The sequence below is a fragment of the Brienomyrus brachyistius genome, unplaced genomic scaffold (assembly GCF_023856365.1).
Source record: "Brienomyrus brachyistius isolate T26 unplaced genomic scaffold, BBRACH_0.4 scaffold49, whole genome shotgun sequence".
Classification (NCBI taxonomy): Eukaryota; Metazoa; Chordata; class Actinopteri; order Osteoglossiformes; family Mormyridae; genus Brienomyrus; species Brienomyrus brachyistius.
This window is the reverse complement of record NW_026042324.1, coordinates 1098925-1159872: the sequence shown is the minus strand read 5'-3', so window position 1 is coordinate 1159872 and position 60948 is coordinate 1098925. Positions and strand designations below refer to the sequence as shown.

Genomic DNA, 60948 nt, shown 5'->3' with positions numbered 1-60948 from the left:
TTTATGATATTGATGATATGCAAATGATATGTTTCAAGTATTTGAACAGTGTTTTATTTTATACTATGGTACTTTGTTCTGATAACAAAGTATTCTGTTATGTGCCATGGTATTTATTTCCAACCTCTGTTGGTACTATGATATTCTGTACTCATGGTATTGCCAAGAAACACATATATTTTATTTTCACCATATCAAATAAAGACACAACATGTGTTTTGGGGGGAAAAAATTTTCCTTCATTTATTGCCATTGAAACTCTTATATTGGTAAGTAGTTAACTGGTTTGATGTATGTGGCTACTAAACTGTTAAATCATTTTCTCCATTAAGCCAAAACTGACACATGTCATGCATGGTAAATTTAATGTAATTATGACATCTAGTTTCAGTGCTATCTTATAATACTGCGATAAACATTATGTAAAATTTAAAATTCAACTGTAAATAAACCTGTATTACCATAGTATAGTAAATTTAAAACATTTTTGAAAGACTATCAAATGAAAAAGTAAACAGAGATGGTGATCTTTGGGTCCTTTGGCCTTGCCTTTGCTCCCACTAGTAATCTTGGCCATCTGACAACCTACTGTAAACCTTTTATTATAAACCTTGGTGAAATTTTTGATAGAGCACCTGAATTTGAGAAACAAACTAGATTCGGTACTAATGGTTTAAATATTGGGGGCGGCATGGTGGTGCAGTGGTCAGCACTGTTGCCTCACACCTCTAGGACCCGAGTCTCCGCCTGGCTTACATGTGTGTGGAGTTTGCATGTTCTCCCCATGTCGTCGTGGGGTTTCCTCCGGGTACTCTGGTTTCCCCCCACAGTCCAAAAACATGCTGAGGCTAATTGGAGTTACTAAATTGCCCATAGGTGTGCATGTGTGAGTGAATGGTGTGTGAGTGTGCCCTGCGATGGGCTGGCCCCCCATCCTGGGTTGTTCCCTGCCTCGTGCCCATTGCTTCCAGGATAGGCTCCGGACCCCCCGCGACCCAGTAGGATAAGCGGTTTGGAAAATGGATGGATGGATGGGTTTAAATGTTAAAGACACTACCATGGTATAATACAAAAAGCTCAACAGATTACCATAGTATTTAAATGAAGATTTACATTGTAATACTCTGTACTATACTATGGTATATAGAAGTACAAATTACAATGGTTTTAGCATAGTATTACTAATACGCTATTACTACTGTGATAATACCATTTAGCACTTTTTTGTAAGGGTCAGACACGTCATAAAGTCATGTAGTAGTATTATGTTGACAGCAATTAATATAGTTGTGTCCCATATCAAACAAGTAAACTCCGATCCAAATGTATATTCAGTTTAGTTCGGGTTCACTAATCAAACAGTTCTGCCTGATCAAATTTGTGAGCTGCCTTTGTATTAGTGAGGAATCTGGTCGAACCGGTAACGTGAGTGTGGAGTTTAGTGTTTCCTTGCTGTTTCACACTGACGTACATTGCGTGCGTCGTCAGCACTGCTGTGTTTGTTCACCTTACTAAGATGGCTGGTTACGACTGATTTCCAATGGCTTTTCCAATGTAAGGAAGCTGTCGTAAGAATGTGAAAGTAGGGTCTGAATTAATATGAACATTTATTTTTGATTAGTGACAAATGAAAAGCAGCGTCCACATGAGCAGGTTTGGCAGGTAAGCGTTTGCTGCGGCCAGTCTTCGCTGTGACGTAGCCGTGCTGGTTTTTAACTCGAGCAGCCGACACTAATGATGCTAGCTGTTTGCCTGAAAGCTCATCGTTTATTCTTCATCAAATTGTGTACATGTAAACTGCGTTAAGCAGGGACGTCACGTCAGTCAAAAGATAAAACTCGGATGCTCTTTCACTAAAGTAACTTGGACATACAGTGTACCGCACCTAAGATAGCTAATGTTAGCTTAGCCGAATCTGTCGGATTTGTGTTGGATTTACGTTCAGTTTTACGATTTTTGTAGTCCAGTTTACACATATCACTGGTTTACCAACTTAGTAAAAAAAGTATACTTTTGTGTTTGACACTAATGTTTATGTATAAACCATTACTAATATGTAAACTATTACTAATAACAAATTGCAGCGTATGTAACTACGCGAAACCCTAACAGCCAAATCACGATTTCAGCATGAGTCAATTTAAGGTTCAGTTTAGCTTTTTGTGTTTTAGTTGGTAATGTCATTGATCGCTATAATCGAAATGGGGTGAGCGTATTTTAAGCAAAGTTGTATGATAATCCACAAGGCCGAGCCCGGCGTGTCAATTGTTCCACTCAGTCTGCCCCTACTGACGGAATCAGTCAGCTGTTTGTGTCTTAGACTTGCTGTTATGTATACTGTATGAAATCTTTATAGAGCGCCTGTATACGAGCTTAAAATGCATGCAGTCAGAACTGAATAACCCAGCCGCGTTGCACACGTCACCAGGTATATTTAAAACGTCGCTTTTTCCGTTGTGAACTGGAATTAGCCCTAATCAAACATTGACTCATTTCATACATCATAGTTTGTTATTCTGGGGCAGGATCACTTGGCTGAGAATAAACAAGTAAGAATTGTTCATGCTATCTCAGTCCATGCTGAAGGTTTGAATGCTACATTCACACCTAAAGATGACCATAAAACAAATCTTGTTAGTTCTCATTAAATCTGAGAAATAAAATAACTACGGCGACATATGGGATGAAATATGATTGTGTGCAGGTGGTGTTTTTATAACAGTGTATAATATTTTAGTATTTCTAAAGAAGTTATTTCGATTTAAAGGCTTTGAAACATCCAAGTGCTAAATTGAATTTGTGTTTGTACTTTATGTTAAAAAAATTAAATTAATGCATGTAAGTTCTCTTAACTAGAGCAGAATTTTAGAACTTTTCATATTGTATATTTAAAGATTCAAGATCTTTATAGGTCATGTGCGTCAGGTCCAAAGGAATACTTGCTCAATTCCACTCCAGTTACAAAGACAGAACAATAGAGTGCAAAGCCATACAGCACAAAACTAGACTATCTAGTTGTTAATGACATGTGGTAACAGTGCTATAAAGTGCATGTTCCATGGGAATCAGTATGTTTGAAACACTAATGGCATGGAGAATGAATCTGTAGTCAGTGTTCTGATACTGTGAATTCTCCTGCCAGACTGCAGGAGGGTGAAATTTAGTTTGTAGTTGGGGTGGCTAGGGTGCTAAATTGTACACTAATCGTCAATGCAGGAAATGAACCCCCCCAGCCACCCCCCTTCACGAGTTATACCTTAATCATTAAATTATATATTTATTGTGGTCAGCATTTCCCTTGTCTTACAGTTTAGTTTAGTTTTCCATAGTTTATACATTTAAAGAATTTGTTCATCGTTTCCTAATATCCTTGTTTTCCAGAAAGTCATAATGTTGAAGTGGTTCTCAAATGATGAATCTGGCCCAAATCAGGCAGTAAGTATGAATTTTAAACGATAAAAGATGAGCCATTTCCATTTCTATACTTTATAATTCTGTAACTTGATCAGATTTTTGTGTGAATTTTCAAATTTTGTTGTACTTATTTCCCGTTCCTGAATGGAAGCCACTTACTTATAAGCTGCGTTTGAAGAATATCCAACTTAGTTTTTGCTGCTTCCATCACATCGCTTTATCTTGATTTGAATTTCTGTAACCAAGTAGATGGGAATGGGTTTAAGGAGACTGCTGAAGAGGCAAGTCTGCAATGACACATCAGAGGCACTCCCTGAGTAGCCATTGTTACTAATCTCATATCACTCCTACTCCAAGGCCCTGGAATCCCAGGAAGGCTCCAGTAGCCAGTCAATGGCTGAGGTTTCTGATCAGTTGGTGCAGACACAACAGCTTGTGGCACAGCTCAAAGAACTCATCCGGGAAAAAGATAGCAACTTACAAGCCAAAGATGAGCAGCTCAAGGTATGACATCAGGACAGGTGCACTTTAGATGGATATTGTGTGATATAATTATTATGTGTTGTTGCTGTTATATGTGCACTTAAAATGACTTTGTTGTCCAGTTATTACATTCCATTCATGCAACTATGATCAAATTCCAGGTTCGTTATGAACAGGAAACTAAATTACTTATCAAATTTTTATCCAATTAATAGACAGAAAAGGGCTCATTTGAGGCCAGACTGTCCAAACTGAAGCTCCAGAACAAAGCAAAGGTTACATCTCTAAATGCTCAGCTGGAGGATCTTAAAAAGCAACTTGCTGTCTCTGGGGGGAAGGTGGAAATCAAGAAGGTATGACTGAGGCAATATGACTTGGATTATTAGGCCTAGACACCCACTGCATACAGTGTTCACAAAGGGCTTATTTGTCATGTAATGCACCATGCAAGGTATTACCAAACAAAGCATCCTGCTGTTCTCTCACTACTTAACCTAGCCTAGGTTTCAGGCTTGAGCTGTACTCTGGATAGGATGTAGTCCATCACAGGCTACACGTACACTTTAAGTGTTTTAAATTTAGAGATGCCAGTTAGCCTACCAACATCTCTTTGAGAAATATGAAATATAAAATATGAAAAAGAAACTGAATTAATGAGTAATTAAAAAACAACAACAGTGAGGCACACAGGTTTGGCTTTATTGGGGTCTCTTATGGAATTTTGATGTGGCCATATGTGTCCCAGAGTGGAGGAGATGGGGATCAGGAACATGCCTCTGCAAGTCGAGGGAAGATCCTCCTCCTGAAGAAGAAGGCAGAGGAACTGGAGCAGCAGCTTTTGCAGAAGGAGGCAGAGCTGACTGTGAAGGTGACACTTCACTATACATGCCATCCATGTCTTTCTGTGCATCATAAGTCAGGGGCACATTGTGTCATGGATGTTGCATTGATTCAGCACTCTTATGCTTCTGTCCATGATTTAAATTTTATTTTATTTTTTTTTGCTTTATCCTTATCTATGCACTGCACTTTGGCCGCAGTGCTCTGCTTGGGAATAAATTAGGTTCCTTTGGCATAACTTAGATTCCAAAGAAACTGCACAGGAGAAAATAAAAGCAAAGCAGTATCTACTTTGCTGTTCTTTTCTCCTGTGCAGTTTATCTTTTTATTTTGATTTTGTTTTGTTGTCTTGTCCTTTTGGGTAACCGAACAACCATTTTTAAACATTTAGCTTGTTATAAAAAAAAATATTTCATTAGTGAATCACAGTTCAATTTGAATTGTCCCATGTTATATATTTATATTTTTTTTTACAGAAGATTGATGGCAGGATTAGTTGCTAACACTAGCAATTTGTCACATGATAGTAATGGAAGTACTGACCATGGAAACTAGATACAAATTGTGGAGCCAGTCTAATTTAGTAATAAGTAGTAAATACTTATTTTAAATTTGTAAGTAGATCCATGCTGTCGACTCTGTCAATGGATATACTGTCGGGTTGTTTATGTCTTGTGCAAATGTTACTGAATTTCCTGAACTGTCTGTATTAGACTAAGGAGCTGGAGGCTCAGCGGCAGCGGGGCATGGAAATGGATGCCATGCTTTCAGAAAAGAACAGGAAGTTAGCAGAAAAGGAGGCATATATCATTGATCTTCAGATGACAGTGGGAGGAGATATCACTACACAAACTCACCAACCGCAAGTAGTGGAACGAAAGGTATATGTAATATAATATGTACACGAGATTCTGTGCATGCTTAAAGGTTCAAGACTCAATTGAATATGACATGCATTTTTATAATGTCATGTTATTTTACTTGTATATTTTTTTGTTTTTAAACACAATCATGTATGTACCATAGGTTATAAAACTATTGCTTGCCCTACAGTACATAAAAGATGTTAAACTGACCGTAGAAAGCCACTATAGTTAAACTGAAATATAAATCTTTTATTAAATCAGTTGTATATATTAAATTGAATCAAGTTAACAATCCAATGCAACAGTCATGAATACACAGCTAATTTCAAATTATCAGAAGTCGAAGGTCCATGGAAACTGGAGGTATATTTTCTCTTGAAGTGGAAGCATTTGTTGCTGAATATTTCCCCAGCTCAGATGATAATGATGATGACAATGATGATAATAGGGACTTTGAAGGCTTTTCTTCTGAGAATGAACAGGATGCATTCCGGCCGCGATAATTTTCATTTGCAAACTTGTTTGTTTTCCTTGTGTCTTTCTCTACTAAATGGGAATATCGGCTCTTTTTTTAGCAAACCAGCTCATGTGTCTCAGCTCACCAAGAAGAGCTGGCTCTTTCGGCTCCTAAATGGCTGTTTTTAAAAAACCCACTCCTCTCTTCATTTAACCTGATGCTGATTAGCGTGACCTGATTTAGGAGATGTCTTGTGGGCGGGCTTTTTCGGAAGACAACGTGTTTCCGGCCACTGTCGTCCTTAATGTTTAGGCAGCTCAAAAACCCGGACAATTCTATAAACATTAATAAAACGGCTCTTGAACAGGAGCCGGCTCCCATCGTTCATTAAAAAGAGCCGTCTCGTTCGCGAACGACACATCACTAGTAATGAGGCGTGAACTCTCGTGTCAGTGGGCTCTTGGCACGTCAGCTTCCGCGTTCATGGAAATGCGGCTCGTTCATTTCCGGTCTGTGAAAAATGGCATTGGTTTATACATGCCCTTTACAGGACTTGCCCAAACTTATGATCAACGACGTACATCGCTTTTGTAAATCCTTCTCCAAAGTACCAACGCGTAAATTAGAGAAGGGCTTTAAGATGTTTGCCTTGTCTTACATCCACGGATACGAAGGGGAGTCTTATTCGTTCAACTTTGTGGCTGGCGTTAGACTAAAACATGAAGAAGAAAAAAATCGGTTATGATGATCATCCGATTATAATGATCAATTTCACCCAGGCAGACACGTTCACTATAAGAGGTAAAGTAAAATGTGGCAATAAATTATATGAAATGTGAGTATAAATATGTTGGATTTGCCGAATTTCCCAGTGGTGTGCGTGGAAACGTAAAACTCGATTGTATTTTGAGGATGTGATGCACTTAATAATAATTTCCTATTGTTTTTTTAGCTTCTGAAACGCAAGTTTATCCTTTCTTGTGCTCATAGTTCTCAAACCGGATGCAAGTGAGCCGTATTTCGCACTGGCAGATATGACGTCACTGTTTTATGTGCAATGAGCCCCTTAGGCTACTTGCCAGCCGCATGCTCTCCTTGTTAGTTCGCACTTTTTGTTTACAAAGGTCCTAACTGGCATTTTTGCCTGTTTTCCCTGTCTGAGCCTAATGTTTAATATTTTAAGGGCAGTTTTGTTTACAGAGACTTCATAATACATTTTATTTATTGTTTTTGGTTGTTTTTTGTTTATTTATTTTGGATATTAAAAATGTCTTCCAGTTCCAGTGTTAAATGTTCTTGAGAAATTAAAGTTTATTAATTGTTGAAAGGGTGTACTTGCATTAGTATGCCATTATCATTACAGCAGTTGAAAATGGTCTCACAATGACAATATTATTGTTTATCGCAATAATTCCTAGGACAATATATTATTCAGCAAAATGTATCATGACAGGGCTAAACGTACAATATGTGGAAATGTAAATATGAGTATAACCCATACCCCCCCAACCAGAATTTTAAAATGTGTATACCTTATAGGTTATATACATGAGAAGTCAAGTTATTTTTTTTTCCTTAAGTTTTGATACTTCTGCTATGATAAACATCCTTTTGAAATGTAACTGAACTTTGTACTGTAAACATTTTAATTTCAGTCTGCAGGGGAGCCTGCTTCTATGCAGGAACTCCAGCTGTTAGTGCAGCACCTCACCAAGAAGATTGGGGAGAGTGAGGAGCGGTACAGCCTTCTGCAGGAACAGACAGAGAGCCTTAAAGAGTTACTGGTGAATGAGAAGGCTCAATTTGAAAAGAGGGAGAACATGTACAAAGAGAACGTAAGTGGCTTCTGTCATGCATGCATGCATAAGTGTGTGTGTGTGTGTGTGTGTGTGGTGTATATGTACAACAGTGGCCTTATCCTTCTTATTGTTTCATGCTTCAGATCCAAACATTTAAAGATATAATACTTCAGAAAGACTACAAATTAACAGAAGTAAACCAGATGCATGAACAGGAGCTCTTCAGATTAGCTGCAAAGTCTGATGCTAGTGCTGATCTGGAACAGGTAAGCTGCCGGTGTCCTCATAAACCAGTCAGCATATCCAGTTGCTTGTTCTTATGAGGGGGAGTCATACAAGTTGCAGTGAACGTGGTTGATTTTGTTTCAGCTCCTGAAGGCCCTGAAACAGAAGCTCCATGAAAAGGAGGAGGTGTTGCTGGGAAAAACTCAGGTGATAAATGTTCTGCAGGGGGAGGTTGATGCTAAAGACCAGCAGATAAAGGTGAGCAGTTTTACTTGTTACAGGTTCAAATAGTGCTGGCCGATAAAACTGTAATTTATTGTGACCGCTTGTAATTGTATACATGATAATGGTTTCAGAGTTATTATAAGAATCTCAACGCAGCACTAAATTTACATTACACTTTTATTTAGCAGATCATTTTGTCCAAATTGATACACAAGTAAGGAAAATGGCACATTACAAACGTGCTGTCAAGTGCACTACTTAGCACAAACTTGCAAGGGCCTTTCATGTAATGCCTGCATGTTCAGAGGTGCAAGAGTGCTACAAGAAAAACAGGCCGATGTGAAACAAAGCAGTTTCAGCCTCTCACTTTTTCATCAATTATGACTCAGAAAATCTGTTTAGTGACTAGGTCTTGAACTAAAAACTTAATTGATCTGTATAAACCAGTTACCTAACTTTACGAAAAAACTAACTCTATATACCATTAGGCTGCTAAATATGTTATACTTATGTCACATGGTTAAACAACACACTGCCCATAGATGGGCCTGCTACACCAGTGTTTCCCAGTCCGGTCCTTGGGGACCCACAGTCGGTCCATGTTTTTGCTCCCCTCAGAGTTCCCTACTTGACAGTCCACTTTTTTGCTCCCTTCCAGTTCCCTGGGAGGAGCAAAAATGTAGACTGTCTGTGGGTTCCCGAAGATTAGAATGGGAAACACTGGGTTATGCTGTCAGATAAAGTGTGTGACATAGCTAAGAAAATTAGTTCTGAAAAAGGTTCCAGTTTTGATGTGTTGAAATGGTTTCTATTTTGCAAAATACTGTTTCTGCAACAGGTGACAGCACAACCCATCTTTTAAGCACTTGAAACATCAGCGCTACAAACATGCAGAATGTCTGGCTATGTGTGTATTTACGAGCACATCACCATCAGGCACAGCTTCTTCCACACTTCTGAAGTAACCACACAGAAGCAAATATTTATTGCTGATGCAATATTAAAAATCTTACATGAATTATTTATTTTATTTATCCATTGTTTGTTTATCTGTTGTAAACAGAGGTCAGAGCAAGGCCTTTAACCCCCCCCCCCCCCCCCCCCCCAGCTCCCAGGGCGCTGCAACAGGTGGCTGCCCTTCACGGCCAGCTTGCTCTCACTTACTGGGAAAGTTACTGAGGGGAGGCATAAAAAGGATTTCCCCATGGAGATCAATAAAGTATCTATTATTATTTTTAACATTATCACTTTTCTCAGGACCTGGGAGAGAAGATGCAGTGGCTGCATGTAGAGAAGGACAACATGCAGTCAAAGCTGGATGCCGAAAGACATGTAATGCGAGCCCAGCTGCGGGATCTCATGCAGAAACATGAGGAGGAGCTGCAGCGGGTAGCAGAGAAACATGAACACGAGGTCCTGGAGAAGGAGCAGTCTCTCCACCGGCAGATGGGAGAACTCCGGAGTACCCCAGCTGTGCAGCCAGGAGAGCAGCGTTCCAAAGACATCAACACAGACTCCTTGGTGGACATGGAAGCGGCAAAGAAGCTGTCAGAGCTGGAAGGTGATTTAACTTACTGTTGCTGCTTCTGGATTCTCCGTTTATCACAATAACGGAACAGTTTTGTTAATCTTCAGAAACGCCAATGTTACCCGATGTATTATTAATGTAGGGAGTATGGTTTACGATAAAGGGTTGGGTTTCCAGTCTGTTGTCAGCTTGGTGTTTTTTTTTTCTTCTTAATGACGTGGTGTTTCAACTGAGCTTTTAACTCTCTGCCCAGCTCAACTGAAGGTGAAAGCTGAGGAAGCAAGCAAATCTGAAGCCAAATTTCTGAAGATGAAAGCGTGGTCCAAATCGCGCATCAGGCAGCTTGAGGACGACATAAGGAAAGCACAGGTAACCGAAAATAAAATGGGTATTTTTTTATTTATAGAACACTGGGTTTATTCCACGTTTTTATTACTCAGTTTTAATTTTAGTAGCAAAAGCAGTTTACATTGTTCCTCCGTGAATGTACTGCTGCAGTGCATGACAGCTGAGGTTACTGTCAGTCATTTACTTGGTCTCTGAAATCTTTGTTTTGTTTTATGTTTCTGTTTCCGCTAAGTCTGGATGCCCTGGTCCTGATATGAATACATTACAGAACCGCATCACTGATCTTGAAGAAGAACGGCAAGAACTTCTCTGCAAACTAGACCAGTATGATGAACTAAAGACTAAAAACGGTAATCCTGCACCTGAAAACCATGAATGGAGATTTTTTATTTAATTATTTCTATCACGCTGGTGGGTGATTGTGGATAATGATCCCTGATCATTACTTGTATATCCCTTTGGATAAAATGGTCTGCTAAACAAATGCATTGAAATAAAAACTAGAAATCTCACATTTTCAACATGATTTATTCATTTTTAGATCAACTAATAGCCAAGCTCGTGGCGTATGAAGAGCAGCAGAGGAAGATGCAAGCTGACTTGGAGCAAGTGACTAAGCGAGCTGCCTCGCAGGTTGGAATACACTTCACATTTCACCATATTACTATGTAGGACTTGGGCAATATCTAAAAAATTTGATATTTTTATTTAAAGGTAATGGGATGAATGATAATACTACCGAGTCGTCCAACTACCACACACACGCATGCAGCACTAAGCAGGGCACTTGAAAGTGAACTGTGAAAGTATGGAAAAAGTTATGGATAATCCACCAAATTTCTGATGCTCTCAGTTTTTGCTGTGATAAAGGAAAGCACAAAATTACAAATGGGAGCTTTTCAGATTTGGATCTATACATAGTCAATGGGAGGGGAGTTTCTGATTAGCCTCATTAGATTAGATTAAATAATTTTTTAGCCTCTGTGGAAAAACAATTTTTGGCAGGCCATAGACTGTCTGAATCCATCTAAAGTTGTGGGTCAGAAACTTACGGTGAGCCCTAGCCGCGTGCCACCAGTATAATCAATTTGCATATATTGATAACTCCTCATATGGTATGTGAAGGTAAATGAAAGCTATGTGTGTTTCTTTTTTTCTTCATTGCAAATGTAGGCTTCAAAGCTGAACTGAAAGCAATTCCTAAATCTTTATCTTGTGTCTGAAGGCGATAATCATTGGTTTAGTCACTGTCAGATCTCGACACCAGGTTACTTGTCTGTTATCGTTGAATACCGATAATATCATTGTATCGCCCCATTCCTACTCTAACGTGCAGACTTTCTTGCTTTGTGGTTATGCCTTTGCTCACTCTTCCTTCTGTCACTTGCATGTATTTTATGGAGTGCTTTGCCTCCTTGGCCTCCTCTCGTCATATTTGTCTCTCACAGACGAGCGAATCGGGCAGTGTGGATGAGCTGCAGAGCCAGGTGTTGGAGTGGCAGGATATGGTGTTGGAGGCAGAGGCAGGCCGTGAGCAAGCCCGCGGAGAGAAGGCTGCCCTGGCGATACGAATGAGCCACATCGAGGAGGAGCGTGAAGGTAAAAGGCAGCTCGTGCAGCCTCCAGTAGCGGTGGCCGGCCGCCCCCCCTGCAAGCCCAGCATTCCTCAGGGTCGTTTGATGCATCTGCTGTACACCGTCCTGCATGCCCAGTCTTGTCCAGTTTGGATGGATTTTTATCATAATGATATTGTGCAAGGCATTTAATTGTATTATTTTAAAGCTGTTTTTTAAGCTATATTTACCATGTTTTGACCTGCTTTAGTGTATAGTTTACTTTTTTTTAACTAGAGTGTTTTTTCTCAGCCTCGGATAAAAATGTTGAAAAATGTTTCACGTGCATTTAAATTTTTTTTTAGAATTGCGTGAGGTTTTTTGCTCATCGTTGCTCTCTGTTTTGGGCATGTTGTTTTCCTGTTTATTTTCTCCTCTCCTCCACATACCTCCTGATGAGCCCTTGCTTGGTGCCCTAGCCCACTCCACTCCTCACTGTGATTGGGCAGCCACAGAGAACAGTTTCCCATCAGTTTTGTGCATGCAGGCCCTAGTGCCAGTCTGTACTGTACTGGTTGCTGTTTCCCAGCATCCCTTGCTCTCATTGGGTAAATTGTGGGCAGTACAGTATTGGGTGGTACCATTTAATGTCAACTATATATGTTTCTGTTTTCTGCTTTTCTGTACTTACCAAATAACTTTTCCTTTAACTGCCTTTGCCTGTTTATCGTTTGATTTTAAATAATTTGTCTCAGGTGAGTGACTAAATTGAATGCTGTTGTCAGCCCAAGGCAAAGACACATTTAAGGATTTTTTTTAAATGCTTCTCATGTAACTAAAGGGTCCTTTTTTCTTTTCATCATTTATGAGCTTATGTATACTAACCTGCTTTTAGTTTGTTGGCTGATGAGATGCCAATGAACCTAACAAACAGTGGTCATACGCTCAAACCTGTAAGCTGAAGGAATGAGAACTGCCTTTATGGCCGACATCTAAAGGCTTTAATTATAGGTTGAATCTTTGGGGCTCCGCTTCTTGGTGGCAGGGTGCTGCTAAAAGGCCTTATCTCATCGATTTTGTCACCTCTTTGTAACCATCCTTATAATTCTTCCCTATCATCCCTTTAATTGTAAGTGTAACCATACGTTCACACCTTGGGCGGCGAGAGCATTAGGGTTAAAAGTCCGAATATTATAACAGGCCAACCAATATAATGCCCACCAGATGGAAACTTTTGCCATTGAATGTAGCCTAGATATCTCAGTACCGAAAGACCTTTTTAATGCGTACATTGGCATAAAGATGCATGTCTAAATGGGTTTTTTATGCCGCCTAAGCATGGATATTTTTACAATGTCTAGAGGATAAAAATGCCATTTGGAGACGCATTCTGTCTCATGGTTTATACTCCTACAGTGCTTGGGAACTTCGTTTGCAAGAAAAGTTTACACGTTTGTGTTAGAGTGTAAGAGTTGTGTGTAAGAGTGTGGAACACTTTAGTGGAGCAGCTCTACATTCTGATTGGTTACCGCCTAACCATGTCATAGCTCATCATAAAGTTGACCAGTCTTCAACTTAATTTTGACGCTTTTACCGGCCAAATCGCGATGTGCCCTCACATAGAGAATGAACGACTTTGGGTCACTTTGATGCTCTCGCCACTCAGTATGAACGCATGATACCACCTCCTCATGTAATAATCATTCTTATCCTATTTTCAAACAATCTGAACATTTGGTTTAAAATCTATGCCTAATCTTTAAAAATGTGTATGCCCCTGAAAGTGTGGTATTTGATTTCTAATTCATATTCTCTCATCACGCTATTGCAATACATAAATTTAGGCCTACAAATGTCTGATTTCACAAAACAGATGGGAATTTTTTTTTTACTTTTAAAATTACACCAACTAAACATGTGATTTCTTGGCTTGTTTAATGACCAATAAGCAGATATTCCAGGAATCTTGTAAGGTGTGAAAAAACTACTTTTCAAATTTGTTAAGAGTTCTATTACTTTAAAATGTAGCTGTGACACACAAGTGCCAAACTGCTTTTTTTAATGCGATTTAAAGTATGGCAAATGGTGGTTAATTTATGCCAGCAGTAGGGTATTATATATTATGTCTCTACAGCTGTACATTTACAATTCATTTTGATCCTTTGAGCTGTCTTGTGGTGCCAAATCTATTTCCTGGCCGACAAATCCTGCCATACATGCATCTCGTATAAATCAACATTATAAACAGGGAAGTAGGTGGAGATGTGGTGCAGTGTGGGGTGGTGAAGAGCTACTTATATGAGACTCTAAATCTTTGTGGGTTTATAAATGCTTGATTGATCTTTGAGTGTTTTCTTGGATGTAAAACAATAGTCATACTTTTGTTTTAGTAAATTTAGTATTGTCTGTTTTGGCTGGTAACTTAAGCTGACAACTCGCCTGTCATTCTAACACTAAGATACTGGATCCTTGTTAATGAGAAAGAAGCATTTTCTGTTTCTCAGAGCCACTGAGTTATATTCCAAATGCTTTGAAGGCTGCATAGTTTGCATGCTTGCCACATCTGACTCCTTGTCCTGCACCGTAGCTCATCTGCTGCTCTATCCATGCTTGTGAGTCTCTGAGTGTCTCTCTTTGTATTCATGTACACTAGCACGTACCCTTTCCATGTCTGAGCTTAACGAATACCTCCCTTGTGGCACAAAACTGATTGAGGATGACTGGTTCTTTCCTGGCTGCTCCGATCCAGTGCTGGTCAGTCGGCAGCAGGAGTTGGAGGAGGAGCTGGCGCAGGCTCGAGGGCTTCGGCAGCAGAAGGGCAAGAAGCTGGCTGTGGCTTCCAGCCGCAGCCTACAGGTACTGTGGGAGGGGGCCTGGCGGGATTTCAGTGCAAGACGCCCCCCATCCATCCCGTGCCGAGGTGTGTGCTGGTCATCCTCAAAAGTGAAGGGTCACTAATGGGGAAACCTGAGGATGATCTGCAGCGAGCAGGTTTGAGTATGACCCCAGGGTGCAGAATTGCACAAAGTGCAGTTTTGATTTCATGGTATTCTGTGATATTTTACAACAGAATTGTATACATGGTTGGTAAATGTCTCTACCATTTTTCATTTTTCGTTCATCACTACCAAGTCAAATTAGATCATTGTTAATATGTTATAAGTGCCTGTAAGTAAATTTAGTTGTAATGGGCTATGCATGTCACATTTATACTTTATACTAAGATAATTTATACTTACTTCCATGAACATTAGGCCAATATGTAGCAAAATTTTCTGTGTTTTCTACATTTCTGTATGATTCTGTATTTTTATATTAATTATGTATTGTTACCACTAGAACAGCAAGCATTTTTTCAACCTCCTCTAATGACAAGCAGGGATGTACTTTGGCGTATCGCACCTTTTATTTTCACTAATGGGCCAATGCATTAGCATACCATTCACCCATAAAAAAATAGGAGAGTCAGGTATCCTCACAGTGCAGCGCTGCGGTCACCCCAAAAAAAATACCATAAAACCCATAGTACAGCAGTATTTTTTGTGCTCATTAATTTATTGGTTTCAGTAGTAGTTGAAATGAATCTTAATGCCACACCAGTAATTAAATAAAAGCCTCTCTCTAACCTAAATACCAAAAGAATTGATTCCTTTAATCACTAACACAGTTGGGTATGGGCAGTTTTATTTAAAGAAATAAAAAAATAATGATAGTAAGTGATACAGGTAATGTTTTGTTATATGAATTTTAAATCTGTCGGGGCAAATGGAAGCAAAATGGCAAGCTACTTCAGCTGAAAACAATCCATTTTACAGTTATTTTAAAATAAAGTGTATATTTTTTATTACCATATTGGCCTGAATATAAGATGACCCCCCTCCCCCCCAACTTTTTGGCAACTATTTTTTAGAAAAGACGTTTTTGGAATACCAAATTTTAACTTTATAGAGAACTAATTTTATCATCCCGTGTAATAAGTTAACCATCAATCTGGAAAGTTTTACAAACACGAAATCATCAATAAGTTACGTCTATTTATCCAGCATTTTATAAAATAATGTGTTTGAAAACTTTAACGACAGAGCAGCAGGAACATTACGGCTTTTCGGTTAAGGGTGTCACATTCGCTGCTATTAACAACACTAATGACCCATTAACACGAACAAAAGGGCTGCATACACCGGAGTACGTCTGGCTTGGTGGATAAAGGAGGTTTATTTTCATTGGCATGGGAAACGGTGGTTCTGTTGTTAAATCTAGCAAAACTCCTATCTTTCTTTAGGAGGACTTTGAGTTTGAGAAGCAGACTTATCCAGACCCAAAAAATGCTTTGGAGAGTACTGCTTCCACAGAGGGAGAGAATATGGGAGGTTGGTGGCCAGAGTACAGAACTTCTGACGCAGGTGTGAAACCAACTAGTCAGTTTATTGTGGCATGCACAGTGTTCACCCCACCTGCGTTTCGATTGCCATTTGTGGTTAAAGTCCTTTAACACCCTTTGTTACATGGACTTTTTTTTTTCGAACTTTTGTCAGCACGGTCTGTTGTTGACATTTCATTTACCCCATTTGTGTTTGCTTTATATTGTGCTAAATATTCTTTTTAAGCATGTGCGTGCTGAATGAACTGCCTAGTTTTGGTTTTGTGGCTCATACTCCATGTTGAATGCATTGAAGTCCATCCATCTAATTTTATTCTTTTTTTTTTAAGGGGGTTTTTATGCTTCTGGAAACAAAAGAATGGGGCCCTTGACTGACTTTCTGCCTGTTGCAACAATGACATCCATCAGATATGCAATGCTTCTTGTTGATGGTTTTAATTTGTTCTGATGTTCACAGTCATCAGGAATAGGTTTCTGGGTAGCGAAATATAAAAAGAAATGTACTGATCTAAAGCAAAACTAACAACTCTGTCCCGTTTGAATTAAATAATGCATCATGCACAGAAATTATCGAGATGCACCGATTACCCTTTTTTTTGCTGATTCCGATTTCCGAGTTTTTTGCAAGTGTGACTGGCCAATACCTATTTTTGCCGATTCCTGTTTTCTTTCTAAGAACTATAACTGACAGCATTTACAAACAAAAACCAGCTTTTCTTCAATGCAAAATCTTATTGTCATAAAGAAATTGTTAAACTATACAATTTCCCCCAAATTGCACTAAATTACAGTATCTTCTCTCTCTTAAACAAATCTCGAAGTGCTCTGTGACTGGAAAAAAATAGAAATGAGTTGCCGTATACCCAACTTTATGTGACATATTTTATTTCACCAAATAAGAGCATGTGCAACAGATTTAAGTAACAAAACATATATCTGTTACTTATATCATTTTCAGTATGTTTAAGTTCAACAGATAACACGGCATTGGCCCTTTTCTCTTTTTTCACTTGTCTTAAAAAAAACGTCCATAGGGTATAAACCTCCAAATAAAACCAAAGTGTACTATACTTAGCTAGCTTTGGAATTTCAATGATTATTCCTTTTCAAGATTATCTAGTATATGTTTAATAATCAGTTTAAAGTTTACCTCCGACGTTTCACCACATTTTTCGTTTACATTGGCTTTACATGTATTACAAATTTCAGTTTTTGTCATCTTTTGTCACAGTGAAGAACTTCCACGCTATCGACATGATAGCGTGTGGCTGTAAGCGTGCATGCAGCTGTGAGGCTGTTGCCTGCGCCACTGTGCGTATGATGTATGGTGCATGTGTAGAACAGACCAGTTGGTATTGGGAATACTTGAGACTGAACGGCTGGTCCCCAGTCCGAGCCAAGCCCGCTGAAAATCGGCCAGTTCCGGTCCCTGGCCAATTGATCGGTGCATCTACTTCATAAATAAATCCAAGCAGTTATTCCCTGATCACTTACTCTTGACAGGCCACACAACTGGAAGGAAGCCTGTGCTTTACAAGGATAGGGTAATATAAAAACATGTACTCACATACACTATGGGCAGTTAAGAGATGTTATTTAGCTTGAATCTATATCTTTTAAATGCTGGAGGAAACTGGAGTTCCAGGAAACGAACCTGTACAACACAGGAAAGACGTGCAAAAGCAATGATGGGACTCCAACCCCTAACCCTGTAGGTGTGAGGTAGCAATGCAGACCACTGAGCCACAGTGCCACCCCAGTTATAATCCATTTAACACAGTCGGCATATTCATAGATATACGGTAACCGGTTAATGACAACATGGAGTATGTGTTCACACATTTTTTGCTTTCTTGCTTCCACATGATCACAATTTAACAAATGCATTTAAATCATATTGTCATAATATTAGACACACACATGTAAAATGGCTTATTTTTGAAATGCATAATGTAAAGATTTTCATCTGTTCCCTGCGTCAGGCCTGCGATCGGTGGTGGAGGAGCTGGAACTGGAGAGGAATCAGCTGCAGGAGCAGATTGTTGGCTTGGAGGAGCGTTGTCAGGACTTGGAGGACCGGCTACAGATGCAGGCTCGCATTGAGTCCTTACAGGTATTTCACTTTGCATGCTTGCTCTCAGCCGTTCAATTTTCTGACCTTTCGCTGCCAGCAAGTGATGATAAATGCTTAGCATTAATTCTCTGCACAATTTTTTGAGCATGTAATTTATTTTATCAGTTTTAACTAATGCATATCTTGCCTGAGGAATAAGAAATTGGAATCTATGATTTTGTAAAAAACCCTCTAACACAGGTGACGTTTGATGTAGATGAAGAAGGGCAGCCATTTTGGGTTTCTCAGGTGTGTTTGTGTCTGTGTGTACTAGAGAGCACCATTCAGAGGTGATTGCTCACTCTGCAATGTTTGCCTCAAAAGTATTTTGTTTTTACGTGCATATGGGTGCATTTCCTTGCCACTTTTTTTATAATAAAGGGGTGAATTTTTATCCGTGCTTCCACTTCATCACTGTGTGTCACAGAAGCACTTATTCCTTTGCCAGCATAAAAGGAGCCAGTAATAGTACCACTTTTAAAAAGGTTACCATGCAGAAGTTTCATTATGTAGAATTCATGGGACTTAAAAGAGCTATAGTAAGTTCCTTTTATGCTGCATGGTGTGTATTCAAGAGCACTTGGTTCATATGCGCGTGGCTGTGGTGAAATCAGGATTGGTGGCCATCCAGCTGTCATGCCAGTTGAGAGTAACCCGCTGGTTCTCTATCCAGACAGAGACTGAGCGGCTGCAAGCACAGCTGGCTGGCCTTCGGAGCCAGCAGAGCCGGGAAACCGAGAACCACCAGTTGCTGGTCGCAAGCCTTAATGAACAGCTCAAAGGGTGAGTTCACACCGCAACTGTTCAGTTATTACAATTTCAATCAATTATGCTTCCCAAAAATGCTCCTGTGTGTATTTGTCACCACAGTTATGGTTATACCCCCAGCATACCCTTTTATATATTAGTTACAATCTGAAACAAAAGATGTCATGTATCCACACATATGCTGCCACAGCTTGCTTCGGTGTTTCACCTTGTAGCAAAAAAGAATTGGCAAAAAAAATGACATTAGAAGGAATAATCTAGCTTCCTAAACTTTAAGCCTATTTTTATTCTAGATGATTTCATATGCTGTTTAATGCAAATTTTATATTTTCTTTTATGTTTAAAAAAGTTTAAGTGAAACACAAGAGTGCCTTGAAACATCGCTCATGGAGAAAGAGCACACATTAGCCAAAGCATCAGAGAAACTGGAGTTCATCGATAATCTGACAGATGCTTTAAAGGAGAAGGAGAACCAGTACAAAGAAGTAACAGAGAAACTCCTGCAAGCAGAGCACAATGTAAGAAATAAAGATTTGAGGTTTTTGTCTGTGGAATTATGAAATGCTGCAGTTCACATTAGATTTATTCTCTTTCAGCTTTCTGAAGTCACAAAGAAATGCAGTAGCTATGAAAAGCAATGTTCCGACTTGAAAAAGTCAGTTGCAGATCTTACTCAGAAGACAAGTATGCTGAAAGATAAGGTAATTTCTTTGGAAAAAGTTTTAAATATGTAATGCATTTGACAGCATCACAAAATGTATTTTGTGCACCTTTTGATTGGGGGGGACAGTTGACTGGATCTTTCACTTACCGTCCACTTTCACCCTCCCTCTGTCCCAAAATCTTAGGCACAGAAACAGGAGACCACTATTGTTTCACTACAGAATGATCTGGAGCAAACAAATGATGAACTTGACAAATTGAACTCCACCCATTTAGAAGAAAGGGCTCAATTAATTCATGACCTTCAAAGCTGTGAACGAGAGATAGACAGTCTTAAGGATATTTTGGCTGACAAAGACAAGGAGATCTGTGTCCTCTCTAATAGCATGACTGAGTATTCTGAGCAGATTTTTGAGCTCAAACGAGATATCAAACTCAAAGAAGAGGATCTTGTACGCATGGAAACGACCTTGACAAAAACTGAGCGGGAAGCTCAGGTTATGAGAGACTCCCAGTCTTCTGACCAGCAGGCCTTGAATACCAAGATCACACAGCTCACAGAACAGCTTAAAGTCGCAGAGTCTGAGCTGGATAAAGTTAAAGAGGAAACAAACCTTAAGACCAAGGAAGCTGAGGAACTTCTGAAGCAAGTTCAGAAGGATGACCAGAATATCAAAAATCTTTGTGGGGAAATTCAGAAGTTGACTGTGAACCACCAAAGCCATCTTTTGGAGTGTGAATCTCAGATTTCTTCACTGAAGGACCAGGTGACAATAACTTCTCTAAAATTGCAGGATTCAGAAAGTCATCTCTCTCAAACAAATGTTTCCATTGAAAAGTTAGAGGTCAGGCTACAAGATAAAGAGAAGACATATGAAAAAGAATTGAAATGCCTGAAAGAAGAATGCAACCAACTTATTGCTGAGGCTGTGAAGGCTGAGGAAAAGATTAAAAATCTAAGTGAGAAACTGGAAAATATATCTATATCGCAGGAAGAGGCAGAAAATGAACAAGTTAATCTCAATCAGAAGTTGAAGGCAAGAGATTCAGACAATGAAAGGCTTCAACAGGCACTCCAAGCGAAATCTGAATCCATCTCAAGACTAGAAATGGATGTGAAATTCCTTGAAAGTGCTAATCAGCAGCTTAAGGCTGCTTTTGAGAAAAAGGAGGAAGAACTAAGTAAACAGAAGAAGCTTATAGAAGATCTAAATGAGAGAATTTCTATAACTTATGATGAGCATGCAAGCCTGAAATCACAATTTGCCAATCTTGTAGAAGAAAACAAAAAGCTGCAACAAGAAATTGCTTACAAGGATGAAAATAAGATAGCATTAGCTGAGCAGCTAAATAGTAAAATGTCTGTTTATGAACTACAGCATTCAGAAAGCCAAAAAACTATTGAAGGGTTGCAGAAAGATAAAGAAAATTTACTTCTAAGAAATGAGGAACTTGGAAAAGTCCTTGAACAAAATAAAATTTCAATGTCTGGCATGTTGCTGGAGAAAACAAATGAGTGTAGCCGTCTTGCTAAATTAGTCAGTGAAAGTAAGGAGAACGTAACCCAATTACATGATCAGGTTTCTCACTTGAATGCTCAATTAGAAGAAGCCAGAGGTAGTTTGACTGAGAAGGAGAAAATGATTCTAGACAAAAATGCCCATTGTGAAATGCAGCAAAGTCAGCTTGAACAGACTGTAACTACTTTAAAAGCAGGGCTTATGGAAAAAGAGTCTTTGTTGCATCAGGGGTCAGTTGAAGTAAATTCCTTACAAAATGAAATTATGTTGCACAAACAGCTTACTACTCAGCTTCAGGCTGAGAATGAGTCACTACAGATGGAAAACTTGCGACTGAGTCAAAGTTTGGAAGAAAAAGAAGCAAATCTTAGAAGTTATTCTCAGGAATATGAAAAGTTTCTGAATGAATATAATAAGATGACTGAAACCACAGTGTCAATGAGCAGTCAAATAGAGGAAAATAACAAAACAATATTAATGCTGGAATCTGCCAATGTTGACATTAAAAAAACACTTGAAACTCAAGTTGCTGATAACATTAAGGTGCAAGAGCAGCTTTCTCAGAATCAAACTGAAGTTAAAGGTCTTCAAAATCACTTACAAGCTTTAAATGAAGAAAACCAGCAACTTCATGTGGCTCTTCAGAAGGAGAAGGAAGAACTTGTTGAACAAAAGAAGCTGGTAACTGATTTGAATGAAAGAAATGGTATGACTTCTGAGCAGATATCTGAAAACAGAAAGATTATTGAAATTCTATTGAAAGAAAAAGAAGACTTGACTATAAAGATTGAAGAACTTAAACACACCGAACAACACAAAACTTTCCTGTCAGAGAGTTTGTTTGAGAAAACAAATGAATGCAGTCTCCTAACACAATTACTCAGTGAGAGTAAGGAAAGCGTAGCAGGTTTACACAATCATGTTGCTCTTTTGAATGCTGAAATAGAAGAACTTAAAGTTAAGGTATCTGAAAAAGATCAAATGATTAGTGATAAAAATTCAAACCAAGAACAACTTCAAGAGACTTTGTCCCTGCTACAGGAGCAAGGAATTGCTTTAAAGGCAGGGCTTATGGAGAAAGATGCTTTGGTGCAGCAGAGAGATGTAGAAGTGAGGTCTTTAAGGACTGAAATCTTAAAGCAGAAAGAGTGTTGTAGTCAGATTGAGGAGGACAGGAAGAGTGCACTAGATAAACATATTTCTGATAACTGTATGCTAAGAGAGACCTTGTCACAGAATCAGACTAAATTAATAGAACTTCATAATAGCCTACAGGCTTTAAATGAGGAAAATGACAAAATCAAAACAGAATATCACAATTTAGAAGCAGAGGCCTCCAAAACAGCGCAAGAAATTGTTGTTCTCCAGTCAGAATTGTCTAAGCAAAAAAATGAAGTAGTTTCATTGACAAAGAAGTTAAGGGCTCTTGAGGAAGAAAATGAACAGATGCATTTGTCATTACAGCAGAAAACCGAGTCTGTGAATCAGCAAGAGATGTTTATAAAGCAGCTGAAAGACCAGTTGGAGCAGGGGAAAAGTCAGATGGATACAATCTCTGAGCTGCAGTCTCAGATTCAGTTCATGCAAAAAACCATGCAGGATAAGGAGAGGTCCTCACAAGAGAAAGAGACCCAACTTAAACAGTTCAAAGAAAAGGCAGTAACTGCGTCTGATGCATTAACAACCCAAATTAGTGCCAACATAGAGACTATCAGCAATCTACAGGCTGAGATTAAGAGCTTGTTAGAAAAGAATAAGGAGCTAAATATAAGTATTGCAGAAAAAGAGAGCCACCTCAAGAATAAGGTAGATGACTACTTGAGTTTAAGGGCAAAATATTCAGAATTGGAAGATATGGATTTACAGCTTAGAGAGAAAGTGGATTCATTATCATTAGAGTCCGTTCAGCTCAAGAAAATGTTAAAAGAAAAGGAAGAGACTCTTATAGAAATTCAGAGCACCTCCCTTGCAAATAGTGATATTTTGAATATAAATTACAAAACCAAAGATGCTGAATGTGAAACCTTAAAACAACAGGTCTTCATGCTACAAGAAGATGTATCTAAACTGAAGGATAACCTGTGTGCCCAGTCTTCCGAAATAGCAAAACTTCAAGAAACACTTGCAGAAAAGGAGGCTACTGCTTTGGAGCAAATTAAAGCTCTTCAGAATCTTCAGAGTAAAGCAGATGAGGCAGCACTTTTCAAAACTCAGTTCGCGGAGAGTACAGAATTGGTTTCAGAATTGCAGAGACAGGTTCAGGAAAACTCCTTAGAATATGGAAGACTCAACGAGCATGCACAAGAGAAGAAAAGTGCCTTATCAGATCTGCAACAGAAATACGCTATACATCTAGAGGAGCTCTCTCAGAAAAATGAAGAAATCAACAATCTCAACAAGCTTCTCACGGATTCTAAGGACTCAAATAAAACTGCCGAAAACACTGTAGATGTACTAAGTAGTGAAATGGCCCTACTTAGGGAGGAGCTTCAGCATATACAAGCATCTCATGCTGAACTTTCAAAACAGAAGGAAGAAGCTCTCACCACCCACCAGGTACATGCCTCTAATTTAATGGTTGAAATTGAGGGGTTAAGGTCACAACACTTACAAGTTGCTGCACAGGTAAATGCCTTGACACAGAATCTAGAACAGAGAGAACTGGCCTTGTATGAAATCAACAATCAGTACGCTGTCCAAGTCAAACGTGGAGAACATCTTTTGTCAGAAAATCAGAAAATAAGGGAGGAGAATAAAAAATTAAGGGAAGAGAGCAGTGTAAATAAAGACCTTCAGCGGCAACTAGATGCAGCCATCAGTGAAAAAGATTTTCAGAAAGCAATCACAGAGAAAGAAGATCTTTGCAAAAGTTACAGCAACCAATTGCAAATGCTGAAAGAGGAGTTTGAACTCCAACATCAGCAGCATCTTGGTAGCATGAGTGAAGCCATGGAGAAAATGATGACCGAGAAGGAGCATCTGCAGCTGCAGGTTAGTGCCAAGATTGAAGAAATCACTGGATTACAGTTAGACATTCAGAAAATGACACAGACTCTACAGGAGTCTGAAAAAGAGTGGTTGTCTATCCTTGATAAAGAAATTCAGGAAAAGAATCTTTTCACTGAACAGCTAAAATATGTAGAAAATGAGATGAAGTCAAAAGATGTTAAAGTTCAGGCCTTGAAACAGGACCTAGATACTTTGCAGCAAAAAAGTATAGAGGTAATGGCAGCACTTAACATTAGTTCAGATCAGTTGAAAAGCAAGGACTTGCAAATTATTGAACTTGGTCAACAAGTGTCAGAAAACCGAAACCATTTAGAGGATATTTTATCAGCTATTCACAAAAAAGAAAATGAAATTTTTGAACTGACTCAGACTTTAAAACATAAGGAAAATGAATTACAGTCTTGTGAGAAAGATTTAAAAGAATTCTCAGAAACCATGACTAAAAGGTTAATTGCTTTTGAGGAAGAAAAAACCTCTTTGCAAACTACAATTAACCAGTTGAAATCAGATCAGCAGTCCGAAGTATATTTTTTGAAAAAGCAATTGGATGAGACAGTGCAGTTATTGCAGGAAAAGCAATGTGAGCTATTAGAGAAAGATAAAGTGTATCATGATAACGATGAACAACTATGTTTACTGCATGACCAAGTAAGACACCTCAAAGAAGTAGTGCAGATAAAAAGCAGAGATCTTGAAGAGGTGGGTATTTGCCAATCTAGTATTCTTTGTGAGGTCCAAAAAAAAGATGATACAATAAGTAGCATAAATTTCCAGTTAAACCAGCAAAAAGAACTGATTTCATCACTTACCCAACAGTTAAAAGAAAAAGATGTATCAGTCACACAAGTAATGGTATCAGCATCAAATGAAATGGTAAGGCATACAGAGGAAAAGGATATACTGCTGTCCCAACTGGAAGGCCTGGAAAATACATATAATCACTCAGTCAGGGAACTTGAAAGTATCTCCACACAGTTGGAGGAGAGCAAAACTCAGTTATTTCTTTATACGGAACAACTGCAAACTAAGGACTTGGAGAATAAGGATTTAATCAAGGAGAATGATCAACTGAAAATCCAGTATGACAGGTTGTGTAAAGAAAAAGAAGCAATGAAGAAGAAGCTGCAAGCTGCTCTGGTCATTAGAAAGGACCTACTAAAGAAGATTGATGGGTATGAAAACCAGATAAAGGAAAATGAGAACATTGCTCCAGAGTTTTCGGTTTTGCAAGACAAGCTAAAAGAACTGACGTTGCAAGTTCAGACAATAAGTAAAGATCATGAGTCTCAGACTGATGAATTAAGACAGCAGATAATGCAGAAAGACGAAGTCATCAATGAACTTAAACAGGATGTTTCAAGAAAGGATCTCCTCCTTGAACAGATGAGTCACAACATTCATTGTTTACAAACAAAATTTGATGAGCAAAAGGAGAACTTGAGCAACACCCTCCACTTGCTTCATGAAAAATCTGAAATTATTAATAGTTTCCAATTCAGTATTGCTGCAAAAGAAGAAACTCATGATCATGAACGTTGTAAGATGATGATGGACATAAATATTCTCAAAGAGGAGATGGAAAAGAAACAGAACTTGTATTCTGAAACTGAAAAGGAACTTTCTTTAGTAAAGCAAGAAAAAGAAGTTCAAGAAAAGAAGGCAAATGCTGCATTAATAGCAAGAAAGGAAATAATGAAAAAATATAAAGAGATTGAAAAAAGACATGCCCAGGAGGTCTCTGGATTAAAAGATGACTTTAACAAGCTTTTGGAAGAGAACTCCAAACAAAGAGATGATTTTAATACTGTTCAGATTAAATATGCTGAAAAGGTGAAGGAGTTGGAAAATGTCCAGCATTCCATTTCTTTACTTGAATATGAACTGGTCTCTGCTAAAAATCTTATTGTTGAAAAAGAGAAAATACTGAACAGTCTCGATATATCCATGGCTGAAAGACAGTGGCAGGTAGAAGCTATTGCCGCAAATCAAGGAGAGATCGTAAGTCTTCATCACAAACTAGAAAAGATGACCTTTGAGATGGGAAGTAAAGATGCTTTGATTGCATCTCTAGAAGAGCATTCCAAAGACGTTAGCCTTCAACTCTCAGAGACACAGTCAGAGCTAGAAAAGGCACACATTGAGATGAGGGAGAAAGTGGAAAAGATTCTAGGACTGGAACAAGAAATTAATACAGCTCACGAGCAGCACAAATATGATAAACAGGAAATTGATAATTATGCTGATTTGCATAGGCACCTTCAAAAATCACAAGCTGAGGTTGAAGACCTTAAGCATGCTATAGAAAGAATTAAAACTGAAAAAGAAAAACAGTTTGAAGAATTAAAAAAATTAAATAAAGAACTTAATGATGCAAACATTCAGATCAAGGAAGAGCTTGGAAAAACACATTCCGTAATAGCTGAGAAGTCATTTCAGCTTCAGACCATACAAAACAATTGTTGTCAAGAGAGGGAATTTTTGAAAAAAGAGCTAGAAAGAATAAGGGCTGACTCAAAATATAAACAGACTGAAATTGAAAGTAATAAACTGTACATTGAAACATTAGAAAAAGAGAAGCATAATGCATTTACTGATATTCAAAATGTCAGAAGCACTGTTAGCATTCTAGAAACAAAGCTTAACGAATCAGAAAAATTAAGGGAAGAGCTGCTAAAGAAACTAAGTGTAACTGAGGAGAAAGCAGCTTTAGAATTGGATTCTGAAGAAGAATTTCAGTCTTTAAAAGCCTATGCTAAGCAACTGGAAGTAAACCTTAAAGAAAAGGAAGATGGTTTTCAGAACATTCAAGCACTGATTAAGGAAAAAGAGCAACTCATTGCCAGTTTGGAACAGCAACTGCAAAGGGAAGTTCATCTTCATGAGGTTTCAATGGAACAAACGAAAACTGTTATTAATGAACTGCAGCAGAATACCAAAGAAGTTCCAGATGCCCGTGGACCAAGGGAGCAGGCAGATGAGAGTAAACAGATGGCGAAGAAACTACAGGCAGCTTTGATCTCTCGAAAAGAAGCCTTGAAAGAGAACCAGTCCCTCAAACAACAAATACAAGCATTGAGGTCTGAAAATGAAAAAATTAATAAGTCAACTGCAAGTCTTGAGAAATCTCTCACAGAATTGAAACAGCAAAAGGAACACTTGGAAAGTTCTGTACTCTTTCTTGGAAAAGAGAAGGATAAACTCATTTCAGAAGTTGATCAGATTTTAAGCGACAACCATAACCTCTCAGCTGCCTGCGAAAGCCTTAAACTCACAATAGAGAATATCACTCACCAGAAGCAAGCTTTTTCCTGCCAGTTGGAGTCCTTAAAGGATTCCCAAACTGTTGAGTTGTCAGAGTGGAGATCAAAACACACAGAACTGAAACATGAGTATGAATCTCTTTTGCAAGCATATGAAAATGTCGGCAATGAAATGGACAAGATGCGACAGCTCTTAGAGGTAGCCCGTAAAGAGAAGCAAGAAATTGTTTTAAGAGTACTTCAGACTGAATCAGAAAAGGCACAGCTGGAGAAGCAAATTATTGAATCCAAAAATGAAATTGAAAAAATGAAGGAAAAGATTCAAGAGTTGACCGGATCAAAAAGACACAAGATTCAGGACCTGGAAGCTGAAAATGAGAAGATACGAAAGCAAATGCAAGAGTTTGAGGAACAGAAGTACACAATTGAAAATCTGACAGTCAAGAACAGTGAACTTGAAGAGGAAATGAATAGCCTGAAAATAACTTCAATTGAAATCAGAGACAAAATGAACAAATTTCAAAGTGATAATATTAATTTAGTTGAAGAACTTAAGGTATCGAATAACTTATTAGAAAAGTGGCAAAGTGAATCAAAAGGAAGTCAGCTTAATATGCAGTTAAAAATAGAAGAAATGCTTAATTTGAACAATACCTTAACTTCTACGATTGAAGCTCAAAAAGCAGACATTTTGCACAAGACTGAAATGGTTGAATTCCTGCAAAAGGAGAAGATAAATCTAGCTGAAAAAAATGCAAATTTGCAGAAAGATTATGATGTTCAGTTGGAAGAGAAGGACAATAATGTCAAGAAATTGAGAAAAGAAATAAATGGGAACTTTCAGGAAATTGGTAGCCTGAATGAGAAAATAAAAATTTTAGAAGATGACAAGTCCCTCTTGCAAGAAGAGCTTGAGAATGTACAAGAGCTTTCTGAAAAGGTGAAAAATGAAAAAGAATATTTGGAGACTATGCTACTCAAAAATTCTGAAAAAATTGATGAGTTGACAGAAGCAGTCCGCATACTAGAAATGCAAAATAAGAATCTATCAACTCAGCTAACCGCAAGCATCGAAGAGAAATCCAGAGATGACAAACAACAACAACTGAAACTTAAGGAGCTTGAGGAAAAGCTGAAGGTACTTCAGAAAGGAAGTGAAGGTTCAAAAAGCATTAAGATGGAACTGCAAGAACTCTTGAAGGAGAAACATCAAGAAATCAATCAACTTCATAATGACTGTATTACATATCAGGAACTGATTCTAGAATTGGAAAGCTCTTTAAAGTCGACTCAGTCAAAAGGTCATCTCATGGAAAAGGAGATGAATGATAAAACCTCTGATTTTCAGGAAAGGATAAGGAGTCTTGAAACTGAAATTATGTCATATAAAGTTTTGCTAAGTGAAGCAAGAGATGAAATGGCAAACATCAGTTTTGAAAGAGAACAACTTGAGAAACTAACAAGAAAGGATGCTTTTGAACTTGGTCAAAATTTGGAGCTTTTAGATGCATGTGAGCAAAATGCACAAATTGAGAAGTTGGAGCATGATAAAAATGTATTGAATGCACAACTTACTGACAAAGACAGTTCAGTATGTGAAATGCAGTCAAATCTTGTGAAACTTAAAAAGATGTTATCAGAATCGGAGTCCAAGATTCTCTTGGTACAAGCTGACAATGACAAGCTACGCATTGATCTTGAGAAACAAAAAGCCATTGCAGGGCAGCTAAAATCACTTGTTCATAACAAAGACTCTGAAATCTCCTTGCTGCTGTCCTCCAGTGATGGACAGATGTTGGATTATTTAGAGCAGCTGCAGAAACATCACAAGGCTCAAACTGAGGATTATGGAGCTCAGCTGAATGTCTTTTACAATGAAAGAGTGGAAGCAGACAAGACATCCATAAAGTTAGAGGGTGAAGTCAGAAGACAGCAAGGTAAAATGCAGTCCCTTTCAGAAGAGAACATGCAATTAATTGAAAAGCAAGAATCTTTTAGGAGCTCTCCAGTGTCCTCTCTCATGCAAACAGAGAAGGAACATTTATTTTCTGATCACAAAACATTGGAGGTAAAACATAAAAGTAATCTATTGGAAACTGAGTTTTCAGGGAAGGAGGACCTCAATGAAAATAACTTGGAACAAAAGATCAAAACTCTTATTTATCAGATTGATGATCTGAACTCTGAAAATGCTATGCTCAAAGCACAGCTGATCAGGTACAGAGAAGATCTTAATCAAGTCTTATCACTTAAAGACAACCAGTTAAAAGAACTCCTTACGAAAGAACGGGATTCAGTCAAAAACATATTAAGTCAGAAATCATATGTTGAATATCAACTTCGGGAGGCCTTGATGGATCTTCAGGAAAAAGAAGACGCTAATGATATCATAAAAATTCAGAATTCAAAACTTGCCATTCAAGTTCAGGAACTTAATGCTGAGGTATTGGCCCTGAAGAAACAGAAAGCTGAGATGAAAGAAACCAAAGTAATTTCTGACCTACAAGAGGAAGTAGCTGCTAAAGCTGCAGAATGTAATGATCTGCAACAAAAATTATTAGCACAGAAAATGACCAACGATGACCTGAAAAGAGAGATGCAGGAACTGGAAGTCAAAACAAGGAATCATCTAGCAGAAGCCAGTAATAAATATAATAATGCACTTAATGCTTTTGAACGAGAAGTGGACCTTATGAGAAATGAGCGAGAAACTGCGGAAAGCAGGGTTGCAGAGCTTGCTAAAGAATTAATGCAAACCGAACAACTGTTGTCCGAGGCCAAGAATCTGTGCAAGACCACCGAGGCTCAAAATCAGTCATTGGCAAAAGCTATGGCTGCGTTACAGGATGACAGAGACCATCTCATTGAAGATTTTAAAGTTTTACATAACAAATACGACACTGAACTCAGGGAGACCACAGCAGCTATGAACAAGATTGAGGGGCTACTCAATGACACAGATTCTGAACTTCGCAGTGTAACTAAAGATAGATATATTCTAATCAAGAAGCTCTCTGCTTTTGAAAGTGACAACACTCATTCTCAGTTGACAAAACAAATAGATGAGCTATGTTGTATAATCTCAGAAAAGGAAACGGAGCTCAACAGGCTATCACAAGAGAATGATATGTACAGCAAGCAAATGGCAGCCTTCTCTGGGTCAATGGCCAGTCTTCAAGATGACAGAGACCGACTGATTCAGGAACTGGCAAAAGCTAAAAGGGGTTTTGAGCCCAGGCAGGGAACAAGTGCCAGTACAGCTACACCTGTGGGCAGTGAGGAGATTAATCTTAATAGTTTTGATGTCCTCCAAACTGAGAGAAATAGGCTGGTAAGTTTTTATATCAGGCTTGCTTACAAATCATTTTTTTCGTGTGTCTTGAATGGTCAGCAGCATGAACCACTTTTTTTTTTCTTCATTTTTTTTCCATTAATGAGGGATGTAACGATACGAAAATCTCATTATACAGTAATGCTGTAATAGTAGTCTTTAGTTTTTTCCTTTTAATTAGTGTTTTAGCTTTCCCTCTTTAAATAACAGAAGTGGCCAGCCATGATCTAAGCATGTGTCAAAAATAGCGTTAATTGTCTTTGGCAATGAATTACTGAACTATGTATGCACAATCGCAAAACAAAAACAAAGCAATAGTCGGTAGTAGCAGTAAATGAAAATAAGTAGTAAAATGCGTTATTGTAGCAGCTGAATCTTGTCAATAATCACACTCACAGTGGGATATCAGTATTTTTAGTTTGATTGCACCCTCTGCTGTTCAAACAAAAACAATGCAGTTTTTGACGCTAACAGAATGCAGCTGTGCTAGCGAAATAACCACGGAATATCCTAGTTGATATTGGCACAGTCCCATGACGCGATATCATGAAATTCGGCACATCGTTACATCCCTAGCTTAAATCACATAGTATAAATGTGTTTTGCCCATCAAGTCATATCATCATTCTAACTTTAGTTTTGTTTTCTGGAACAGCTGAAAGAAGTTGGAAGTTTGAAGTCTGAAAATGCTGACCTAGAGAAGGCTTTGCAGGAGGCCCAGGCTTACAGGTGGCAGACAGAGAGAGACATCAACACGTACCAGGTGGAGCTTGCAGAACTGAAGTAAGATCAATGTTCGAATTATTGTATCTGCCTAGTTGGCAGTCTGACCATGACATGATGTTTCAGCGGGGGGCACAATAAAAGTTGCTAATTGGATTAGGGGGTGGGGTTCGGAGGTCAAGCACACAGGATCACTAACTTACCTCCTCCCTACCCCCTGCCTGGTGCATATTTTCTCTTTTATGGGGGTCTTTAAATTCTTACCCTGGTTCCACTCAGTATGAACACAGTAAGATCCTTTGACATTTCTTTGGATGCTTTGGATATCTCAAATTTTTGAGTTTTCTGTTATGCCTGAAAAACATTTGGGTTAATGGTAAAAGCTGCATTTAGTAGAAACAGGTATTTGTTATTGTCATGTTCCACAGTAAAGTTTCCTAAGTTTACCTCATTGTTCACATAATTAGAGCAGAGCTATACTAAGTGAATAACATTATGTAAATCGGTGATATCTGCAGGTATGACTGCAGAGTTTTTATGACACCAAGAACACTTCATTCTGACTGACCCATAGTTGTTAAAGATTCTACCCACTTGCTTTAAACTTGAATTGTGTTATGATGTCTGTCTCTTTTAGGCATGGCTTCTTACTGTCAAAGGCATATTTTGCATTTGCTGAGATGAAGCCATAAGTATAAGTATACTGTAGGAATTATTAGCTCAGGTAATTTTAATATCTCCACCAATATGTTTTGAAATTAATTAACTTTTAATTAATTATTATTTAATGCTGATTATTAACCAATTGTTATGCCGAATGGTCGGCTCCTCCAAACTCAATTGTGAATCCCCGATATCTGTTAATGTGAGACTTAAATGGGATTCATTAATAACCAGTATCGCTTAATAACCTGGGTTAGTGGGCTCGTCCAGCGAGCTGCGTCACCAGGTAATGTAAACGATCGGTAGCGAAGCTCCCCTCACGGCCGATGAGAGAGAGTCTCGCGATATTTCAGGCGAGTTTAGAGGTTTCAGAGCGTAGTAGCCAGATCGCACAGAGGCAGGGACTATTGTGAGCACTCAATGACGGAGGCTGAAGTTGTGTAAAAAGACATGCATTTATTCCTACACTTAACATAAGACAGACATTACACCTAACAAACAATAAACATGAAATAACGGAATAGACACAAACGATGTAATCATGAAAATGCAATGACCAGATTTAAAATGATTAACCTGAAAAGGGAAAAACTGTTCTGCAAAGTAAGCAGTTTGTAAGGATTATAAACCTAAAGGAATATAGCAGGTGAATAGGACAGTTTAGGTTGTTAGAAAGGAAAGGAAGTTGGTTTACTTGGATGCAGGAAAGAGGGAGGTCTTTGCAGTTGGTTGCAGTGGCTGATGAGCTGATGGGTGATGGCTCTCAGGGAGGCGCGGTGTTTGCAGCAGTTGTTGGAGTGGAGTCCCTCCGGTTCTTTCTTCTGGTGAAGCTTGGGCTGAGTTGCAGTTCTTTGGGTCTTCACCGACGGGCTTTAAGAACGCTGCTTGTTTCTCCGTGTTCTTCTCTTTTTCTCCGCCTTTCTCTCCTGCTTTGTTCTGAGATGCCAGGTTTTATAGCATAAGGTTCGTGATTAGGAGTGACCAGGAATTTGAGTCCTGGACCAATGGCTGACCATCCATTTGGCGGGCGTCGTTTGGGGGTCTTTCTGGGATTTATGACCAGACTGACTTCTCTGGTAATGGTGATTTTCATTAGGCTGGTGTAACTTTTGATACGTCCACTTTTGTGGTAACCACTGACCAGATTTGGAAACTGGAGTGATTTTCCTTCGGTTTGATACCAAACATGCCGTACCAGCCTAGCGGTTCACACCAAATACCATCTGTGATGATTAATTAATGATTACTTATATTATGCTATTATGTTATGTTCTATTACTCGCACCAGTATATGGTACAGGTGGTTTAGGTTGTACCTCAACAGATATTACCCTTTATACAGACATTATATGACATATTCTCATGTCATAAGCACATCTTACCCTTAGATAGGCATGGTAGAATACAAAGATCAGATAAGGGTTGTGGGAATGTGGCAAAGAAAAGGGGGGGAGAAGGTTTGTCAAACAAAGAAAAAGAATCTCCAAAAGTTAAGACACATTCGAACATAACCTGTACATATCTGTATATTAAGACTAGTAGTCAAGAGTAAATACATATACAGATATACAAAAGCCAAACTTAAAAGAAACTTTCTTTGGGGTGTTGGTCTGTTCGGTGAGTGGTATGTAAGGCAGGACGTCGGGGGATGGGGTTGTGTGCCAAGTCGAGGGGCCCCTGTCCCTGGGGATCCACTCTGCTATCTGTAGGTTGTTAAAGCTTTGGGCAATAAAAGTTGGAGTGCTGGCCTCCCTGGTTATCTATGTGTGTGGGGTCACAAACCCCCCTTTGGGGCCTAGGTCGATGTGTGCCTTCTCGTACCAGGGTAGGCCTTGTCTCAGGCCACCTGGAATTTAAGCTTTGTGATATGTGCATGTGTGATCCTACATATCCCCCCTTTCGGCTGATGATGGCATTGCCATCATTCAGGCGACGGAAGTTGAAACAGGATCATCCACATGCAACGAGGCACATGAAAGGTCCCGTTTTTTGGCACTCTGGGTGGTACAGTGACTGGATGGACAGGGAGGAGGCGCATGGGCTGGCCCCTGGCTTCTGGGACAGCAAGGAGTGGTGAACCCTCTGTCGAACAGGGTGCCGCAGCTCCCAGCAAGGCGTCCAGGAACCTCTCAGGCAGTCGATTGGACTCAGCTTGGTTCACGGTCGTTGGGTAACTGCTCCAGCATGTGGGTAGTGTCCACGGCAGCATGATGCATGGCATCCTGGGTCCATCGGACACCTGTCCCACTCGTTTGGCGTCTCTCATGGAGGAAATGGGCTCGGTCGACATCGTCAGACGAATACTCGCTGTATGTGGGTACAACAGTTAGTAATCAAGAGACCGGGCTGTTCCCGGAAGACAATGCCTGACGGAGGCCCAGGGGATGCCCTCTTGGACTGGGGCCTCACCCCTCCTGGCTGAGTAACGCTAGTAGCAGGGCAGCATCATCCTAGTGGTAAGGGGATAGAAAATAAGGACCGGATTAGGAGTGAGGGGGTGAGTCAAGACCGATTCGGAGTGTGGTGCACCCTTGTGCAAAGGGGACAGGAAAAAGATATAGTGGCAACAATTCTCGGCCAGAGGACAATTGTAAAGAAACAAACGTGACAAGAAAATGCAAAACCGGATCCTCTTCAGTAATTTCCCGGGCACGCGTGAGCCACCCCAGGTCCTTACCAAAAACAACAACCAAAGAAAATGAGAAGTTATCAAAACAAACAAACAGATAAACGAAAACATCAAGATCACCCAGATATCAGTAGTCAAGCCCACCACATTGGTCTGCCCTATCTGTGACCTTCTCTCCTTCCCTTCCTCTTTGTTCTTCTCTCTTGGGGGTTTTGGGGAGATTTGAACTGGAAAAGTTGTCCTTCTTTTGGTTGGAATTGGCAGCAGACCAGACATCCTTTCACATATTCCGTCACATCCTGTTGCATGTTAGGCCAGTAGGCTACTTGACTAAGTGCCTCATAGGGTGTTTTGGCATTGCGGTGGCCTGCACAGGGTGCGTCGTGGGCGTACAGTAGCATGACCCCCCTTTGTGCCTGAGGGACCACGAGCCGTGGTGAAGTGTGGGCATCAGGGACATGAAGAGGTACGCCCTCGGCAAGATGAAGAGAGGATAAAGCCGTCATCAGGTGATGGAGGTCAGGAAGGGATTCTTGGTCAGTTGTGGAGATCGAGTTCGCAGCGGGGTTGCGGAGGTGATCGCAGACCGTGCTGAGCACAGAATCAGTGGGCTGGAGGGAGACGATGTCAGAGTTGGAAACCTGAGGGGAAAGTTCCAACAGTGAAATCGTTGGCGGTGGGGCAGATGCTCGGCTGTGACTACGGGTGACGATCTGGACAGCGTGGGTGGGTGGGAGGGGACAAAACTCCCATGAATCACCGTGCAGTGCTCCTGCTTTGGCAAGTGCATCCGTGTGGTCATGGTGTTTGACTGGCTTGTTCCCTGATGTCTTGAAGCCATTCTGTGTCCAGTGAGGGAGATAGCACATGAAGCTGAGACGTGTATAGCTGGAGTCTTTGCAGATCAGCAGGTTCTCTACTCCATGTTCGGAGGCCACCTCCCGGGCGATTAAGATTGTTGCCAGCTTCGCATACTGCGATGTGTGAGGACAGAGCTTGAGCTGTTGTGGTGGGACGAGGTCGTCGTTGAGCCCCAGAATGCTTGCTCTAGCTTTCAGGGTCCCCTTTTGTTTGAATGCGCATCCATCTACATAAATGGTGATCATGTCTTGAGAGACATTCTCATCAACGTAGTGGTGTTGCGATGGTTCTATTGGCGTCGGCGTGTCCAAAATGCCGGGTGCTGCTGGTCCCTCCCGAGAATAGTAGTGGCAGCTGGGTGACTGTACTGTGTCAGGCTGGGCAGTTATAGCATGGATTGTCAGGTGTTGGTTGTCAACAAGCTCCATGTCACATACAGTCCCTTTTGTCACCGGGAATTTTTCTATCCCCATGGTCATTACCACATCTGTGACTTCCATGCCTTGGAGCCATATGCCTTTCCTGATCTTGGGGCTGAAGGATCCTGAGGTAGGGTCCAGCCTACACAGGAAGGAGTCATGGTGCTGGCATGGGTCTCTCGTGTCACGATTCTGATCTCCAGCTGGGTACTCTCCATGGTGTGGAGTGAGGTTTGAGGATACAGCCAGGGTTTGACATTCCTGTGTGGCTGCGTCAGGTTTCCACAGTGGCAGTGGTTCTATAACTTGAGCCCAAATTTTCAGACGTTGGAAGTCTAACATCGGCTCGAACCGGTTCAGCAAATCTTTCCCAATGAGGAGAGGAATGGACTCAAGTTGGGAAATGTATACTGGGTGCATTACATTCATGGGACCAATGGACCAATTGAGGGGTATCATGTGATCCATCCTGGTGCCCACTGGTGAATACGCCAGTACGTCCAAAGAGCATTTCCTCGGCTGGAGGGTTTTGTTCTTCTGGGCGGATAGGTGCTGCACCTGGCAGAAAAGACTGGCTGACATGAGGGTGATGTCTGCTGCAGTGTCGATGAGGGCCTCCAGGGTGAGAACATCTTCCAGGGTGATGGAGAGGTAGAATTTCTTGGCTACCCCCCTTTCCACCAGATCTCCCAGGAGCTGTGGCATAAGGGCCTGGCCAGGAATTGGTGCGGCATCACCACAGTAGGGGTGGTGCTCTTCTGAGTCACGACATACAACTAGGACAGCATTGTCAGGTGCTGGTGGGGGCTCATCCTCTTGATTGAGCTCTGTGTTGGTGACGGCAACATCAGGTGCTCTTACCAGGCCTGAGTCGGCAGCTTTTTCTAGTTGAGGTGGGACGTCTTCAGTTGTTCCAATATCTCTGGTAGGGAAGGCCGATAGCTGTTGAGTGTCGCTTGGGGCTGGCGTCCAAGGGAGTCCGTGGGCATTGTCTGGTTTGGGTTCTGGTGAGGATTGTGGGGTCCTGCGTGTTTTGTGCTTCAGTCCTAGTCATTTTGGATCTTTCTTCCGAAAGTCCTCTTGACCCTTGAGGGGATGCTGAGCAAAGAAATCACGCAGCAACTGGAGTAGAACCCACTCATCTTTCTCCGTGGTTTGTCCAGGCTTCGAGTCTGGTTCATAACTTTTCCTCCTGTCTTTCCAGTTCCGCGGTTGATTCCGTCGGGAACTTAGTGGAGAGCTTGGATTAGAGAACTGGCTTCCTAGCCGATCTCCCCGCTTCTTCCAAGGCTCTGTGGGTCTTGGTTTTCCTTGGTTAAGAGAGCGCTGTGCCTCCCACCGGTCTGGCCGGGTCTTCAACTGCTGTGGAGGCGGACCAGGGTAACGCTCACTGTGGATTGCTGCTCTCCAACCTCGGTCATGGATTGGTGGTTGCGGATGAGGGTGGCCACCTTCCAATGCCAGGTTGGAGTCTGTAACGGCAAGATTTAGCACTGCCGTCGCTTTAGTTGCTTTCTCGGCTGCTGCTCTTTGTTTGTGGTATGCCTTGATTGCAAGGTCTCGCAGTTGTTGACTTGTCATGGTGTGGGGACAAGCCATGAGCCCAAGGTAGTGATTTAAGGTTGGGTGGAGATTCCGAAGGAAGAGAGCCTTGAAGGTTGCATCTTCTTCCATGTCTGCCTCATTCTTGGACCCAAAATATGTCCGACGAAGGCGATTGTAGTAGGCTTGGGGAGTCTCTTGTCTGCTCTGTTTGACATCCAAGGCGACACTGATACCTTGTTCCGACTCAGGATCAGCAAACTCTTGAATCAGTGCTTCGTGTAGCAGCTTGGAGTTGGCCTTGATTCGACTGGGCTGTCGATCCAGGAAGCTGCGGACCTCCAGGCTGGATGTAATCCTGATGAGGTAGACTCTGTCCTCATTGGTCACACTGTCCAGTCTTTGGAGGTGAAAGTCAATGTCTTGGAGGTAAGTATGAATGTCGTGGCCCCCCATGGGGTTAGGCGTAAACATGTCGATATTCCGGGCTACTTTATCAAGCTCCTTTGTGGTAACCCGGTGTTGGTATCGCTTCAGTAGACCTGTTTCATCTGGGGTGCCTTCTTTGAGAGAGACCTTCCAGGCGCTTCGTTCCTCAAGGTCCGGTGATGGGCAAGGAGGTAACTTGTCCCAATGAGAGGTCCCTTGAACACGGTCTGAGTGCCTTGGGGGAAACAGCACTGTCGGAGAGGAAGTTGGTGCCATCACTGAATTGTAGGAGGCTCCAAATTCTGACTTTACCTCATATGCCTGTATTAGTTCTTGTCTCATCCGGTCAATCTCTTCTGTGTCAGCTCGATGTTTCGTTCTGGCATCGGTGAGCTGTTCTTGGGAGCTGGTTAGCTGGTGATTCAGCTTGTGCAGGCATCTCTGTGCCTCAGCCAGATGGTTTTCCAGGGCCTGGATCCGAGCATCCTTGTTCTTGAGCTCTGTGTGGGCTCTGTCCAACAGTGTTTCGGCCTGGTCCAGTCTGGCTTCGAGGTTCTCTTTGGTGGCTCTGGCTTGCTGTTCTTGCTGGTCAGCTTCAGCTCTGAGCTCTTCCAAAGCCTGTTGAAGCTTTTTGCTTGTTTGAGGAATCGTGTTTTCTTCTGTCTCCTCTTCCTCATGGGACGGAGACCTTCTTTGTTGGAGTTCTTGCTCGAAGTTCTCAATGCGATGTTGGGCCTGGACTGCATCTCTCTGTGTCTCAGCCAGAAGTTGTTGGGTGTCTCTCTCCTGCTGTTGGAGTGCTTGCACCCTTTGCTGGAGACAGGACATTTCCTCTTCATTTGTCTTCAACCTGGCTAGAAGTTTGTGTGCGAGGGAGCCGAGTGCTTCGGTTAGCCTTTTACTCCCGCATTTCTGAGTGGGTGGCATGGCCATTAGTTCAGCGATGTCGTCCTCAATTTGGTCAGCTGCTTTGGACCGTATGAGATCGGCATGACTGGGCAGGAAGTCGGAAGTCACAACATCAGGCCTGGTACCCAAATCTTTCCACTGGTTGAGGGGGCTTTCCATGTGGATCATTGTGACTCGGTCAACTGCAGGGTGGCCGCAGAAATCTGTTACACTCAGACTGGGGGTTGTCTAGGTGGGTGACCTGACACCTAAATCTGGGTGAACAAATAAAACCAACAAAATAAAATAAAGTAGAACTGGGGCCTGTCACTGGGTAACTGGAAGGGTGTAGTGAACCACGGGAATAGTTACCCACGACAAAATAAACAAACAAAAATTGCTCCCTGGGAGAAGTTGTTGCAGGTTAGAACAGTGTGAGTTACTCTAGGGCTTGAGAGATGCCCTAGTCAGGGGTAAAGAATAAAACCTTATCCTGGAAATTGTCGGTCTGTGACTACTGACAGTGTCAGAAGATGACAGGAGAAGTTGGGAATAGAAAGTGGGAAGCAAGAGCTTCAAAAGCAATGGGACTGCATTCAAACTTAGCTTGCTGTTGCAGATCAGATTACCCCTGGGTTGGGCTCTGTTGAACAACTCCGCTTTGACCGGAAGGGGGACCACTAGCAGGTTCTGCTTTACTTGTCCCTATCCGAATTGTTGCGGTGTTAAGCTAGTGATGCAGGTGGAGAGGTTTGAACGCTGTCAGGTGTCCCTCCTGAACGGGGCACGTCCCACAAGCTCAATCCCAGCCAAGCAGGCCTGAGTCCGGCTCCCACTCCCCCGATCCCCAGCAATGTCAACTTGGAAGGGGGTGTTCTGTATGCACAACTGAGACAACCCAGGTGGGGCTCAGCTTATCGGCTGCACTACCTGAGACCTGACTCGACCAAGGCTGGCAAAATAGCCTTCAGGTATCACCCACCCTAGTGAGAGTCCAAGCTAGGGCCGTTCTCAGAACTCACCCTAGACGAGGTCCTGCTCAAAAGTTGTAATGATCGCCTGAGGTACCTGTCAGCCTTGCCCTTAATGAGTCAGTGGGTGCAGCCGGGCTGGCACGCTTTTGGGCGTCCAATTGCTGAGAACTCCCCTTCGGTTCTGACAAACTGTATGATCGCAAGCAGTGACAGCAGAGCCACAGACAAGCTCAACCAACAGAGAGCGAATGGTAGGCACCTAGCACAGGAAGAGCTCAACTGATCAGACCCAAACGACTCTCCGATGTGATTGTGTATGTTGACTGTTGTTAATAATGGTTGAACTTCTATGCAAGTACCCTTGTTGGGGGAGAGGGAGTGAATAAAAGCCTAAAGTGAAATAAGACCTAAAATAAATCAAAAAGATAAAACAGAAATCAACCCCAATGAGTTGTGATTCTTATTCAATTGAAAACATCAATTAGTTATGCAGCAATAACCTAATTAGATGTTAATGTGTTGTAATCAAGTTAATTAAAAAGTTGATTAAGGCTTTCAGGCAAGAACCTGTGTGTCCAATTATGCGTGTTGGTATTACCGCAGATGACCACCAGAGGCCCAACTCAGATGTTAACCTACTATGGCTGACCACTAGAGGTGCAATTTCAATGGAGTGGCACTGCTATGGCTTGCCACTAGAGGCGCAATTTCGAAATTGAGTGGTAGTTCTCTGCCTGACCACTAGAGGCGCAATTTCGAAATGGAGTGGTAGTTCTATGACTGACCACTAGAGGCTCAATGGGGCGTTGCTCCCTTTGTGGGGGGTCCCAGGCAAGTGAGCCTAAGGGGTAGGGTCACTGGTGACCAAAAAAAAAACGGCGTCAGGCAGGCCTTCAGGGCTCTGATCTCTAAGTGGTTAGAGTGGCGTTCGCAGACTGCACTCGTAACCAAAGAGATAGCTAGGCGGTTGCCGACGATCAATGAGTGTCACACACGTTTAATGCATGCACATGCCGCTTGCGGCCTTCTGCGCTTTGCGCAGTTTAACCCCTTAAAACAATTACTGGAGCGAGACAGCGCTCGCGTTACGGCGACGGATCTAAATAGTGAGTGCACTATATCTCGTCGCAAATGATGCTGAAACCACGGCGGGTCTCAAGAACTGGAGACTCCCAATTTCCAAATTACACACGCACTTGGCTCGCAGCGCAAAGTGGTGTTAAACTTGCTTTGTCTAAAGCAGGCACACACATATGAGTAAGATCCTGATAGGTAGCTAAGCTATCGGTCTTATCTCAGGGAGTCCAAGCGCAACAGAATTCAGGTTAGAACCTCGTAACAAGAATTCCTGTTCGCTAATAGAGAGATCTCTGCCAGGATATATGGAAACGGAGAAACTCGTCCGAATCGATCCTGGAAACAACGCGCTATATCTGAGAATCTCGTCAGACATAGGGTTAAGGTTTACTGCAGTTTTAACGAAATAAACTAAAATAAAATAACCAAAACTAAAACAAAATAATATAACTACTAATAACAGAAATAAAAATAACTATATTAAGCCCGTATGTTCCCGCTTATATGCCTTCAGATTGCCCTGAGTGCGATTAATCCTCAACTTTTCCAACCAGTTCACTGTAGCGCTTATTCAACTGTACGTTCAGTCATAAAAAGTTTAAATTGTGTGCTCACAATAAGTTTAAACCTTGTGCCCGCATTCTCCACCAATTATGTAGGAATTATTAGCTCAGGTAATTTTAATATCTCCACCAATATGTTTTGAAATTAATTAACTTTTAATTAATTATTATTTAATGCTGATTATTAACCAATTGTTATGCCGAATGGTCGGCTCCTCCAAACTCAATTGTGAATCCCCGATATCTGTTAATGTGAGACTTAAATGGGATTCATTAATAACCAGTATCGCTTAATAACCTGGGTTAGTGGGCTCGTCCAGCGAGCTGCGTCACCAGGTAATGTAAACGATCGGTAGCGAAGCTCCCCTCACGGCCGATGAGAGAGAGTCTCGCGATATTTCAGGCGAGTTTAGAGGTTTCAGAGCGTAGTAGCCAGATCGCACAGAGGCAGGGACTATTGTGAGCACTCAATGACGGAGGCTGAAGTTGTGTAAAAAGACATGCATTTATTCCTACACTTAACATAAGACAGACATTACACCTAACAAACAATAAACATGAAATAACGGAATAGACACAAACGATGTAATCATGAAAATGCAATGACCAGATTTAAAATGATTAACCTGAAAAGGGAAAAACTGTTCTGCAAAGTAAGCAGTTTGTAAGGATTATAAACCTAAAGGAATATAGCAGGTGAATAGGACAGTTTAGGTTGTTAGAAAGGAAAGGAAGTTGGTTTACTTGGATGCAGGAAAGAGGGAGGTCTTTGCAGTTGGTTGCAGTGGCTGATGAGCTGATGGGTGATGGCTCTCAGGGAGGCGCGGTGTTTGCAGCAGTTGTTGGAGTGGAGTCCCTCCGGTTCTTTCTTCTGGTGAAGCTTGGGCTGAGTTGCAGTTCTTTGGGTCTTCACCGACGGGCTTTAAGAACGCTGCTTGTTTCTCCGTGTTCTTCTCTTTTTCTCCGCCTTTCTCTCCTGCTTTGTTCTGAGATGCCAGGTTTTATAGCATAAGGTTCGTGATTAGGAGTGACCAGGAATTTGAGTCCTGGACCAATGGCTGACCATCCATTTGGCGGGCGTCGTTTGGGGGTCTTTCTGGGATTTATGACCAGACTGACTTCTCTGGTAATGGTGATTTTCATTAGGCTGGTGTAACTTTTGATACGTCCACTTTTGTGGTAACCACTGACCAGATTTGGAAACTGGAGTGATTTTCCTTCGGTTTGATACCAAACATGCCGTACCAGCCTAGCGGTTCACACCAAATACCATCTGTGATGATTAATTAATGATTACTTATATTATGCTATTATGTTATGTTCTATTACTCGCACCAGTATATGGTACAGGTGGTTTAGGTTGTACCTCAACAGATATTACCCTTTATACAGACATTATATGACATATTCTCATGTCATAAGCACATCTTACCCTTAGATAGGCATGGTAGAATACAAAGATCAGATAAGGGTTGTGGGAATGTGGCAAAGAAAAGGGGGGGAGAAGGTTTGTCAAACAAAGAAAAAGAATCTCCAAAAGTTAAGACACATTCGAACATAACCTGTACATATCTGTATATTAAGACTAGTAGTCAAGAGTAAATACATATACAGATATACAAAAGCCAAACTTAAAAGAAACTTTCTTTGGGGTGTTGGTCTGTTCGGTGAGTGGTATGTAAGGCAGGACGTCGGGGGATGGGGTTGTGTGCCAAGTCGAGGGGCCCCTGTCCCTGGGGATCCACTCTGCTATCTGTAGGTTGTTAAAGCTTTGGGCAATAAAAGTTGGAGTGCTGGCCTCCCTGGTTATCTATGTGTGTGGGGTCACAAACCCCCCTTTGGGGCCTAGGTCGATGTGTGCCTTCTCGTACCAGGGTAGGCCTTGTCTCAGGCCACCTGGAATTTAAGCTTTGTGATATGTGCATGTGTGATCCTACAATACATATGTCAGAACTGTCCTCTAGGTTGCCCTCTGCAAACTGCACAGCAAGTGAGCTGTTTTTTGTAGGCTGTGATGGAAACTGCTACTGCTATGTTTAGTGAACATAAGAGAAGCAGGGGAAGAATTACAGGCATGAGGCCCTGGCAGTGGTCCATAGAGGGGAGGCTACATACCCTCTGTAACCAGGGGTTCCAAGAAGAGCTAGCCCTTTGAATGCTGTTTGTAGTTTGCCAAGGTAACATTGATGGATGCTGTCTCATTTGCTTTTCAGGTCTGAGAGAAACAAATTGATGTCAGAGCACCACAGCCTCAAGCAGCCAGTAGTTGCCATGGCTGAAAAGGTTGGTGAGCTGGGCTGGGCTAGAGCGTGGTATCGGAGGAACCCTGTCCAATTATCCTGTGAAGGTGGAATTAAACCAATGAAATGCTTGCCTATATTTAAATCACCCTCCCCATCTTTCGCTACCTAAGACCCAAATTTGGGTATGTGTGGTTGTAGAGTCTTCTGATTGTTCATGTTGATTGTTGTGTAGAACTTTTAGAACCTAAGAAAAGTTTCATATTTGCAGAGGTGTGAAGAAACAAAGTTACTAATACTTTGTTGTTGTATTTAAAAAAATAGTTTTTTAGTTTTTTACAGTTTCATACCTTTGGTTGCTGCAACTTTCACTTCACTACATTTCTGACTTTTTACTCCAATAAATTCTGCACGAAGATCAAATGCAGAACACCTGAGTAGCTGCACAATTCTGGGTAAAATATTAATAATGATTTTATTCACTCAGAATCGACTGAATTTCTTTCTCGATTCTTCAGCAGTATATTTCTTTCTTTATTATTAATTACATATTATTTTTATGAGACAGATATTTAAATTTGTGGATATTCAAAGTTAGCAGCACTACAGGTGCTACTGAAGTAATGGTGTTGATTACATTGGACGATCAGCTGTTTTTGTAGTGGAGGACAAGGGTTTTCGGCAGGTCATTTGCCACTTACATTGTACTGGCCCGTGATGTTTATAACTCATTATTAAATCTGGCTCGTAGGTCAGTCTTTTGTTTTTCGCTGAGTACAACAGTTATTCCGCTAATCTGTGCAGCAAGGCAAGTTTCACTGCTCTTTCTGAATAAAAAGAATATGACTGTTTTCCTTCTTGTACTGAACTATAATTTACAATGCTACAGTGAAACCTATCTCGAGTTAATTTAAATGGATTAGTTGCTATTTGTACTTTTCACATTAGTAGTTTGAAAATCATTTAAAAAAAACCCATTCAGTAGTACTATAATGGATGACTTTCACTTGAGTAACATTTTTGTGAAGTATCTGTCCTTTTACTTAAGTATGATAGAACTTTTTCCACCACTCCACACTTGTAAAAATGGATTACAAATGGCTGCAACTAAGTTCCTAATTTCTTTCAGGAGAACTCAGCCCCACTAGCTAAGAACTCATCTGGTGAGCAGCTCCCTCTGCTTCTAACACAGCGACGCCAGCTTGAAAGCGACCTCCAGCGTTGTCTCCAAGAGATCCATCAGCGAGATTTACGCTTTCAGCAGGTCAACGCCCAGGTACTCGCACTACACTAGGGCCTATTTCTTTTCTATTAACGAAGCAGTGAATTCCATGTAAAATTCTGTATCACAGTTCTGAAAAGCAAACTATTGTGTGAAACATGTATGGCACACTTGCTTGGTATTTTACTTGTGTTCCGTCTTCTTTGCTAGCTTCTGCAGACTGTGGAAGAGAAGATGGGCTTGGCTTCCCAGTTAAAGACAACGTCTCAAACCCTGAGGGACACACAGTTGAACCTGGGTGATCTGCAGAATCGCTGTTACTGGCTTGAGAGTCAGATCCAGACATTTCCCGGCCAGGGCCATGCTCATGTAGGTTTCTTCTGAAGTCAAGCATCTCTGTCACTGGAATTGTTTCTGAAATTGTCCATCTTTGTTTTTGATAATTATATAACCAAATTAGATCTTTGATTAAGGGCATTTGCTATATTACTTGTACTATACTAGGACTAGTAAATATGCTACCTGCAAGTTCCTGTTGACCAGACAGTCTTTCTCCACAAGGGGGCAGTGGCACCAGAGGTTCCTCCTGGAGCACCCCAAGAACGGAGTATTACCGAGGTGGCAATGGACACCCCCCAGGCTAGTGAGCTGAGAAGCAGGTGATGTTGCTAAATATTTGTGCTACCTCATATAGTACTAAAAAGGAGGCAAAATATGACAAGTGTTATGCTTATTCATTTTGTTCTGCCCTTGTGTCCTTCTGTTGTTTGCCTTGTGCTTCTCCCACCTCCCCTCCAAAACTCTTTTTCATATGCTGCAGGCTGGTGGAGGTGGAGCAGCAGCTAGTCTCTACACAGCATGACCTGACCCAGCTTGCAGAGAGTCTGACAGAGGAGCGGGCCAGGAGGCAGGTGGCTGAGGAGGCTCTGGGACTCGCTGAGGAGAGAGTGAAAAGGTGCCATCATCACATCAGGCCCTCTAGCTCCTGCATTCCTTTTCCAAACACTGACCGTCAATGACTGTCAGCTCCAGAGAATCTTTGCAAACCCCAGTATGTTTTTTTTTTTTTTTTATACACATTGTATTTTATTTCCTGCGTTGACACTTGTTTTTCGTTATTGTGTTTCAGCATGAATGCTAGCATTTCCAGGACAAGTCAAGGAGAATTTACTATTCATCTGGAGTCTGATGATGAACGGGAAGCACTTATCATTGACCCCAGTGAGAATGTTGTCACTCGCAAGGTTAGTGCATTCCAGTGTTCACCTCTGTCTCCATCATTAAGACCAGGAGCTTTTTACTTACTGTGTGCTGTCATGAGACAATGAATTTCATCAACACATCATAAACCATGCAGAACCTGAGCTTGTCGGCTGTAGTGCAAGTTATTTTTTCACCCACCAGATGAAAGGCGGAGTTCTGTCCTGCAAGCGATGGCTGCGGGGGCGGAGTCTATACTGCTCCAAGCTGCTGACATCACGGGCCAAATCTCGTTACCTTTTTCTTGCATATCTGCTGACGCTGCACGTCATCGTATTTATGTGCTTCACTGGTACCCTGTAGAACAGTTAACTCTGCTGGCCAGCATTTAATGACCCCAAGGGCTCTTCACAAGGGTCACAGGGGCTTCGCAGCACAGACCTTCACACCCTCAGGGCCCTATTAAATGTATCACAATTAATACTGCAGCAAAACAAATGCTGGAAATCTACAAAATGTGTTAAGCAAAGAATGATGACACATTTTGAGTTGAATGTTAACATTGCTGCTTAAATTGTTCAACCATCTTGAAGATAACTCCTCCAAGATTAAAGCTTTGCAAAAAACTATACAAAACAAATACATGTTCATACTCAACTCTAAAGGTATTAAAGTACAATGGCCTCCTAATCTTGTTTTTAGCTGCTGGTTGAGCTATGCACTACAGATCTCTGCTGTTTTAATTTATTTAAAAGCAGTCCTATTAGGATAAGAGTATATTATATAAGGGTTAATGTATATCAGGTTTGGCACGTCGTATTACAACCTTTATTGTACATTGAGATTTGTTTGTTTGGCGAGTCGTATGTGCATCAGTGTACTCTGTCAAAAGTTTTTCTCTTGCGTTCCTACTGATTTGTATATATTGTGTGAATGAAGAATCAAATCTATGTTAAAAGCTACTGAGTGCATCCAAGGTATTTTCTATATAATATCTATTTTTTAAGAAGAGCTGGTGGTCAGCAGCATCTTTTGCCTCACTAGACTGTTCCCTCACCATTGAGTATCATTGATAGGGTAAACGTGCAATATAGTGCAGGGTGTTCTTGCCTACTACAGATTTTTTGTCGAAATGAGGCATTTTAATAAAGCTGTTGAAAACAACCTTTTGTCCTCTGTGCTTATTGACATCTTGAAATGCAATTATTATTCTTGGATTTTTTTTATCATTCTTCTTAGCGTCCCAAAACTTTGCTGTTCTTTGTCTGAACTTTGCAGCGCTGACATACAAATGAAAAGGCAGGATCATAGATCTTTACGAGTTTTTGACTTGATAGCTTTTAATTTTTATGTCGTCTTTAATAGTGATTTTTCTGACCGCATTTAAATTGGACTTGATTGTTTCTTGTCATTGGTGGAGGTTTGCGTACCATTGTTGTGAAACTGATCGCTGCAGAAGGAAATTTCCTTTGAAGGCATTTTAGAGGTTGAATTCCCGCTGCAGTACTTTTTATGGAATGCCTGCTGTAGTGACGCCCCAGTGGATGGACAGACAAAAGGCCATACCTCCATTATGACTTATGCACAGAACCTTATTTATAGTGTGTAATGCCACAGGATTCCGAAATGCCACCCTCTATGACACACGGTCGACCTGTCTTCCCACAATGGGCCACGTGTCTCCATGCAATAAATTACAGTCTAATATTAAACCCATACAAAGACTTCTACCCACCTATTTGGTGGGATGGATTCCAGCTTCACACAACAATTGTGTCCTTTTTCATGGAGGACAAAATGCCTTTGGACTTTAAGTCCACTTGTTAGCATGGCAATGTCTCCTAAAAAGGGCCGACGGGCTGATGGTATTCGGTGGCACGGACTGTGGGGATCCCTGTATAAATGCCTGGACCAGGTGAAGCTTGGCTTTTACTCTCTCAAGGGAGCACAAGCTCACAAGTCTCCTCTCCAGCTCTCCTAGGTGAGTCACACAAGAGACTCCGTTCTCTTTTTATAGTGATATTGGTGCAAGCGCCCTTTAAAAGAACACTTTTGAGTGTCAGAATTAATACAGCTGGAGAAAGGTCATTTCATATTCACTGGGGCAAAATTATGTCATTTTAGTCTAGGAAACCAAAAAATGATTCATTTTTTATATTTTTGAGTGAAAAGCATAATTCGCTTATAAACTTTGTTGTCTGAAGTTTAGTTGATGTTACAGTTTCAGAAGTCTCGGGTTACTTCAGTCCATTATCTTTTGCTAGTTATTGATAACTAACTATAGTGATTCAACCCTTAAACATGACATGATCATTAAACTATTAAAATTCTGGAAAACTATGAAAGATGTGGATCTGGATAACCAATACACCTAACGAAAACAGTAAATTTCAAGGCAAATGTGGATTGGCTGATGGTATATTTTATTATTAAAATAGCACAAGTATTTTGTAGGTTCTTTTTATTTAATCTTTTTGCTGTGGTAGAACACTTAAGATGGAGTCTCAACTCACTGAACAGGAATTGTAACGCTTACATTTATTTATTGGTTGTCAGTAATGTTTAGGATATCCACCACGCTAATAAAACTGATCCTCCGTGTTGCTCTGGGGTGCAGGGTTACAGCTGTCTGAGTGAACATGTGTGACGAGGAGGAGACCACTGCCCTGGTATGTGACAATGGCTCCGGCCTGGTTAAGGCAGGCTTTGCCGGCGATGATGCCCCCAGGGCTGTTTTTCCTTCCATCGTAGGCCGCCCTCGCCACCAGGTGAGAATTTCTTTCTGATTGACGTTGTTGCTCCGTGGCCATGCACATCATTTTTTTAAAATTTGTACATGTTTTGGCTTTTTTCATTGTGGCAACATGACAGAAAGAGAGCATTGTCCAACCCTCATACACTGTTCTTATCTTGGTTCAGTTTTCCTTCTCCAGCAATGTTACCTTTCCCCATCTTACCATATGTCCTTTGGGGTCTTTGGGTTTACAATGTTATTCATCTCAAGTTTGGCTCAGCGTCACTAGTAAGCAGTATATAATCCTTTAATGAAGAGGCACTAATTGTGTAAGCATTAGCACATCTCGATGGTATGATGGCATCTGGGCAGCAGTTCATAATCCCTTTAGCCCGGTGTCTTAAGATAAGCAGAGGGTATCTTTTGGCATTCATATTTAGCGATGCTTGAGATACTGATGGCCAAAAGTGAAGTGACTTAAAGCAATGTTGCCACAGACATAATAAGACTGATACTTTAGTATTAGTAGACCACCAAGGAATTTTACCAAGAACTATACTACAGCAATTTGAAAATCAGTGTCAGGGGCTAAACTGCATCATTAAATGCAGTTTAGCCCCATTCACAATGTCCATAGACTAAATCTAGAACATCTTACTAAATCTCAATCCATCATACATAGACAGCAAACCTTAGGGCTCACGAAGGATGACAAGAAAATTGCCTGGTACTGTATGTTCAGAAAAGTGCTCAGCATTGATGGTCAATTAGAGTTATACTTTGTAACCAACACTATTCTTTCTTCCAGGGTGTTATGGTGGGTATGGGTCAAAAGGACAGCTACGTGGGGGACGAGGCCCAGAGCAAGAGGGGTATACTCACCCTGAAGTACCCCATTGAGCACGGCATCATTACCAACTGGGATGACATGGAAAAGGTACACTCAGTCAAAGACGGACAAAACAGAGCTATCTGTCAAACATTTTATTTAAAATGGTGCAACTGAGCGACTTACAAATTAAATAATTCATCACCCTTACAAAATTGTAATGTAAGAAAATATTAGTACGCTTCATTTTACATTTTATTTTGAAATCAGGTATATTTTCTGAGTTGCGAGGTTATTGTATGTGTATTGTTGATATGTCATTGGAGTAATAATCTACCTAGTGTCTATTTCAGAGTTTTTCTTGATTTTCAAGGTATTCATTAATTTAATTGATAATTAAGGACAACTTACAAGAAAAGGTAAACGCCGATGTCTCCCTGTTTTTTGCGTGTTGCCACTTCACGTGTCCATCATCACTTTGTCACAGATCTGGCATCACACGTTTTACAACGAGCTGCGTGTGGCCCCAGAGGAACACCCTGTCCTGCTGACAGAAGCCCCACTGAACCCCAAGGCCAACAGGGAGAAAATGACCCAGGTCATTCTGTCCTCCTTCCACTGGAAAATGCTCTGGATCTCATATTAAACTGTATAGCTTTGCGCTCATTTAATTTTTAGATGTGTTTATCATTCTGTGTGACATATGACTATTTTTTTAAAAGCACTGTGATATAGTGCTTGTATACCCCCAAGATTACACATAAATAAGAGTTTAATACCTACCTGACCAATGAAATGTATACCTCTCTGAATTCAAAACCTATCAATTTCAGTGGTCTATCCACTTTATAGTATAGTATAGTATATAGTATAATGGTGTTGTCCTTGTTTCTGCAGATTATGTTTGAAACCTTCAATGTGCCTGCCATGTATGTGGCCATACAGGCTGTTCTCTCCCTGTATGCCTCTGGCCGTACCACTGGTAAGTCTGGTAGGGCACTAGAACATAAAAGGGGAATTGAGTTAGTCTGACTTCACCTTACCTGCACTGAATGCAAATCTTGATATTTGAATCTGCTCTCAGTGACAGTATAGAATACTTTTGTTATCACTGTATATATATACAGTGAAACACTGTAAAGGAGGAAAACAACCCACATACACTTAACAGTTAATCCAAACAATACAAACTAGCAGTGCTTTAGCCAGCTTAGCCACCATGCCACCTCCTTTGGATAATTGTTGTGCACATAAGGAAACAAATTGTTAAAAAAAAATTCATTTGTGTTTTTTTTTTTGTTATTATTGTTGACTGCACCGATACAAAAATGTTTTGTCTTTGACTGTCGCAGGTATTGTACTGGATGCCGGGGATGGTGTGACCCACAACGTGCCAGTATACGAAGGCTACGCCTTACCCCACGCCATCATGAGACTGGACCTCGCGGGTCGCGACCTGACCGACTACCTCATGAAGATCCTGACTGAGAGAGGCTACTCATTTGTTACAACTGGTCAGAAACTCCTTTCATTTTCATAGGTTTTCAGTGTCAGACTGGATATCAGTTAGAGGCAACTAAGCAGTATACAAAATAAGAGAACTAAAATAGAAGAGGGTTTTCAGCACTTGGCAGATGGGGGGTGGGTGGCTGAAAGTCATGAGTGGGCTTAGCAGCTGTGGGGGGTGCAAGGGGTGGAGACAGGGGGTCCTGTGACTCCAGAGAGTGGCATCCCAGACATCGGAGGCATGTCACTATTCATCCTAAGATTGCCGTCAGCCCATTAATTATCCAGAAAGTGTGTCTGCTGCCACAACTCTGTCTGACACACTTGCACTGCATGTAGAACAATAAAGAGTTGTGTTTCAGCTGGGCCACGTCGTGTGCGAACCAGAGTAATGGCCTTACCCAGCCTGAGTCAACAGGCACATGCCTCCACTCATCACACTCACAGACTCACAAGACAACGTGTCAGTGCCCTGCTGGATATTTTTTTCCCTCTTAGTTTATTGCAGTAGAGAGAAAGACTCTCATGTTTTTAATATTGCCTGGGAATGAACTAAAACAATCAATCTTTTGCGCTCTTTGTGAGTTTCCCACATGCCAGGAAATGCCCTACCAGTTAACTGCAGGAAAAGAGTGCTCTCTATCTGCAAAATAAAGCTACTGTATCTTATCTGCATTGGCTGACAAAAATTGAATCATTTTCTAGTCACAGAACAGGCTGGAACAGTAATGTAGGCATTGCCGATATTTTTTCTCTGTATGAAATTCCGTGTACTAAAATCAATGCCTCTGGTCTTTTAGTGGTTCAATGGCATTGAAAGACTGCCATCTCCTGGCTATCAGTCATGAATAACACAACATTTGCTAGTATGGTTAAGTGCTAAAAGGTACTCTGGAAATACTCTTAGAAAGGCCAGATCTACTGGTCTTAACCAAGGACATCTTATCCTTTATTCATTGCTCTGTCAATAATATGTAAAACCCTGATACCCCAATCCCTTGTTTTTATAATCACTCAGTCATTGTATTACCTATTGTATTACATACACACAGTGAAATAAATAATAAAGTACCCTGTTCTATTTAATTTTTAATGTACACAGTATGGTGCAAAAGAGTTAGACAATTAGAGAAAAAGTTTAAGGCTATTTATCTGGTTAGTAAGTGTATCTATCTACTCAGAAAAAAAATACATTGTAAAATATGCATGTTAACAGTAACACAATAAAAAGTAGCAAGATTTGTAAATTATGGTCTGGATAGAACAAAATCACTTCAGTTCCCTGATCTCTCCTCAGGGGCACCTCAGCCATTCCATGTATTCATTTTATTAATTAATCTCACTTAATTAAGGTGTACTAGACGAAAACATGCATGGGTGTATTGCATGGTTGCTCTGGTTTTGAAATAGCTCGGCTGACATGTAAAATATCACAGTTTTACACCCCCGTGAAGAACATTTACACCTTATATTCTTTAACTGCCTAAGACTTTTGCACAGTATTATATATGTATCAGACAAGTGATTATGGAAGATGGTTGGATAGATATATTTGTCTACTTAATTTTTCACTCGGTAGTGTGTCCAAATATTAATTGATACTCAATACAGAGATTTTGCATTTGCTCAGTGAGAAATGTACAACAATTTGGACAAAAGCAGCCTCTATACATGTGAATTTAAGTGTCCTGGATTTCAGCACAGTGACTAGGTCTGTCATGATTGCAATATTTGAAAGCACTTGTAGTGTAACACTGACAACACTGTACTTGAGAGCTCACAAATAATAGTAACCAAGATTTGTACTGAAGTACAAATATAGTAGCTAATTGAGATAAATGATGCATCATTATTTATAAATGATGAACAAACATGAGATCAGTATTTCACTTGTGTTATTCATTATTTGTTCCTTCAGTAGTTCAGAAAGGTTTACATAATTAACAGATATGGTAACAAAAATAGTAACTGCTTGAGATAAAAGATGAGTTTGTGGTTAATTAATAGACAAGTAATAGCACGATACTACATGATTTGTGGCCCAACAACTATTGACGTAACACTAAACATGCTCGTTTCAAACCTCCCAAGGTCATTGCTACAATGTATGTGTAATGTTTGCTGCCTGAACCAGAGTACATCTGGTATTACCACGTGATTGCTGATGTGCGTATGGTGCTGATTATCATTGTGACTTTGTCTTTCCACCCGGTAGCTGAGCGTGAGATTGTGCGTGACATCAAGGAGAAGCTGTGCTACGTGGCCCTGGACTTCGAAAATGAGATGGCCACCGCCGCCTCCTCCTCCTCCCTAGAGAAGAGCTACGAGCTGCCTGACGGTCAGGTCATCACCATCGGCAACGAGAGGTTCCGCTGCCCCGAGACGCTCTTCCAGCCTTCTTTCATCGGTCTGTTACTAACAGTGTCTTCTGATTATCTGAACCAACACTGCATTCATTATTACATGTTCAGGGTCAATATAGCTGGCAGTGTAATAGTGTTATGAATAAATAATATTGCAATTATATTTTCATTAATATTTAGTCCGGAACAACTGCATGAATATTTTGTAAAAAAAAAAATGTGCAATGCTAAACCATCTCGTGTCTGATGTTATTTAGTTGAAAGCAAAATGTAGGTTAAAGTTTTTGCCCAGTTGCCTTTTAAATACAATCTAAACCACAGCAGCAAGGCATGGGGTGATTAGCAACAGTACCACTGCTCCTGAGGCTAAACATATGTGGGCTTCAGTGAGTTAGAGCAGCAGTTTTGCAATGAGACTGTCCTCTTCACAGGAATGGAGTCCGCTGGCATTCATGAAACCACGTACAACGGCATCATGAAGTGTGACATTGACATTCGCAAGGACCTGTACGCCAACAATGTGCTCTCGGGTGGTACCACCATGTACCCTGGTATTGGTGACCGCATGCAGAAGGAGATCACTGCTTTAGCTCCCAGCACCATGAAAATCAAGGTACAGATGTTGTCTATGTGTCCACGTGCACGATTTCTTCTCGAATGACATACTGTATGACCAGCAGCAGTAGAAGTACATGTGAAGACCTTGGCAAGAACAGCCGGGGGAATGGAGCCAGGAACATTGTCTACATGGAGAAATGCAGGGTTTTATTTTATGCAAATGACATATTCAGACAGTGTTCATGTTGCAAACCAATGCTTCCCAGGGTGGTCCTCAGGAACCTGCAGACAGATGGTCCACATTTTTGCTCCCTCCCAGCTCCCTGGACTGTCTGGCAGGGAGCTGGGAGGAAGCAAAAATGTGGACTGTCTGGTAGGGAGCAGGGAAGGAGCAAAAATGTGGACCATCTGTGGGTCCCCTAGGACTGGGTTGGGAAACACTGCCTCAAACTGAGAACTGTTTTTGAGGCATTGAGGTAATCTGACGAGTTACATAGCGTAGATACACTTTGGTGATGAATAGCCTGACGAGAAGAGAGATGGCTGACTTCTGCCCACTTCTCCTGCAGATGATTGCGCCGCCTGAACGTAAGTATTCAGTGTGGATTGGCGGCTCCATCCTGGCCTCCCTTTCCACTTTCCAGCAAATGTGGATCAGCAAAGATGAGTACGAGGAGGCTGGGCCCTCCATCGTTCACCGGAAGTGCTTCTAAATTTTCAGGCTTTCCTCTCCTCACATCTTTGCTCCAACTTGGTCTGTCCCTCTCTGTCACTGCTATGGGCTTCAAAGATGGCTGCCAACTGCCCAACACTATATACCTGTCAACAGCTGTTGTCCCAGAGTCTCATATTCTGTTTCATGTGCCCTGCGCAATAAATCTCCAGTGTAATATTGTGGTCCTGTGTCATCCATCTCATTGTCAGCCAATTCAAAGTCAAACAGCTTCTTTTTGTAAAAGGTAGCATATTGTTGATGTAGAATAGGGAAAAATTATGTACTGATAAATGTATTTTATTATGTTGATGAGGTCATGCATATCCAAAATGATGGATCAATTCATAATGATTTTTAAGTATAAGCAACAAGCACCCAATCCATCTACCTTAACTGCATATCCAGCACAGGGTTGCCGTGAACCCAGAGCCCATTCCAGGCAGCACAGGACAGGAGGTCCTAAGGAGCAGGGCAGCTTATCTCAGGGCACACACTCCCACATACCATCACAAAGTACGCATGATTTAGAGATGCCAGTGTGTTTAACCACACATTGTTGGACTATGGGAGGAGACCAGAGTAGCTGTGAACACAGAGGGACCTCAAAACACACATGGGCAGCAGTCAAACCCTCAGCCACAGAGATTGTAGTGCTAACCACTGAGCCACTCTGCTCTCTTTAAGGATTATATAGGGCAAACCAGCTTTTAAACATTTAAGCCACAGAAGTAAGTAGGTACGACAGCCAGCTTCTAATTTTGCCCTATAACACAGAATATTATGTATTAGATTTATGTTTTCTGCTGTACATTTTTTGTCAGAATAGCTGGCAACAAAAATGTAACATCATGAGCAATAAAGAGACACTAGGCTGTGCCTGTGATCAGAAGGTGGCTGGATTAAGCCCTGGTCTTGGTCAAATAGTCACATGTCCATTGCCCCTCCACCAAAGGCACTTAACCCCCAACTCCAGGGGTGCTGCATGCTGGCTGAGCCTGTGCTGTGCCCCTTAACCCTGCATTCACCTGCATAAGTGTCTGTGTGTCTCATGGAGGGTAGGGTTAGGTAGGCAAAGAAAAGCATTCCAATGAACCTGTAGTAGCAAGTAAAGAATCATTTCATCTCTATGTATGTCTTTGGACTGTGGAAGAAAACCAAAGAGAATACATAACTGGCAACAAATTAAAAAAAATTATTAATTTTGTCAAGGGTCATAAGAAACTGCTGTACATTATCGAGTCTCGATTTTGGCTTTTGAAAAAAGCATGGTCTCTTTTAAAATGTCATTGACATTATTGATGATTATATTAAACAAATCTTATTTATCTCCAGTCGATTGTACAAGCTGAAGTCTAGTAGTCCACATTTGGCAAAGCGGACTACAATCCCGGAGGATTCTTTTAGCCTTTTTCTCTGATATTTTATTTTTGCAGTATTTTCCAGTATCATGGTACTATGTATGGAAGCAGACAGTATAGTGGACAAGGATGTGAACCTGAAAGCTGCACATCTGAGGTGAGCATGCAATAAGTCATTTTAAAAAACTCCTGCTTAGAAGTGTTCTATATACTGATAATGCAGTATATAAAACCATCCTTTCATTCCCATATGTAACATTTTCTTTCATAAGGGCTTTTTCTTGTTTTATGATTGATTGGTTTAGGGTTGTTTCCCTGCATACAAATACTCAAAATACTTTAACATATCTATGAATCACTGTTAAGCTCTCCATACAGATTTATTTCACTGTGGCCCATTTACTTTCCCAACAGCTATTGTACAAATAGATTATTATCAATGGGTATAATCAGGTAAACTACCACCATTATGACACTCCCCTGTGTCCCCTTGAAGCCTCAGCGTAATGGATCTATTCAGCTCTACTATGTGACACTTTCTACCCATCTTCTATGCTACCTTTCCAGTACATGGTCTTGTTGACTCGAATCACAGGGCATAAGGCAGGAGAACATCATGGAAAAGATACCAGTAAAACAGAGGATGTATATGCTCACAGTGCAATGAATACTTTGCTAAACTCCATAAAAAAGAAGCTATTTGGGAATAGGGAGGAAATACAGTCTGGTATTTTGCTACATATGAATTAAGTCCTTTGATCATATAAGGAGCGCTAGCAGTTTTTCCTGTCAATGCTTAGTGGATGGTGCTCAGCTGTTCCCCTCCTGCTGACTCACAGGTCTCCTCACACATCTATCTTTGCCACAGCTCTATTTCTGAGTGAATGACTTCCCACCACCTGTGATTCAGTCTGTCTAATACTGAATATAATACATTTGTGCACCATGTCACTGCAAAACAAAACTTCAATTCCTAGTCCTTTAAAAACAATTGAAAAATCAATACTGGTACCTTAACTAAAAATATAACTCATTGTCTGGATGTTTTTTCCCACCAGTCACTATGACTTCATGAGTTACACATATTTATAAATCCAAACAGCAAATCATGTAGTTGTACCTATATACACATACAGCATGAAGAAAGGAACAAAAGATCTGGTTACTGTGCAGCTAATGCAGACAGAGGGGGTACACCGAGATAGGGGAGCCATGCAAGGAGGATGCTTCTGCTTCTCCATTTGTCACTTGTGCTGCCTCGGACTCCCCATTGGCTCCGGCAGTGATTCACGGATGAGGGTGGCTAATATGTGTGATTTACATTATTTGAAACATGAATGATTATGATGATTACTGCTGCCAAACTTGGTGGGAGTTTCACTTGCTAAGAAACATCCAATCAGCAGCAGTTCTGTTTCTGAAAACACCCTGTTAATGAGAGAAGTCAGAGAAGTACGGCCAGACTCGTTACAGCTAACAGGAAGGCAACGTGGGCTGCTCCGACTGAGCACCTCCTGAACTCTTCAAGTGCTTCTGGAGACAAAAAGGGTACTAAATAAGGTGGCCATTCAGTGTAGGTGCTGCTCTTTCACTGGAGTACCATCCATCCATCCATCCATTTTCCAAACCGCTTATCCTACTGGGTCACCAGGCAGAGACTCGAACCTGGGTCCCAGAGGTGTGAGGCGACAGTGCTAACCACTGCACCACCATGCCGCCCCACTGGAGTACCATATTTACCATATTTACCCTTTTCCTGCTCATATCACCAACCTGCTGCACCCTTTCTCACTTTTCAGAGCATGTCCAAGGCCCATTCATCCATCCATCCATTTTCCAAACCACTTATCCTACTGGGTCGCAGGGGGGTCCGGAGCCTATCCCGGAAGCAATGGGCACGAGGTAGGGAACAACCCAGGATGGGGGGCCAGCCTATCGCAGGGCACACTAACACGCCATTCACTCACACACCATGCACACACATGCACACCTACACGTACATTTAGTAACTCCAATTAGCCTCAGCATGTCTTTGGACTGTGGGGGGAAACTGGAGTACCAGGAGGAAACCCCACGACGGCATGGGGAGAACATGCAAACAAACAGGCAGAGACTCAAACCCGGGTCCCAGACATGTGAGGCAACAGTGCTAACCACTGCACCACCATGCCGCCCCCCTCAAGTATTAGTGTACATATGAACATACAGTATATTCATCTCTCAAAATATTTGTTTTCACCTGAATGTTCACTGAGGGCACAGTGCTTGTGTATTACCTGTATCTCCTCATCTAACCCCTTAAATTGTTCTTTGCATTTTCTTTCTTTCTTAATCCACTCTATTTCTCCTTACAGCAGATGACTGTATAATGTTCTTCAAACATGACATCTACCATCTCATTAAGTCTCTGCACCTCTGACATAGTTCATCATTCATTCACCTTTTCTTCTCACTTAAGTATAACACTCATACATGCTCTGTAAATTCAGTCTACTTCAGTCTCTATAATCTATCCTCTGACCCTTATCTGCTACGTTTTTTTTTTTTTTTTTTAATCCATCTTCATCCATTCTTCTGCAAAACTTTTTTGAAAATGTGACACTTGCATTATGGTTCAGTTATGCTCATCATCAGTGGCTGGATCCTATACAACGTAGGAGCTGTTTTGCGGGCAGTTTCAGAGCAGCATCTCACTTCAATTCCCAGTTCACTTCTGTTTATCTATTTTACTGCTGTTTAAGTTGCAGTAGCAATAGCAAATAATACTACTTAGTTAAGCAGAACACATGTAAATGCTTTGGTTTTAGCCTATAATATTAATGTTTTGTTTCAGATTTCTTCAAACTATTTCATAATAATGACAATGTCTAGGGGGTGACGCAATGTTAAGCACTGTTGCCTCACACCTTTAGGACCAGGGTTTGAGTCTCCACCCTGGCTCCATGTGTGTGGAGTTTGCATGTTCTCCTCTGTGTCATCATGGGGTTTCCTCTGGGTACTCCGGTTTTCCCCTCACAGTCCAAAAACATGCTAAGGTGAATCAGAGTTAACAATTAGCCTGTAGGTGTGAGTGTGCCCTGCAATGGGTTGGCGCCCCATCCTGGATTGTTCTCTGCCTTGTGCCCATAGTCTCCAGGATAGGCCCCAGTCCCCCACAACCTCGAATAGGATAAGCAGTTACAGAAAATGGATGGATAACAATGTTTATGGAGTGTTCAATCACAATATTTAGTGGTAATATAACCACTAGATGGCAGAATTAGCCTTTAACATAACGAGCATCGCACTTCTGGGTAATAGTGCATGCTGTACACTTGCATTTCAGCTTATATATGATAAAATAATGGAAACGTAAATGAAAGGAAATGACAGCATGAACTAATATTGACACCATTTTCTTACACAAACATATTCTTTTCATCCTATGGGTTTCATAAACATTTTCATTCTTATTTTCATTTTAACTAACAGAATTAATAAATACGTTGGGGAGAGAATTTAATTATTCAAGGGTTAAATTTCACAGACATCAAATACAGTGTGGCACCCTGATTTATCCCAGACTACAAAGCTAGGCTTCCACAAATTCTCATCTGACCTGTTTTAGTTTCTGTGCCTCAAAACCATTGCCTATGATCATTAATTTTGCTCATTTGTGCTAAATTGCCTGTGTGCGCTGCCAAAGTGTCTAATTAGACACCACCCCCTTGCTTTTCTAGATATCTAGCCTGCCATGCAGAAAAAAACTTCAATGTCTTAGACGCATCAATCATTACGGAGGTCAGGCCAATTTATTAAAAAACAATTTTGTACAACATTAACAGCTACTTCCCCGCTGCCATTTCTGAACATCAGTATCTCCCAAAATGAAGATTTATTGTTTTGTTCGTTGTGGTAATGTTTGTTTGGCTAAAAAAAATCTATAACATTCTAAAAAATCGCATTGAGGTTTATTTTTATTTACCTCATTCAGCCAATACCCTGGTGCTGCTTCATTTCATAAATTGTTTTGGTTATGTTGCATTACCCAGATAATCAGCTGGTACAAAATGTGTCCATCTTTAAAAAATATGGCTTGGTACTGCAAATAAGCCAAAATGTATTTTTGGGCCCAGTGCACTGTTACTGCTGATGCATATGCTTTGCTTTTTAAGATAATAACTCAGAAACTATTTCATGGATCTTTTTAAATCTTTGCACAGGCATTGTATGGGTGACGATTTAGAAGTAATTAAAATCTGAGGCTGATCGCCCCAAAATTGAAGCAGTGCCACATTTTAACATTTTAATAGCAAGAACAAGGGCAGTTTTGACAAGGAAAACCTTGCCTGTACCAACATATTATGTCCTGTATTATTTGCATCTCCTGGTGCCTGAGTCCTTAGTGCCTGAATGTTAATTACTGAGACCTATCACTTATTTAGGTCTTGCTACCAATGTAAATACACTCACTGGCCACTTCTTAGGTACAACTTGCTAGCACCAGGTTGGACCCCCTTTTTCCTTCACAACTGCCTTAATTCTTTGTGGCATGCAGTCAACTAGGTGCTCGAAACACTCCTCAGAGACTTTAGTCCATGCTGACATGATAGCATCATGCAGTTGCTGCAGATTTGTCAGCTGCACTTTCGTGATGTGAATCTCCTGTTCCTCTACATCCCACAGGTGCTTG

The 60948-nt window shown here is 40.9% G+C and overlaps 2 protein-coding genes across 5 annotated transcripts; both read left to right on the top strand.

Moving 5' to 3' along the window:
- The first annotated feature begins 1462 nt into the window (after positions 1-1462).
- LOC125723474 (golgin subfamily B member 1-like) lies at positions 1463-47377 on the top strand. 4 transcript variants are annotated; one of them, XM_049000067.1, is made up of 29 exons: positions 1463-1662; positions 3382-3435; positions 3772-3918; positions 4113-4250; positions 4643-4765; positions 5451-5618; positions 7716-7895; positions 8003-8125; positions 8229-8342; positions 9567-9870; positions 10091-10206; positions 10418-10535; positions 10727-10818; positions 11634-11784; positions 14488-14594; positions 16021-16108; positions 18102-18232; positions 18906-19015; positions 19350-19518; positions 19597-19701; positions 19849-24174; positions 31439-31566; positions 43765-43834; positions 44921-45067; positions 45224-45382; positions 45575-45672; positions 45834-45968; positions 46143-46257; positions 46418-47377. In XM_049000067.1, the coding sequence occupies exons 2-29, from the start codon at positions 3391-3393 to the stop codon at positions 46574-46576; spliced, it is 7866 nt and encodes a 2621-aa protein (XP_048856024.1). In that variant the 5' UTR covers positions 1463-1662; positions 3382-3390; the 3' UTR covers positions 46577-47377. The 4 variants fall into 4 exon arrangements, with proteins under 4 accessions (XP_048856024.1, XP_048856025.1, XP_048856023.1 ...); XM_049000068.1 differs by having other exon boundaries at positions 16021-16141; positions 19849-23739; XM_049000066.1 differs by having other exon boundaries at positions 16021-16141; positions 44924-45067.
- Positions 47378-48098: 721 nt separating this feature from the next.
- Positions 48099-55093, top strand: LOC125723484 (actin, alpha cardiac muscle 1-like). The gene is made up of 9 exons (XM_049000100.1): positions 48099-48194; positions 48831-48981; positions 49756-49884; positions 50264-50374; positions 50674-50758; positions 51129-51290; positions 53498-53689; positions 54077-54258; positions 54773-55093. Exons 2-9 carry the CDS (start codon positions 48853-48855, stop codon positions 54914-54916), a joined length of 1134 nt encoding a protein of 377 aa, XP_048856057.1. The 5' UTR covers positions 48099-48194; positions 48831-48852; the 3' UTR covers positions 54917-55093.
- The last annotated feature ends 5855 nt before the right edge of the window (positions 55094-60948 follow it).

Bases quoted from the DNA above. Each gene is read 5' to 3' on its own strand.
- LOC125723474 (XM_049000065.1), top strand. From the start codon at position 3,391: ATGTTGAAGTGGTTCTCAAATGATGAATCTGGCCCAAATCAGGCA. The intron at 5,619-7,715 runs GTATATGTAATA...TTTTAATTTCAG, and splicing joins CGCAAGTAGTGGAACGAAAG to TCTGCAGGGGAGCCTGCTTC. The intron at 18,233-18,905 runs GTATTTCACTTT...TTCTCTATCCAG, and splicing joins CTCGCATTGAGTCCTTACAG to ACAGAGACTGAGCGGCTGCA.
- LOC125723484 (XM_049000100.1), top strand. From the start codon at position 48,853: ATGTGTGACGAGGAGGAGACCACTGCCCTGGTATGTGACAATGGCTCC. The intron at 50,759-51,128 runs GTAAGTCTGGTA...TGACTGTCGCAG, and splicing joins TGCCTCTGGCCGTACCACTG to GTATTGTACTGGATGCCGGG. The intron at 54,259-54,772 runs GTACAGATGTTG...CTTCTCCTGCAG, and splicing joins CCAGCACCATGAAAATCAAG to ATGATTGCGCCGCCTGAACG.